The following is a 72,089-nucleotide window of genomic DNA, read 5'->3' on the forward strand; positions in this document are numbered from 1 at the left end:
GTATTATGTGTTTTAATAAATTAGGGCTCTGGCATTGTTATGCCTAGAGGGCTAGTTGAGATTCGAGACTAACAACTTGTGTCATACTGGTTGCTTTCATTGCATGCGCACGCCATAGTACATAATTAGGAAGCTACAGAATACCCCAGAACCTGCTGGAGAAATTGGCGGCAAGATCATTACAGCAACAGGCATCTATTTGGCTGGTTACATTCTGGTTCAACGCTTATCAGAAGCTTGGTTTGCTCACACAGGTGGACAACATGGATCTTGCATTTTCATTACACATGGGAGCACAAGAAACAGCTTGCCTGCATCTGGAATTCACAACGCTGTTGGCTATGTCTGCAACCTTTGGCTCACTTGCCATCAACTACGAGGCTCAGCAAGCCTTCACCAGGACCCCTGATTTCCTGAATCCTCTCATATTTCTAGGACCACTGGCTGCTCCCCAGCATGGAGAAACTGCGACTTGCAGTAACATACGGTGGCTTCCAGCACTTACTCTAATTCAATCTGCACCATGCTATTTCTCAATGGAGCCTGTCTGCTGCTATATATAGGGCCCCTCCTACTTCCCCCTTCATCGTTCATATGTTTCTGTTATGTTGTGTTGCTGGGACCTGTAGTACTAAGGTTCCTAGCAGCACAGCTCCACAGGTGGTGGGGGTTAACTGAGCTGACTGAGTGTGGTGATCTCCTGCTAGCCAATCCCCTGGGTCTTTACATAAACCCAGTTCCTGTCAGTGTTTGTCTGGTGTTCAGGGTAAGCAGTCCTTGCTGTGTGTGATCTGTGCACTGTTGTGTCCTGTTGCTGCTTGCTGTGTGTTATCTGTGCTCTGTTGTGTCCTGTTGCAGCTTGCTGTGTGTGATCTGTGTCCAGTGCCGCTGAACTCCTGGTTAGTGTAGGGACTAGCAGTATAGCCAGGAGCTGTGAAGTGGCCCACTAGCTTCCACGTTTTGATCAAAATGTCAACAAATACCTGGTATTTATATATAGCTTATATGTTACTAGTTGTTTCATTTTGGCTGCGGTATGCTGTGTTTTCTGGCTCTGTGTGTTCTGTCCCTGTCATGTGGCTTGTGTATGTATCCTGTCCTGGTGGCGTGGTTCCTAGAGCAGCTAGGGCCCAGATCTAAAGACCGCTGGGCCGCCTTTTATTGGGGCAATGTCACCACTTAGGTAGGGTCATGTCATCCTCCCGGTAGCACAGAGTCAGTTGTCTGAAACCCTTGTGTGTATCCTTCTTGGTAACGATCGTGTGGGCCCCATGCTTAGTTTGCCACATGATCATAACAGCTGCTTGCGTCAGCAGTGGTGGCTGGCGCTTCCCTACTGTAGGGTTGGATCTTCAAGGCGGTAATTTGTTAGTCACATTACCAATCATATCAGTCAGGAGATGGAGCCTGTTCTGATGCCCCAAGCACCTGTCAGCTAGTCTTACCCTGGCTGCATCACCCAAGGGAGCATGGGTTGCAGCTGAGCGCATTGCATTAGTAATGTAACATCAACGCCACTCATTCTCTGCAGTGGAGGAGTGAATGTACTCTTCCACCACTTTACATGTCCATCACAATCCACATAAAATTTTTGTTTGTTATCTCCCTTTCACCACCCAGAGAACATATTTGTTGTCTCATTGTCACATATGTTTTTTTTCCTCAGAAAAAGTGCCAAATAAAAAGAGGCTTGCTCATTTAAATAACTCCTCTACACCATTTAAGCCTGCAGATGCCGCAGTGATTACTGACTGTGGCATATAAATGTTTTTTCAGAAAAAAAAAGTTTTTTTCCCACTGTATAGAAGACTTTAAATATTGAAAAAATAAAAAACAAAGCAACAAAAACCCCTACAAATAATTGGTATCACCACATCCATAGCAACTTGTACTATAAAATAATACATTTATCAAGCACAGTAAATTCCGGAAAAAAACTAACTAAAAAAGGAAATGCCAAAATTTTCTGTTGATCTTGCAGGAATAAAAAATAATCAAAAAGTTGTATATATCACAAAGCTGTACCAATGAAAACTAAAGTTGTTCCACAAAAAAACAAGCCCACATACAGCTCAGGCAAAAAGTCTTTTTGTAAAAAAAGTTTTTATATTGTGTAAAAGTAATACAAAATAAAACCTCTATAAATTTGATATTGTCATACTCATAAAGAAGACCCAAAGAATAAAGTTAACATTACAGTAGTTCTATCCCATGGTGAATGCCGTAAAAATAAATCTCAAAAAACAATGGTGCAATAGCTTTTTTTTGTTCCATTGCCACCTGCAAAGAAAGATTTATAACAGTTATTCAAAATTTAACCCAACATTGGTTCCTATAAAAACTAGAACTTGTCTCACAAAATGCAAATTTGTATACAGCTACATTGGAGAAAAAAAAATAAAAAAAGTTATAACCACTGGAACATAATAAGGGAAATGATTTACTGGCTAAAATTAGTTAATGCATTTAAGGCAACTAAGTTTTGTGCCAAATTTATTTATATGAGACATAAATTAAAAATATACAATAAAAAGTGACATTTTAGGTCGCGGTCAGACGAGCTTTTTTTTTTAGCGCACGAATAAGCGTACTTAAAAATCATCTCTATTAGAATCAATGCTTTCCAATGGAAGCGGTCACATGTCCATTTTTCTAGAGGCACTAAATAATCGCACCTGTAAAAGATAGGACATGTGAGTGTAAATGTACCAGGTGATTCGATTTCGACATGCGATATGCGTTTTTATTTTAGTGCGGCTATAGATGCGCAAAAACAAAAATCGAATCACTCGGTTGACCGAGCACTTAGGGAGGGTTTTTCCATATTTAATGTGACTGTTAGGGGTTAAATGAATATAATACAAGTTACACTGAATCTTTTCACATAAAAACTTTATATCAATCTGCTTAGCTCCTCCTGCTCTATAACATGTTACCTGCAGAATGGCCTGCTTTGCCAATGTGACAGGCTCCCTTTAATATTTATTTGATATCACTATGTATTGACAACAAGCTACAGATGTGCTTTGGTACAAGACATGGCAGTGAAAGGTTAACACAACAATACAAATGATGCAGAGTTAAATATTTTAACTGTAGTAGTATAGCCATCTGTGTCATAATCCTTGACCTAATACCCGCTAGCTGGATTTTAAATACTTGCTTGAAAATCTGGCACTTTGCATTCATCTTAATGTCTTTGCCTTGGGTTGCAGCCATCTGTGACACTGGTGTCTGTTTGAAGAGAATGCCAAGATACCCATCCAAAAATTTGTACTATAAATTGCTTTTCCCTGCGGACATGTAAAGGTCAGTGTGACCTTGGCAACGGCTGTGAAATAACAGAGACGTTCAAATACTGGAGGTCAGGTATGAAAATGTCATTGATTGCAAAATTACATATTTGCGGTATATTTATGAAAATGTATGGAAGTTTTAAACAAATCAGTCATATACAGTATCAAAATCCAATTACTGTAATTTGTAGCATAGAAAAATTGTTAAAATACAATTATACTGTGAAATAATATTGTAACAAGTTGAAAATGCTAGATTTGGCCAATATGGTTACCACCGTTTCATAACCTTAATTGTAGTGTTCTGTATTCTTTAAAAAGTTTTGTATAGGCCTTAAAGGGCTACAAACGTTTGTGGCATATCCTCTCACTTTTTGGCCTATATGGAGGCAATAATCCATAAAGTCTATAATGGGAAAACCCATTAAATGATGACTAGGGCCTAAACTACCAGATTTTAGTTCTTCACCCTTCGTCATCCCAATGGAAATGCAAAGTTGTATTATTGTCACACAATTGTCACATGGCAGATGAAATGTGTATGTACCAGATCACAGATGTGGAATATGACGCCAATAATGGAGAGTCTTTTCACCAGTTCAGTTGAACAAACAATACTTTACTGAATGTACAATAAAGAATAATATGGCAATAATATACAACAGTTGTATTTGCAAATGACTAAATCCACTAATAGAAATATGCACTCACTATCCTCTGAAAAAATGATAAGCGCAATACCTTTGGGGAGGCTGTATAAATGATACATCAAAATAATCCTTTTACCAGTGAAGAGCCTGAGTGATTGTACTCACAATTACACACCACTGAAACTTTTACTGTCAGTCTATTTGTTCTCGACAGTGGTCTTTCTTACAGTAACAGCTCATCACTTGCAGTCGGTAGTTGCAGTTGATGTTTCTTTGGATGATTGGCAGAGCTCCCTTTGGCACTTGCGCTGCAAAAACTGGGTAGCACCACTCCAGGAATCCAACTTGCACTCTCTCTCTGACAAAGGAAATCCCAGCTCTCCAGTTGGGGCAGCTCAATCCTCACTAGGCTCTCTGCAAAAACTGCTCACCACCAAGCTGATTATACTTAGCACATCAGCCAATCAAGGGACAACTCACTTCCTGTCAGTCTATAGCCTTGGTGGCAAACCTATGGCACACGTGCTGACTGCTGCTCACTATTGTAGTGATTATCATTGGGGCACCATGGCTCCCCGGCCGATAATCACTCAGCGGCCCTGTTAGTGGCACTGCTATGAGTGCACAAATTGATGTCAGGGTGTGCACCCCAGATCATTATCCCCTGACATCTCCTCCTTAGTCCCGCAGGAATAGATGTCAAGGGAGGAGAAGTTCAGGCGCACACATTACCATCAGTGTCTGCATCCCACAGGAGTACCAAGAAGAGAAGCAGTGGCACTCTGATAAGGAGGAGGTAAGTATATGATTTGCAGGAGGTCACCATTACTACTGAGGCTACTGTGGGAGGGTGGGCGTCACCATTACTACTGGGGCTACTGTGGAGGAGGTCACTATTATTACTACTGGGGCTTCTCAGGGTGGCGGGGGGGGGGGGGGGGTAACTATTACTACTGGGGCTACTGTGGGGGGGTCACTACTACTACTGGGGCTACTGTGGGGGGGTCACTACTACTGCTGGGGCTACTTGGGGGTCACTATTACTACTGGGACTGATATAAAAGACCCTTACTACTGAGGTCACTGTCGGAGTCACTGTTACTGCTTGGCCAGTGTGGGGGGGGGGGGGGGTCACTATTATTACTGGGGCTACTGTGGGGGTTACTATTACTACTGGGGCCAATGTAGGGGACACTTACTATTGAGGCCACTAAGGGGGTTACTATTACTACTGGGGCTGTGGGGGAGGTCACTATTACCACTGGGGCTACTTTGAGGGGGGTCACAACTACTACTGGGGCTACTGTGGGGGAGGGGGTCACTACTACTAATACTGGGGCTACTGTGGGGGAGGGGGTCACTACTACTACTACTAGGGCTACTGTAGAGGAGGGGGTCACTACTACTATTGGGGCTACTGTGGGGGAGGGAGTCATTACTAATACTGTGGCTAATGTGGGTGTCACTATTACTACTGGGGCCGATATAAGAGACACTCACTACTGAGCCCACTGTGGGGGTCACTATTACTAATGAGGCTACTGTGGGGGTCATTATTATTACTGAGGCCACTGTGGGGGTCACTATTACTACTGGGGCAACTCTTGGGGTCACAATTACTATTTGGGCCAATATTGGGGACACTTACTACTGAGGACACTGTGGGGGCCACTATTACTAATGGGGCTGATATAGGGGACACTATTACTACTGAGGCCACTCTGTACATGGCAGTGTACCTAAAGCTGACTTAGGGTATATTTACATGTGGCTGAAATGCTGTGGAATGTCCGCAGCGGAAATTTCCATGGCAAATTACGCAGCATTTCCACATTAAAAAAACGTCAAAATTCATACTGTTGGTACAGACTTTGACTGGAAATCAGCTGCGTAGTCGCAACTTATATCATACTATGTGGTGCTCCCCTCACCTCTGTAAGCTTCCCATTGTCAGTGCTACCCGGTTTTCAGTTCCCAGCGGCCTGGTCAGGTGCGGTGCTGCTGGTCAGGGGAGGCCGCTACAGGCTGCTGGGAACCAGAAGCTGGGGAGCGCTGACAGCGGGAAGCCTTAGGAGGAGGTGAGGAGAGCGCTGCATAGTATGAAATCAGCTGCGGGTACGCCTCAAAAATCCGCCCCAATGCTACTTTAGGGCTTCAGCTGGGAAAAACAAACACATGGCATTCCTCCCTGACTATTTTGAAACAGCCCTGTCCTTTTTATAATGACAGAGGTAAAATCATTCGTCACAATAAGCCCCGCCCCCTGACGTGTTAGCACTTTGTGATAAATAAGTGGGTTTTAGGTTGCTGTTTGGTCACTCAGTCTCTAAAAGATTTGCTATCACTAGTCCATATCAACAAAGAGTAAAAGAAATGCAGTCAAGTGATTTATCTAAAGGTTCTATATAAGGGACATATTAAAGTACAGCAATAATATACAGTACATAGATATATATGCATGAGGGTTTAACCCCTTATACAGGAGCCTGTAACAAAGATACGCATAGTCCCATATGGCTCATTACTTTATAGTGTACTCAGTGGGATGCTATTTGCTGAAGGTAGTCTTTCCTTGAAGTAGTACTTGTAGAGGACAATATGTCACCAATATTTCTCCTGATGGAGTATGCCAAGTTGTTATGCTGTGGTTGTGGATCCACTGTGTCATCCTGCTGAGTAAAACCACCCAGCAGGATAGACAGCTGACTCTGAGACGGAAACTACGCAAAAGCAGAACTAAGATGCGCTATATGTCCCTTACCTGGAGATACCCCTGAAAAGGTCCAGGCTGCCTTTCCTATCCCTGACTCCTAGCCTTCCCTGCCTACCTAGTGAAGACAGGAACCCAGAGTCAGTTGTACGGAGCCGAGCAGATATAGAGGAGTGAGGAGTGAATGTCAAGTAAGAGCAGGGCATGGTCCTATACGGAGGTGACAGACACAGGCAATAGGCAGCAAGCAAGCTTCTGGAGCCAGCAGCAGAGCACACCGAAAGCTGTATTCACACAGAGACAGAATACCATCCAGCGTAAGCACACACAAGGAACTGGATGCAGACAGGATAGCTACAGCAGCAGCTCACATGCAGTCATGCAAGGAAATACACAACAACACCCTGGGAGAGGTCTGGGGAGGCTAAATAGGAGGATAATTGCAAATCACCTCCAGCTTGATGCCAGACACAGTAACCCTGCGGATGCTGGAGCAAACAGAAGCAGACTCAGGAAGCAGGATGACATCCGTGTCTGCCAGTCCTAACAAGTTTCTTTTTATATAGAATCCGACAGGTAAAATCTGTATAAAATTGGAGGTATACGACGTTACAGTAGGGCCCATAGAAATCTGTGGATTCTCTATTATAGCTGAATACAACTCACAGGTTGTAGGGGCCTGACGTGCATGAGGCTTTAATGGGAATTTTCAGCTTGAACGTGCTGTCCAAACTGCAGGCATCATGTTATAGAGCAGGAGGAGCTTGATATATAGTTATATAGTTTTATGGGCAAAGATTCAGTATATCAATCTGCTCAGCTCCTCCTGCTCTATAACATGATGCCTGCAGCATTTTTCAGCTGACAGATTCCCCTTAAATTGTATCTTGGTGTCATTGTGTCATGTGACATTGGGTTTAACTGGATTAAAATACTTTCGTTGTTCAGTTATTCTGAACGCTGTACATCAGTGCACATCCAATGTCATCATGTACCATGTCAGATGAAATAACTTATTTTTTCATCTTTCCTTTAATTATGTAGTGCAGGTTTTAAAGCTAGCACTTTAATATCTGGAACATACAGAACACCTGAAGAATAAGTGCTGCGACACATTGCTATATTTGACATAAGCAGTCAGTGTTTACCTACCATGAAATGACAATCAGATAGACTTAAATTAATTTCACTTGTCAACCTGAAAACTATTTCACCATTTACCAACCTTGAACGATTGCTTACTGATAAAAATAGATTGCTTCCCCCTGGAGTCTTCAGGGATCAAACGTATGGAATTTATATAAAGGAAATCCCTTCTTGAATCTCATTAAGGGAAATGCTGAATAATTTAACAGGGGATGTGTGATAAGTGTGGTGTGTTCCTTGGAAGCACTGCTTACTTTGAGATAGCACAAATGTGCGCATTACATTTTTTCTTCATATTTTTTTATTTATGTAAAATGAAAAGCACAAAAACACAAACTGTTGTTCAAATTGGGGAATGATGTTGTAGCATAATTTGGTGGGAAAAGGTTTCTCAAGTCCAAGTAGCTACTTCCTATCCATCTACTGGGCCCACACAAAAGTGACAAAGAGGAATAAGGGAACACCAGGTGAACTATAACAGATTTGCACCTCTCCCTATCCACTCCTCAGGGTTAGTGACACAGACCTACCTGAGCGGGGACATTGCCCCAATAAAGGGCGGCCCAGCAGTCTTCAAATCTGGGTCCTTGCTGCTTCTAGGAACCACGCACCCAGGATAGGACACAAACATGCTGCCACCGACAGGGACAACTGGAAAGAATAAGAAGACACACAGAGCCAGAAACACACCATCCAGTAACCAAAATGCAAACACTAGTAGCAGATGTTAAAGCTATAAATGCCAGGTATTAGTTGACATTTAGATCAAAATATAGAAGCTAGCGGGTCACGGATCCTGGCTATACACTAGTCCCTACACTAACCAGGAGTCCAGTGACACAACCAAACACAAACCTTTCTTGCAGCCACCAGACATAGAATCTGCTCACATCACAGAGAGAGAGAGAGAGAGAGAGAGAGAGAGAGAGAGAGAGAGAGAGAGAGAATGAGAACAGAGAGCTGACCACACCTACACCTGGGAAGACAGCTTTTATGTGTACTGATTCATGTGTACTAGCTGACACACACACACACCCAGCCAGCAGAATCCCCACACCTGAGCAGGAAAACTCCAGAACACCTGTAGCACTACAGGTTTCAGGAGACAGACGTGACACAAACCCTAAAATTTAGCCACACTTTCAGGTGACATTTCAGAATAAGTTTTCTCATGGAAGAATAAAGTTTACCAGATATCTCCTCTACATGATTCATCTTTAATCATGAGCCTTTTGAAAGTTAATGGGTTTAGACTAGCTGCTATGGTTAGGGTTTCTCGTCAAGATCAGCCGGGCTATAAAATTAGGCCACTTTTTGCTGAATCAGATTGAGTCAGCCAGACCGGATTTTTGATGAAACTCGTTGCAGAATCAGCTTTCCCCATGGTAATGTCTCTTCAATGAATGAGACTCAGTGGTTAGCACTGTTTCCTTGCAGTGCTGGGGTCCTAGATTCAAATCTCATGAAGGACAACATCTGCATGGACTATTGAACCTAGAACTCCAGCACTGCAAGGCAGCAATGCTAACAACTAAGACAACACACTTGTTCTTTCTTCTCAATATAAGGAGTTGAAGGAGAAGAATAAACACAAAGACAACATAGAAACTGCATATATTTATTGTCTTTGGACAGATTTGAACCTAGAACTCCAGTACTGCAAGTCAGCAGTGCTAAGAACTGAATCAGGCGGAGAGGAGGAGGAGGGAAAGGAGGAGGAAGAAGAAGAAGAGATGATCATCATCTTCTCTGTAGAAGGAAGAAGCTTAGTGGTTTAGTGGCTAGAGCTGTTGCCTTGTAGAACTGTGGTTCTAGGTTTATCTCCGACTATTGACAACATCTGCATGGAGTTTGTATGTTCTCTTGGTGTTTTTTTTCTTCTTCTCCTCCTCTGGAGAAAGAATAAAAGAAAGGAGAGCGCTTTGGTAAAACTGATAATAGAAAAGACTGGCAGGAATTTTGTATAAATATAGGAGTAATGGACTAAAGAAAATCCACTGGGAGGTGGAGAGCAGCTGACCCCAAGAAACATCAGATACTCTATGGAAAGTGATCCAGGAAGCATAAACAAAATAACCACAGAAAAAAATCCATGGAGCAAAATAATAATTATATACTCCTTTTTCTGTGTAAGTCCAAAAAAGGTTAGTCGTCGGAGTAGTGAATAAAACAAGCCTTTTTTAGAAAGTGTCACAGCAACAGTCACAGAAAGGACGCGTTTCGGTCTATGACAGACCTTGGTCACCAACTCTGTGTTCGGCTGGACAGGAATATGCAAAAGCCATAGGAGAGGACCTGATCCAAAGTGATCCTTTCAGTATCCACAAATAAACACAGAAGTGGCAGCATTCAAGGTGCAATTCCAGAGATATTTATTCTTCCCAAGCGACAAACAAATATGACGTTTCAACTACTGAGAGTCTTTTACAAATATAAAAAAACATACACATGTACAGACATTTATATAGACAAGTAATTAGGATAATTAACAAATGACAATGAGATGAAACGGCAGGAAAACACTACCTGTGTGCAGAGGTGTCATGGCGTCTAGCTGTCACAATCGGCGTTCGTGCGCCTAGTAACTGCACATGCGTTGTTACCCACAAAGCACTGCAATCCACTGACATCATTATCATGTGACCCCATGTCACCTGATCTCTGGCGCATGCGCACTGCATTGCTGATAGTCCGATGCATTCCACTGTGAACCGCATAAGGAAACCTGGTTTACAGGGCATTGCGCAAGTGCAGAAACATAGCGCAACCCGCATATATGCAATAGTACATAGATAGGCTGGAATAGAGCACAGAATAAACAGAGATATATTCATACCTTCCACCAAAGCTGGCATTCGCCCAATAGCACCAAGTGTTACAGCGGAAGTGGGAAAACGAGAAAAACCGGTATGTGTCTCTCAACCTGCACATGGTGACTCTATCTGAATAACGTATCCCACGTGGGTTACGATCACACCTTAGACCGACTTTATTACTGGATAATTCCATTTTATGTCAGAAATTTGAAAATATCTCGAACAGATTTTCATTGGATGTCATGTTATTAAACATTGAACTCCTGCAGATTGAGGCAGCTTCCTGTCTAACCTGCATCAAAGATATTGAAGAACAGATCAATACTAAAATTCCCACTGAACAATGGGGATCAACTGTTAAAAAAATTGAAGTGTCTTACAGAAATTCAGAGAGGATATTGAAGCGGTGAAACGTACAAAATGCTTTCGTGATTTGGATGATTACGACCAGGGTCGAGTATATAATTGGCAGATAACTAAAGGGGAATATGGGGTTAAAACATCTGGACGTAACCGAGGCACGACAAGGAGGTGTGAACGGCGGGCGCTAAAATTGCTTGCACGTGATGGATCCATCACCATCAAGCCAGCCGACATCCATACACCTGACGCTGCTTTATACATGTCCAACGTGGGAACATCACGCGCCGATCACATGATGGTCACGATAACGTCTGCAAGACCTGACGCGCCCCGACACCATCCTTAATGTTTCTGATCCCATGAGCGTCACACGCCGATCACGTGACGGCCGTGATGACGTTTGCAAGTCTTGACACGCCCCCAATATCGCCGCGACTACCGGCAGGCACAGATGACTCCTAACGTAAGTTAACTTGTATGACTATATATGTATGTTTATTTTATTATATAATTATGGCTTGAGAAAGGTGCCTGTGAGCACAGAAATGCGTTGCCCATATTTATCGCACATTTGAATAAAGGTGATACCATCTTACTTACACGCTTGGAACGTGACGTTTGCTTGGACAGTGAGGAGACATTACTTCAAGGAGGGGGCTTATTGTCATCATACCCTCCTCCTCCCGAGTAAGTGTGACTCCTGTCTGTTATTTGACAACTACCAGTTGTTGAAACTTACAATTCCTTGAGCCCTGAAAGTTTTTTGTGCTAATAGTTATTTTCTATTCATCAGAGAAGCAACACTTAAAGTTAAGAGTGTTGAGAGAGGGGACCTATTGTTAGTTAAAGAGAAGACAGCAACCCCTAAACAGATTCCATTTGTGTCCACATATAGCCCCATGGGTACACAGATAGCGACCATTCTCAGAAAACATTGGCCTCTTCTAAAACTAATGACAAACATAGAGTAATTTGTAAATTCACCCATCATGTCCTATAGATGGTGTCGCAGCCCTAGGGACAGGTTGGTACATTCAATGCATGACAAGAGAGGGTGCCTTAAACAAACAACATTAGCACCTTGCAGGGTGGGTAACTACCCCTGCTTAGGTTGCTCTTGTTGTGGTAATCTGGTAAAGGGGGATAAATTTTATCACTCCCAGACAGGTACTCCATACAATATCAGTGGTCATTATACCTGCTCCTCATCTTACGTGATATATTTAATAACTTGCCCATGTGGGCTACAATACGTAGGTGAAACCACAACGGAGGTGAGGAGCAGGATAAATAAACCTAAGAGCACAATCCGTACGAAGAACATGGACCCGCCAGTTTCTTGACACTTTGTTGATAGGGAAAATTCCGTCGGTCAATTGTGATTTCGCGTGATCGATGATGTGCCTCTATCCATTAGAGGTAGTGATCGGGTTAGGATGCTTTTTAAAAAAGAGCTTCGCTAGATTTATCTGTTGGAAACTTTGGTTCCCAAAGGGTTAAATCATGAATATACTGCTACACAATTCTTATAGACCTGCCAGTATTTACTGTTCCGCTTTATTGGTGACCAAGGTCTGTCATAGACCGAAACGCGTGCTTTCTGTGACTGATGCAGTAACACTTTCTAATAAAGGCTTGGTTTATTCACTACTCCGATGGCTAACCTTTTTTGGACTTACACAGAAAAAGTGGATGCTGCCACTTCTATGTTTATTTGTTGATGCTGTGACACTTTCTAATAAATGCTTAGTTTATTCACTACTCTGACGGCTAACCTTTTTTGGACTTACATATATATTATGTGGTGGACTGCACGATTACTTGCCTCGGGAGCTGAACACCAAGCCGACTATTGAAGCGGGGATGAGAAGGAGCAGGTGGTGAGCACATATGTTTTTTCCTTTTGCTGCTTTTTCTGTGGTTATTTTGTCTTTGCTTTGGAAGACGAAATGCTAACCACTGTGCCACATTTATTGAAGAGGCACCATACCAACAACATTTGGCTGCATTAGGGACCTTCTAGAGGCCAAATTAGTGAACCTGATTTTTCCTGCCATTGTCTTTAATGCGAATCGTTTGGTCATCCAGATTTTTGAAAATTGGGCAAATCACTCCTGACTCGATTATTCTGATAATCGCTCATCACTGGCTATAATGTCTCTCATACACTGCACATAAAAGCGAGTAGGATTTCTTCTTCTTTATCTCTATATAGCACACTTTAATAAGTAACAGAAGCATGGAGGACATTGTACAGCAGTAATGAGCAATATAGATGTGATTGCAGTAGCTGTGACACAGTAAACACTTACTATTTGCTACAGCTACATCTGCATGAGTTTGTTTGCTTATCTTTCTTGTTAGTCACTAATACCTAACCAATGTGGTTTTAGCATATGATTCAAGCATCTTCTGGCATGGAATGATTAGATCCAATTGGGTGGAGGAAGCTTTGTTACAGAAAAGAATGTGATCTGGTCAGCAAATTAAAATTCAATGTGCAGCCTCATGAGAAGCTTAAAGGGGTTGTCTCGCGAAATCAAGTGGGTCTATACACTTCTGTATGGCCATATTAATGCACTTTGTAATATACATCGTGCATTAAATATGAGCCATACAGAAGTTATTCACTTACCTGCTCCGTTGCTAGCGTCCTCGTCTCCATTGTTCCGTCTAAATTTGCTGGCAGCTTGCTTTTTTAGACGCGCTTGCGCAGTCCGGTCTTCTCCTTTCAGCACGAGCCGCTTCAGTGTGCTCCCCACTACAGCTCTTCTGCGCATGCGCAGACGAGCTGTCACTGCTCGGGAGCGCGCTGGAGCGGCCATTCTGTACCATCCTCTGTTAGAGGAAGGTGCAGAGCCGCCCAGCTGTTCCAAGAAGCCGCCCAGCTGTCCCGCCGTCCTGCCGCCCAGGTAAGTGATGGGCCGGGGGGGCTGCCGCTGCGATGGGGGGGCTGTCGCTGCGCCGGGGGGGGGGGGGCTGCCGCTGCGATGGGGGGGCTGCCGCTGCGATGGGGGGGCTGTCGCTGTGCCGGGGGGGGGGGGGGGCTGTCGCTGCGATGGGGGGGCTGCCGCTGCGATGGGGGGGCTGTCGCTGTGCCGGGGGGGGGGCTGTCGCTGCGATGGGGGGGCTGTCGCTGCGATGGGGGGGCTGTCGCTGTGCCGGGGGGGGGCTGCTGCTGTGCCGGGGGGGGGGGGGGGCTGCGCCGGTTACCTGCTGCCTGGCGGTGGGTGACTGGTCGGCCGTGTTCAATCCAGGGGTCCGGTCGGCGGCTGCGTGGCGTCTGGTTGTCAGGGAGACACAGCTGGTAGCGTCTCGGGAGCGCGCACGTCGGGCTACAGCAAGCGATGGGAAAAGAGCCGGCGGCCATCTTGGGAAAATTTTTATAAGTTGCTGAAACGCTGGAACGGTAAGTACAAACCAGCTAGAAAAGTCATTTACAGGGGGGCTTAGTAATGTATGCTTAATTAGGGGGACTGGGCAAAAAAAAAAAATTCACTGCTTCCTCGAGACATCTCCTTTAAGCAAAGGCAATGCAAAGAGAACAAGGATTTTCAAATAAATGTGTTATTTTTGTAAATTGTGCAAAGTTAGGATTAAAAGTCACAATATCTTGTGTCATTGGATTGATGGTGCAATATAATTACTTTAGAATATTTTGGAGACAGCTGTCTAATGATGGTGTAGCTTTTAGTCTTAGGTAAGAAAGTAGCAACCATGTAGCCCATCCAGCAAAAATGATAGTTTTCAAAAACTGACATCAGATATGTTCATCGTGTAGCTCTAGCTTAATGATTTTCATTGGAGCAAATAACACCCAACTGCTGATATATGTTAAAAAATGTGCAAAGGTGAGTTCTGAATTCAAGATCTGACTACCAGAGCAACTAGATTAACTTCTTTAGACAAAAAATATTGCATGTACTCCCTCTGGTGATGGGGGATGTATGGAATAAGCCTTGGAGCCAAGCCTGCTCCACATGCAGCTGCTGTTGGCTGTCTTTGACAACCGACACCAGGCTGCAGTAGCCATGATCAGAGATAAATTCGACCACAACTGTTAACAATATAGATGCTGCTGTCACTTCTAACAGCATCATTTAAAGTGACTCTCCAGGCCTGTAGAAACAAAGATGGTCACAACAGCTTCACTGATTGCCTAATGTACACTGTGCATTAGAATACATAATTAGTTTAAAACCCTATTCCTGCTTTGATTAACCAGTGCTGCCCCCATTAGCAGCACTGACCAGTGAGATTCACCTGTAGTGTCTTAGACTACCAGTGCATGCTATGCACAATATGCGTCAGGAAGTCAAAAAAGCGGTATATCCATCTTTGTTTCTCCGGGTCCAGATGGTCTCTTTAAGTGGCCCAATTGAGAGAATGAGCTCCCTCTATCTCCCAAATGCTGTTCCTATGGGTTTTAATAAAGTGCCTGCAGAATGCAATATACTGCAATACTGCAATTAGACAGTTCTAGTCCGTTACAGGGACAGCAAAAATGAGTTAAAGTTTTTCTAATTATTGCAAAAATAAATAATGTTAAGGATATAAACTTTCTCCTTTCCCATTTCTAACACAAACAAACAAACAAACTAAAAATGTTTAGTATTGCTGGATACATAAAAGTTGAAAATATTTAAATTACTTATTATTCATCCTGGACAGTGAACGTAGTAAAAAAAAATTGCACTTGAGGGAAAACCCTGTCTTAAGGAAAAAATGTATAACAAGTAATCAAAAAGTCATATCTACCCCAAACTGGTACCAATAGAAAAAACAGGTCTCCTGCAAAAAATGTTACATTACCCCATCGACGAAAAAATAAAAAGTCAATTGGGCTTCAAATATGGAGACAGAAAGTATTTTTGTTTTAAAGATATTTTATTTTTTAAAACTATTACAACAAAAACTATATCAATTTGGCATTTCTGCATTTTTTTCTAGTGGGATTGTTTCTTGTTATATTTTTATTGATTTTTTTCTTGACCTCACTTTTACTTCCTACCAAGAGCCTCCATATCTTTAGCTTATTTTTTTCCCAACCCTGCCACTCCTTCCCTTCCCCTTCCTCCTTTGTATTTACATTTATGTATACTGGTATATTCAGTATTATTTGATGTATTACTATTTCTTCGTACTCAATGCTTATTATCTTGTTAGTGAAATGATTATAACTCCCTTTTCCCTTTACTGTATTATAGCATGCTTCTTCCATTTTGTATGATATAGTCTGTTTCAATGCTTTGTACTTTTCCTTTAACAAGATTTGCTCAAAAGGACTGAAGAATAAAAAGAGACATCAATAATTAGAACATTCCATAGGTATTAGTGTTTCTTGACGCCACCGGAAGCTAGGGGTTTGACAGGAGGAACGCCCCTCTCACATCCCCAGCTCCCGATTGGCTCAAGGCTGTAACGTCTTTTCTTTTCAGTTTTAGCCTGCAGCCTCCTGTCATCCCTGCAGGTTCCCCACATCCTGTGTGCTCCCGCTGCCACTGCTGCACAGTTCAGGGAGAACGATGAGGAAGCGCCTATTGCACCCCTGCAGCACTCCTTCACTGTCCGCCGCTGCCCTCCAGACTCCGCGTCCCCCTGCCTCCCTCCCTCAGTGACAGTCAGAGCCACAGGTCCCCCACTCCCAGTGTGTCGCTGGGTGCTGCAGAGTGAGGGGATGCACATGGGGAAGCAGCTCTGCCATCCCCAGCGCTCCCTCACTGTCCGGCACTGGGCTGCAGCCTCCATGTCCCCCTACCTCCCTCCCTCAGTGGCAGTCAGGGCCGCAGGTTCTCCACTCCCTGTGTGTCGCTGGCCGTTGCAGATTGAAGGGGGGCCAACAGGGGTGCGGCTGAGCCGTCCCCGTCGCTGCCTCAGTGTCCACCGCTCTCCTGCATCCTCCGCGTCCCCCTCCCTCCATTACTGACTGTGAGGTATTGCAGTAGTGTGGTCGCCACTGCTACTGCTGCTGCTGATGCCGCAGGTGCTCCCCCAAAATCCAGCACCACTGCTGAGTGCAGGGAGGCCGATGGGGAAGCGGCTCTGCTGCTGCCCCCGCCGCCGCTCACTCTGTGTCCCCAGCGCTGCACAATGCTGGCAGCCAACTGGGAAATCTGCTGTGTCGCTGCTCCCTCACTGTCCGGATATGCAGGGCACTCCTACACTGGCTAAGGCGCTGTTATGTCAGTGCCAGGTCCTGACAGGGGGGAGTGGCCGGCATGTCAAAAACACAGTATCTTGTTGCCACCCACACTTCCGGTGGTGTCAAGATACACTAAAACACATTCCATAGTCCTAGATTGAGTGTCTCAGGTCATTGCGCCCTGTTCTCCTGTCTCTCTCTAAACTGTTGCAGCTGTTCTGAGATCTTTACCTTCCTTTCAGGTCAGACCAGGTTTTATCAGTGTGGTGTCGGGTGAGAGATGTCAGTTCTCACCTGTCTATAGTTGCCCTGCCGTATATAGTCTGACTTAGATCTGACTTTATTGCTGGTCAATTCAGTTTCCTCCTGGGATTGCTGATGAGGGGCACAGCCTGTCTCTGGAGCTCCATTTCCTTGTTTCAGACTGCTGCTACAGCTAAGTACCACAAGTTGGTTACCCTATACTATTCCTTTTTGTATTCAGGACTCCCTGGTACGGATTTATTAGTGGCCAAGGTACGTGTGGGTCTGCACTTATCAGAGCGGTTGGCCTGCTAATTAGGCAGGGGCCCCTCTTGGAGTAGTGGTTTACAGGGAAAGGATTTCCCATAGTTTCATTTTGTGTTTATGTTGCATGGTTGTGCTTTTGATTATGTTACGCACGGTTGTGCTTATTCTTACGTTTGTGTACGCCGCACATCCAGTCAGGATGCAACATTTTATTGTTTATAATTACTGTACTTTTTTTCTAATCACATAGGATTAGTTAATCACATATGATTATTTCTGCACTTGAGTTGCGTTTGCCTGGCATATTAGATGTTAAATTCTTTATCTTGCACATTCATATTGTGTTTGTTTCATCGACTACAGGTAATAAATGAATTATAGTAGATTTTAATTACTGTAATCAAAGAATGTGCCCCTATAAAAACTGCTGCCTATCAATCAATAAACAGATATCTTTGGATTACATCCCTAGCTATGTAGTTAGACATTATTTCCGGACCCGTATATACTTCTAACCAATGTGAACCCCAGAAGCATATCGTATAGTGAATAGTTTTGTTTGCACTAACAATCTTTTACTTGATACTTTTTTATAATTATATTCAATAATTCTTACTATTCGGATGATAGAGCACAAATTCTGAACTATTTTTTTCATTGTAAAAACTGAAGCCTTAATAAATTATATGTTAAAAAATGTATTTAGTATAATTGAAATAGTACTAACCCATAGAATAAAGTTAATATGTCATTTTGCCGCACCATGCACGTAAATCAAGACCCCCCAAAAATGTCCATTTTTTTACCCCCTCTCACCATATTTTAAAATGTTTAAGTCTTTCAGTACATTATATAATACATTAAATGGCATAATTGAAGAATAAAACCCATTCCACAAAAAACCAAGCCCTCATGCTGCAATGAAAAAACAAAAGATTATCTTTTTTTTTAATTTGGGGAAAAAAACCCAAAAATTAGCTTGGTTACTGAGGGGTAAAGGGACATATTTTTGATGTAAGCCATTTTCATTCCTCATCTGTGAAAATTCTGACCATGTGATATCAACAGTACACCAATATAATCTTTTGACAATATTTTAAATTATTTTGCCATGACAGTTGCATGTTTGACTTGTCCATGTCATTCTTGCTCACAGTTATGCAGTACCTCTGTTCCCACATTTGTACAGTGCCTTATCTTGACTCTCAATACCGTACCATCTCTCTTACCGACAAAAATAAATGTCAATTTTACATGCTGGTGAATTGTGTGTAACCCCCCAAATAACCAAATTAAAATGTTCATTCCATGCTAAAAACAAATTGTTCTTTTGTAAAGGCATTTTAGAAAATATACTAACATATAGCAAGTCAAGCAATGACTACCAAACCCTGTAGATGTAGTCAGAGACATTACTCAAAGCCCCTGGGCCCCAATGCAAAATCTGCAATAGAACCCTTTACCTACTCTGTGTCATTTACAATACGGGTATCTTCTTTGGGCCCCTTTAGACAACTGAGCCAAAGTGTGACTGTCAACTCTGCACCTTTTATATCTATGTTCCTGATAGTTTTATGGACCACTGGTACTGTATATGAAGTACTTCACAGTGAAGCTGTGAGTTTCCATGCTAAATATTTATTGCTTTGTCGGCTTCTTCATTAAGGTACTGTCAAAGATCTAAATGAGACGAGAATATAAAATCAACACATTTTTCCCTTTCAACAAAATGGAATATGCACAGTACAGTTATTCATAAAGTACTAGGGATGTTGTTGGCTGATTGCTTCTTGCTATTTGAAGAAATTTTATTAAGTTCACAAACATAATCTGTAATATTCGGAATTTGCTCAAGGGTTTATATTGTCTCAGCAAATGTACCAGAAAAGCGTTGTAATGGAGATTTTATCATAAAAAGAAAGACAATCATTTACTACCAGTGGTGTAGCTTCAGGTTCAAAAGTCCTGGTATAGAATTCAGCATGCAACTCCTCATGCGCCCAATCCACAGCTTTCAGCTGCATCACTAAGTGACCCATTGAGGCAGCACTAATGGCCAAGGGCATTAAGGTCTTGATAGATCAGGAACACAAGTGCAAAGATATACAGTATGTTTTTCCCACCCCTTTCTCTCAAAAAATATATTGGAGATAGCATTTCTATAAGACAACCTTTTTTTAAAAAAAAAAGCAGTCATAGATACAGCAGCTCTTATGCTTGATTGTATAACCCTAAACAACGCAGTCACCAAATAAGAGTTGGATACCAGTTCTGCACAGAGATAGAGATTATAATGCATTTATATCCAGTGACCACAAGTGGCGCTGTCTCCCATTGTGGCTGTATACTTTCCCTTTTCTTCTCTATTCAGGCCCAAACCACCCTGAAGACTTCTTCCAGTCATAACTCATCTCTCCACACAAACGTCTAGACTGCTGCCACTCCAATGCCCTTCTCAGTCTCCCTTACCACAATAATAGTGCCCTCTTTTTTGTCTTACACAGCACTAGTGCCTCTTTTTGTGCTCCCCCATACGTAATAATACCCTCTGCAATCTGCAGAGACAGTCTTTAGGGTTTCTTGATACCTTCTGTTATCTACCTCTTTAATACCCTGCTGTCTGATACAGCATAGTATGTGGCAGCGTATTTCCTGTGCATATACAGGAGGCAGGTGTTAGCTGTGAATGAATGGCAAAATGTTTTCCCATTCACGCACAATGTGGCAGAAATATTAATATACTCATGTCAGTTTTATGGCATAATTAAGGAAAATCTGTAACCAGGTTCATTCTATCTGAAATATGGACAGCTTGAACCTTCAATAGGAACATAAATTGTGGGGCTGTATGTACTTTCTGAAAGACTGTGGTGGTTCAAAATGAACATACTTTGAAGAGCATCACAAAACAAAGCTTGGAGTTAATAAAGAGGTAGTGGCAGCATCAATGGTAAAGTTTTTAAATAAAAAAGAGCTTTATTCATGCCATCTTAAAAAGCTACGTTTCAGGCAACAAGTGGCCTTTTTCAAGCTTCAAAAAGGCCACTTGTTGGCCGAAACATAGCTATTACGTTCGTGTGGGCAAGCAAACACCAAGCCCACACAAACGTGACCCAGAAGGGGTTAAGGACCACCAGGAACAGAGTCAGGAAACGGACTCAGACTGGACGTACTGGCAGAAGACACAAACAGGAACCGACTGATGACACACACTCTCCATGCATATCTCTACACATAAGCAGATGTTATAGCTATAAAAGTACGAGGTATTGGTTCATATATTGGCCAAAATACTTAAGCCCGCAAGCCGCAATCAAGGCTCCTTGTTGTCTTGCCGGTCCCTGCACTAGGAAGACAACTGACCCCAAGCTGCAGGGAGAATTGTGGGACCCTCCCTAATAAGCAAGGTGATCGCCTCGATAAAGGAACCTCGGTCCTGACTATCCCTCAACGGTCAATACATGGAAACAAGACAGACCGGCACACAGAACACAAATCACACAGCAACAGACTAGAGTTAGCATGCCAGACACACAACCACATAGAACAGGACAGTTCACTCCTCATGTTTAGCCACCTGCACAGACATACAGAACATGACACTGTTCATACCATATACACAATACAGGGCTATCCACACCTAATGTCTGGCCACCTTCACAAACACTGGACTAGCCCCTATTCACACTATCCACAGAACACGATGGTCCACACCTAATGTCTGGCCACATGCACAAACACTGGACACGACACTGTTCACCCACTTAACACATGTACAGGCATGCAAAACCAACCAACCCAAGAGTGAAGGGAAACCAGCTTCCTCTTGCAGAGGCAGGATATTTATCTGCAAACAGACTGGTGGTGATTGTCTAGCAGGAGAACACCACACCCAGCCAGCTCAATCATTCCACACCTGCTGGTATAACAGATCCCAGCCAGCACAACCCTTAAAGTAGCTTTTTTAAAATGGAATGAATAAAGCTCTTTTTATTTAAAAACTTGATTATTGATGCTGCCGCTACCTCTTTATTAAATATGGACTCTTTGTGAGATCATGGGCTCAGATCTCTAATCAGTGGCGGACCACCTTGCTTGAGCAGGTTTGATTTGGGTGCTGTTGGATCCAATCTCTGTTTTCTGGAACAAAGCTCGGAGTCATGAGGGTGGTGCCCCACAGTTTTTTTTCTGTCCACATCACATAGACTGACAGTTTTTTTCCTATACGCAAGCAGTCAGAGACCTGTCAGTTTAGGTGATGAGGATAGTCTGATGTGATGCCACTCTCATGACTCCAGGCTCCATACCGTGCTGATCTTCAAACTATGTTTATTCTGAAATGCCACAACATTTTAGAATAACACATACAGCCCTGCAAGGTGCGTTTCTGTCCCAGTTTCATGCTGTTTGTGGCTTTTGATGTGGTGTTTTGTCAGTTGCACAACCATTACCAAAATGTCGGGGCTATGAATACACAGTCACCAAGACCCGGAATCTGCATATCCAAAATATTTAAAAAATGGCAGTGTCAGCATATCAGGTACAAGATAAAAACATTCTTCACATATGACGTTTCGACCACATAGGTCTTTATCAAGCATAAAATCAAGTGGTATGTGCATCATATAAATATAATGCACTGTATATCCACACCAATTAAACAATCCACCTATCAATATATGATCATATTGGTATATACATAATCAAAACACAGGGAGACCGATATCACATCAACATCTAATTTAAAAGGGTGCAGGTCCCAGTCTTCATCAGCTCTTAAAGTGCCTGCGTGATAACCAGCCACTAGAATAAACAAACAAGGCTGGTCTCCAAACAACTCCCGATCAGCTGACTACAATGTGTCATATAACCGGAGGGCTCACGCATGCATTCCCAATCAGTAATGAAATCACACCACGTCATCCGTTGTCTTATGATCATCCAAACAAATAAGCGGAACATAATATTCTGTCAGAGAAGCAGGGAAACACCAGGTAAAAACTGGTTACACACTAACAGAAAGTAATCTATGTCTAGCAAGCCACTCCATCTATGGTTATTGAGTCCCAACAAATCACAGTGGTCCACTCTCATGGCAGAATCTATTGTCACTATTACTAATGGGCCAAAATTGGCAGACTAGGTTTTCAGTCTCCAGAAGAGGATGTGACCAGATAAATGATCCACCACTTCATAGGTGGCAAGACCATAATTCAAGGTCGGTACAAGAGAACAGAGAATCCCGCCAGGGTACTCCTCTTCCCAAGCAACTACATCTCCATTTAAAAGGAAAACATAAAGCAGACACACCAACACCAACTAAATCAACATCCAAACTATTCTCTGGTCTCTTGTACTGACCTGGAGTTATGGCCTTGTAGAGAGGCAGTGGACTGTTATCAACATTCTGTGGTTATTCCTGCTTTACTAATTCTGTAGGAAATTGGTTCACACAGTAATGAAGCAATCTAACAAATGCATGGTCTACATAAATGTGATCTTTTGGTGCTATCTAATAGCTAGTATGGGAAATGGCAGGAAAAAGCCTTTTCTGCTCGTTTAATTAACTGATTGGCAGGAAGTAGAGAGAAGGGAAGAGAACGGCATTACTAAGGCCTGGGATGCAGTGGCTGAAAGAACCAACAACTGGAAAAGTGTTGCTGAGTGCCAACAAAGAGGTGAGTCAAGCAGCAGAGGACTTGGTGCAGCTGCTTGAGGGAAGAGCCCACTGAAAGACTTGGTATGCTGCTCACTACTGTCTGAGGTAGCACTGTGCTCACAAAGGATTTCTAGAGGTGTAAGGCTGCAGTAAGTCATGATGAAGAATTCCAGAGACTACAGCTAATGTCACCACTGCTGGAATGCTATAGAGAGCAACACAAGACCCCACCGCTTTTTGGATTGTAAAACACCTAATAACTTTGGGAGTCTGTTTACCACCCACACAATACCAAGAATGCCTGAGAGGATGGTCCTCAATACAAACCAGGCATGTGCATGAGTAAATAGTGAGAGTAAGCAGGCCTGCTAGAAAGGAACAGAGACATATCATGCCATACAGCTGGACACAAGCACATTTGTTAGCTATTGTACATAGCCAAAAATAAGACACAACTATGCTGAAACTTTGTACCAAAAAGATATCTATTTGCCTTCTGTGGACAAAGTCCTCGAGCAATTCCTTTGTCAGATGTAGACTGTGTGTAGCAAACTGCCACCTCTGAGTTAGTACTTTCTGCAGAAATGTGATAGAGTTCATTGCATATAAAATGTTATTGAAATTGTGTTAACCATAAATTGCTTAACATGTATATTAAGTCTTGTGACAATTAGCTAGTGATAGTCAGGACCATAGGATGAAACGGTAAAGTTACCCAACATTTACTCACTGTTTACTATCCTTGCTTAAGTAGACTTCTCTACTCTTATTAGTTGTATGTCCAGTGTCCACCTCGTATGTCTTTCTGGTGCTCAAGTTTGACACATCGTGGATCGGGTTGAAAGATTAGTGGGAGGGGCTGGTGAGGATCCAGTGGTCATGGTACACCTTAGCACCTATAACAAAAGTGGAGGGTCCTTAAAACAATTTCAGGGAACTAGAGTGTAAGATTAGGGCAATTTCCTCCATAGTAGCATTTTCTGAAATGCTACCTCTACCACATGCTACACTAAAAAGGCAGAGGGAGATTAGGGAGGCAAACAAATGCTTCAAGAGTTGGTGTAGGACGGATGGGTTTGGGTTCATGAAGAACTGGGCCAACTTTGCTGTTGGCTACCAGTTTTACCATAAAAATGGGCCGCACCTTAATAGGAAGGGTGCACCTCAATGGGGGAGAAGATGTTTAGAAGTTTGGAGGAGTGCTTAAACTAGGGACTGCAGAGGAAGGCAACTAGAGAGATAGAAGGGAAGATGGAACAAACAGAGATATGGGGTTAATTATAGAAAAAAGGGGTGGAATGGTGGGAGGGGTTATTATAGTTAAAACTAGCAGAACAGTTAAAAGGGATACAATTATAAAAAATAAACAACATTTTCTAAACTGTATGGTGACTCATGCTAGAAGTCTGATCAATAGAGTTGACAAACTGGAAGTAATAATGTCTGAAGAAAACTATGACACAATGCAAATAGAGATGAGCGAGCACCAAAATGCTCGGGTGCTTGTTACTCGGGACGAAATTATCGCGATGCTCGAGGAATCGTTTCGAGTAACGAACCCTATTGAAGTCAATGGGCGACCCGAGCATTTTTGTATATCGCCGATGCTCGCTAAGGTTTCCATTTGTGAAAATCGGGGCAATTCAAGAAAGTGATGGGAACGACACAGCAACGGATAGGGCAGGCGAGGGGCTACATGTTGGGCTGCATCTCAAGTTCCCAGGTCCCACTATTAAGCCACAATAGCGGCAAGAGTGGGCCCCCCTCCCAACAACTTTTACTTCTGAAAAGCCTCATTAGCAATGCATACCTTAGCTAAGCACCACACTACCTCTAACAAAGCACAATCACTGCCTGCATGACACTCCACTGCTACTTCTCCTGGGTTACATGCTGCCCAACCCCCCCTGCACGACCCAGTGTCCACAGCGCACACCAAATAGTCCCTGCGCAGCCTTCAGCTGCACTCATGCCACGCCACACTCATGTCTATTTATAACTGCGTCTGCCATGAGGAGGAACCGCAGGCACACACTGCAGAGGGTTGGCACGGCTAGGCAGCGACCCTCTTTAAAAGGGACGGGGCGATAGCCCACAATGCTGTACAGAAGCAATGAGAAATATAATCCTGTGCCACCGCCATCAGGAGCTGCACACGTGGGCATAGCAATGGGGAACCTATGTGCCACACACTATTCATTCTGTCAAGGTGTCTGCATGCCCCAGTCAGACCGCGGTTTTTAATAAATAGTCACAGGCAGGTACAACTCCGCAATGGGAATTCCGTGTGCACCCACAGCATGGGTGGCTCCCTGGAACCCACCGGCTGTACATTAATGTATCCCATTGCAGTGCCCATCACAGCTGAGGTAATGTCATGTTTAATGCAAGTGGGCTTTGGCCCACACTGCATGCCCCAGTCAGACTGGGGTTCTTTAGAAGTGGACACATGCAGTTACAACTCCGTGTGGACCCACGGCATGGGTGGCTCCCTGGAACCCACCGGCGGTACATAAATATATCCCATTGCAGTGCCCAACACAGCTGATGTAACGTCAGCTGTAATGCAGGTGGGCTAAAAATTAATTGGATTACACTATAGGCGAGGGCCCCAAAAATTGGTGTACCAACAGTACTAATGTACCTCAGAAAAATTGCCCATGCCCAACCAAGAGGGCAGGTGAAACCCATTAATCGCTTTGGTTAATGTGGCTTAATTTGTAACTAGGCCTGGAGGCAGCCCAGTTAAAATAAAAATTGGTTCAGGTGAAAGTTTCAACGCTTTAATGAGCATTGAAACGTATAAAAATTGTTTAGAAAAATTATATGACTGAGCCTTGTGGGCCTAAGAAAAATTGCCCGTTCGGCGTGATTATGTGAGGTTTCAGGAGGAGGAGCAGGAGGAGGAGTAGGAATATTATACACAGATTGATGAAGCAAAAAGGTCCCCGTTTTTGATGGTGATAGAGAACGATGCTTCCATCCGCGGGTGCAGCCTACGTATTGTTTAGGTATCGCTGCTGTCCGCTGGTGAAGAAGAGAAGTCTGGGGAAATCCAGGCTTTGTTCATCTTGATGAGTGTAAGCCTGTCGGCACTGTCGGTTGACAGGCGCGTACGCTTAGCCGTGATGATTCCCCCAGCCGCACTAAACACCCTCTCTGACAAGACGCTAGCCGCAGGACAAGCAAGCACCTCCAGGGCATACAGCGCAAGTTCAGGCCACGTGTCCAGCTTCGACACCCAGTAGTTGTAGGGGGCAGAGGCGTCACGGAGGACGGTCGTGCGATCGGCTACATACTCCCTCACCATCCTTTTACAGTGCTCCCGCCGACTCAGCCTTGACTGGGGAGCGGTGACACAGTCTTGCTGGGGAGCCATAAAGCTGTCAAAGGCCTTAGAGAGTGTTCCCCTGCCTGTGCTGTACATGCTGACTGATCTCCGTGCCTCCCCTGCTACCTGGCCCTCGGAACTGCGCCTTCTGCCACTAGCACTGTCGGATGGGAATTTTACCATCAGCTTGTCCGCCAGGGTCCTGTGGTATAGCATCACTCTCGAACCCCTTTCCTTTTCGGATATGAGAGTGGAAAGGTTCTCCTTATACCGTGGGTCGAGCAGTGTGTACACCCAGTAATCCGTAGTGGCCAGAATGCGTGTAACACGAGGGTCACGAGAAAGGCATCCTAACATGAAGTCAGCCATGTGTGCCAGGGTACCTGTACGCAACACATGGCTGTCCTCACTAGGAAGATCACTTTCAGGATCCTCCTCCTCCTCCTCCTCTGGCCATACACGCTAAAAGGATGACAGGCAAGCAGCATGTGTACCCTCAGCAGTGGGCCAAGCTGTCTCTTCCCCCTCCTCCTCATGCTCCTCCCCCTCCTCCTCCTCCTCAACGCGCTGAGATATAGACATGAGGGTGCTCTGACTATCCAGCGACATACTGTCTTCCCACGCCTCCGTTTCCGAGTGCAAAGCGTCTGTCTTTATGCTTTGCAGGGAACTTCTCAAGAGGCATAGCAGAGGAATGGTGACGCTAATGATTGCAGCATCCCCGCTCACCATCTGGGTAGACTCCTCAAAGTTTCCAAGGACCTGGCAGATGTCTGCCAACCAGGCCCACTCTTCTGTAAAGAATTGAGGAGGCTGACTCCCACTACGCCGCCCATGTTGGAGTTGCTATTCCACTATAGCTCTACGCTGCTCATAGAGCCTGGCCAACATGTGGAGCGTAGAGTTCCACCGTGTGGGCATGTCGCACAGCAATCGGTGCACTGGCAGATTAAACCGATGTTGCAGGGTCCGCAGGGTGGCAGCGTCCGTCTTGGAGTTGCGGAAATGTGCGCTGACCTGGCACACCTTTCCGAGCAGGTATGACAACTGTGGGTAGCTTTTCAGAAAGCGCTGAACCACCAAATTAAAGACATGGCCCAGGCATGGCACGTGCGTGAGGCTGCCGAGCTGCAGAGCCTCCACCAGGTTACGGCCGTTGTCACACACGACCATGCCCGGTTGGAGGCTCAGCGGCGCAAGCCAGCGGTCGGTCTGCTCTGTCAGACCCTGCAGCAGTTCATGGGCCGTGTGCCTCTTCTCTCCTAAGCTGAGTAGTTTCAGCACGGCCTGCTGATGCTTGCCCACTGCTGTGCTGCCGTGCCACGCGACACCGACTGCTGGCGACGTGCTGCTGCTGACACATCTTGATTGCGAGACAGAAGTTGCGTAGGAGGAGGAGGAGGGTGGTTTAGTGGAGGAAGTATACACCGCCGCAGATACCACCACCGAGCTGGGGCCCGCAATTCTGGGGGTGGGTAGGACGTGAGCGGTCCCAGGCTCTGACTCTGTCCCAGCCTCCACTAAATTCACCCAATGTGCCGTCAGGGAGATATAGTGGCCCTGCCCGCCTGTGCTTGTCCACGTGTCTGTTGTTAAGTAGACCTTGCCAGTAACCGCGTTGGTGAGGGCGCGTACAATGTTGTGGGAGACGTGGTCGTGCAGGGCTGGGACGGCACATCGAGAAAAGTAGTGGCAACTGGGAACCGAGTAGCGCGGGGCCACCGCCGCCATCATGCTTTTGAAAGCCTCCATTTCCACAAGCCTATACGGCAGCATCTCCAGGCTGATCAATTTGGCAATGTGCACGTTTAACGCTTGAGCGTGCGGGTGCGTGGCGGCATACAGTGGCGCTAGCAACGTCTGGACACTGCGCTGAGAGACATTGCTGGATGGGGCCGAGGACAGCGGAGGTGAGGGTGTGGGTGCAGGCCAGGAGACGGTAGTGCCTGTGTCCTCAGAGGGGGGTTGGATCTCAGTGGCAGGTTGGGGCACAGGGGGAGAGGCAGTGGTGCAAACCGGAGGTGGTGAACGGCCTTCGTCCCACCTTGTGGGGTGCTTGGCCATCATATGCCTGCGCATGCTGGTGGTGGTGGCTCCCCAGCTGATCTTGGCGCGACAAAGGTTGCACAGCACTGTTCATCGGTCGTCAGGCGTCTCTGTGAAAAACTGCCACACCGTAGAGCACCTTGACCTCTGCAGGGCGGCATGGCGCAAGGGGGCGCTTTGGGAAACCGTTGGTGGATTATTCGGTCTGGCCCTGCCTCTACCCCTGGCCACCGCACTGGCTCGGCCTGTGCCCACACCCTGACTTGGGCCTCCGCGTCCTCGCCCGCGTCCACGTCCTCTAGGCCTACCCCTACCCCTCAGCATGGTGTATTACCAGTAGTGCAGAAACAGAACGCTGTAATTAAATGTGGCGCTTATTGGCCTGTGGTTGGAGGCTGACTTTGCTTACGGAACGCCAGGAAAGAATTTTCCACAAGCCTGCTGTAACACTTAGCTGGCTGCGTATGAATTAGGAGGACAACTACACCCAGCACAGACCCAGAACACTGAGGACAGTCACAGGCAGCCCAAATAGATTTTTTTCCCCAAATGTTTTTGCAAAGGCCCACTGCCTATATACACTGTATATGTCTTCTGTCCCTGCGTCACCACTACTGGCCCTGGAGTATGTAAAATAACTGCAGACTGTTGCACTGTGGACTGGAATGTGATGTAACAGCCAACACAGAGCCAGGAAATAATTTTGCGCAAGTCTGCTGTAACACTTAGCTGGCTGCGTATGAATTAGGAGGACAACTACACCCAGCACAGACCCAGAACACTGAGGACAGTCACAGGCAGCCCAAATAGATTTTTTTCCCCAAATGTTTTTGCAAAGGCCCACTGCCTATATTCAATAAATATATGTCTTCTGTCCCTGCCTCACAATATATGTCTTCTGTCCCTGCCTCACCACTACTGGCCCTGCACTATGTATAATTACTGCAGGGCGCAATGCTCTGCACGGCCGATATACAAAAAAAAAAAAAAGTGCAACACTGCAAAAAGCAGCCTCCACAGTACTGCGCACGGTTAGATGTGGCCCTAAGAAGGACCGTTGGGGTTCTTGAAGCCAAAAATACTCTTAACACTCTCCCTATAGCAGCTCCGGCACCAACAGCACTTTCCCTCCTCTATGTCAGAACAAATCTGTGGCGAGCCGCGGGAGGGGCCGATTTTTATACTCGGGTGACACCTGATCTCGCCAGCCACTCACTGCAGGGGGGTGGTATAGGGCTTGAACGTCACAGGGGGAAGTTGTAATGCCTTCCCTGTCTTTCTATTGGCCAGAAAAGCGCGCTAACGTCTCAGAGATGAAAGTGAAAGTAACTCGAACATCGCGTGGTACTCGTCACGAGTAACGAGCATCTCAAACACCCTAATACTTGAACGAGTATCAAGCTCGGACGAGTACGTTCGCTCATCTCTAAATGCAAATAACGGAGACCTGGTTGGACGAAAGCTGTGACTGGGCAGTGAAATTACATGGTTACAGTCTGTTTGGTGGAGATCGTAGAAAACGGAAAGAGGGGTTGTCTTTATGTACAGTCTACGGGAAGATCTATGTAAGCGAGATGAACATGTGGAGTCTCTATGGGTGGAGATACATAGAGGGAAAAACTATGATAAACTCCTCATAGGGGTTTTCTATAGACCATTATAGATTGGTTAATTAAAATAGGTGCAATATCTTAGTCTAATGATGCATGCATTAGGCAGTCAGAGAAGCTGATGTAGCCTTATCTGTTTGTCCAGATATGGAGAGTCACTTTAAAATATCTCATGATTTTCCAAACTATGGAAAGTACCTCCAATGAAGGTAAAGCCAGAAGTTTAAAACTAATGGTGGAAGATGCAGCTTGGAAAGCAAGTGGTCCAATTACAAGCTTTTTTCTTGTATGCTTGTATAGGCAACCAAACTACTTGCTCTTCGGGCTGGGTCTCCTGCAAATAGTTTCAATCTTCTGATGGAGTTGTGACTTTCACAATGATTTGACCTACAATTCAAGAATACTACATAACCCTAACAAAGTACCATAAAATGTTTTGTAAGTAACTCTGAAAATACAAATTTAGGGAATACCACATAAAGATGACTTGTAGCAATTTAGCATCTTTTTGGAAGCATGTGCAGCAATCACATGCAATAAACACATTTAGCTTCATTGGACCTTTAAGGAGATATTCATTGCCATTCCTCTATGTGATCACCCACAAATAGCTGTAAAGCCTTTGGTAGAATGTATTAAACTCTCTGAGTACAAAAGGCCAGTCGTTGAGTGACTGATCTCTGCTTAAAGCTGATAGGTAATCAATAGACTGTGTTTCTGTTTAGCTTTCAATGGCTGGCAGGTGAAGGCAGGCCATACAAAGCCTGTAATCCTTGCTTTTAGTAGAATGTTCTTTTAGAGCTTGTCGGCCCAAGCCTTTAGAAGGTGACAAGCTGCCAGAATACTGCACAGCCAAGCAAGCAACCACACTGCGAGCGGAGTCCCAGGATAACAATTTTATAGAATTGGCTGATGTTCAGATTCAGCAAGATATATGTCTACTCAGAACACTGCAGGCTCCGTTATATCTTGTTAAACAAAGAAAATGTGTGTGGTCAAAATGATTATCAGAATAAACACATTTATTTGCAAAGGAAAAAATGGTATTATTATTCTGTTATTTGTGGATTTTTACTATTTCAAACACCTTAAGAGTTATATACTCACTGCTGCCCATCATCATGACCCTTTTGACATGTACAAAACATGCAAAATTTGAAACACATGTCCTGTTCACATAGTGTAATTTTGCCATGGATTTGGGCACGGTGTTGGCTTTATTAGAGAGAGCAGGAAAGATACGACAGAAAATTTTGCCTGGATACTATTGGGCAAATTTACCAATGTACAGTATTTCAGTTAGTTTTTCAGGCCAAACTCCATATTTCTGAAATCAATCTGCCTCTTTTTCCAACATATATGAATGTGTCAGGAAAAGTGGCTAGGCTTTAAGCTGGCCAACATTTTAGTTACCTGCTGGCTAAAGACTTGATGAAAACTGTTTCTTCTGATCCTTCTATACGCAAGCACCTATGACTCAACTGAACATGCACGTTGGATGAAGAAGAGGGAAGGAAGAAACAGGCATGTTGAAATTCAACTTTGTGATCCTTAGAGCTTATTCACATGGGTGTATGCATATTTCGATCTGTGAATATGCAGCGTATCCATGGTCCAAAAGACTGCATATTCCGTGCGTATGTAGCCCTGCTTGCATTTTTACATGTGTAATTACTGTATGTTTACGCACAAAAAAAAAAAAATACAGGCAAGGCCAATTGATTATATGTACAAATACGCAGTGAATACCCATGTATCAAGCATATTCACTGCGTATTTGTGATTCCCATTGACTTCAATGGGCTATTTTGGTGCATAATATGCACCAAAATAGGACATGCTGCATTTTTTTTTCATGCAACAGAAAGTCACGTGAAAAATATACTCATCAGAATACCTGTTGTGGCAGATCTGGGATTACTGCCATGTTGATAGTCTGCTGCAGGTTTTGCAGGTGGTTCTACATCCTTTTGCCCTGGTGGGTGTGGTATTAGGTGAGACATGCTTAACCGCACCAGAGGTTAATTGTCATGGCTATTTTAACCCAGCTGAGGCAGGACTGAATTGCCGTTGAATCTTCAGTCTAGCTTTGACTGTGGTCCCAGTCAGAGCTTGGTCCTGGACCTATTATTTGCCTGCTGCATCGCAAAGCTAAGTTTGTATTTCTTTTCTTTTGTGTTTCTTATATTATTCCCCTGTCCCACGTAGGGTTAACTTAGGACTGAGGTACAACATCAAGTATGTCCTTGTCAGGGCGAATTGCCTGCATGTAGGCAGGTCCCCATCCCTGAGGTTATTTAGATAGTGAAAGAGTTCCCATATTTTAGTTTATTATTGTTTCGACGCAGTTTATGTGTGAGATCTGCGGGTTATGGTTCCAGCATGTCCTGGATGGATGTGACAATACCCCAATGCAAATGAATGGGGATTCAGCAATGCATATTACATGCTTAAAAATACATGGCACATAATATACAGTGCAAATACACCTATGTGAATAAGCCTTTATTTTTCTTAATATCTGTCATAGGGGGAGAGTCAGGACCCCCCCACCCTCATATGTATTAAATGGTCAGCCTGCCCCACCAAAATCCCCAGAGTCAGCTAACATTATTCTAAAGTATCTGGCCAGCTTTAGGGTCCATTCAGACAGGAGTATGTGAGTTGCATCTGAGATTCTTGAGCACAACTCGTATCAGGCAGCACACAAATGCAGCAGCTGTCTGAGCAGCTGGGCCAGAGGACATTGCATGTCCTAGTCATGTCTATCATATGGACCAGAATAGTCACATAGTATCATAGTATATTAGGCCAAAACAACAAATATGTCCATCTAATCCAACCTATTACTTCCCCCCACCTCCCAAATGTTCATATAGTGGAAGGCAAGAAAAAACCCAATGATGTAGAAGACAATTTTCCTTATTTAATGGAAAAAACTCCTTCCTGACTCCAAACAGAATAATCCCTGGATCAATAACCCTTCTGAAGTAATTAGTGACTATAACATGTAATAATATAACACTCAAGAAAGCCGTCCAGGCCCCTCTTAAACTCTTTTATCAAATTTGCTATCACCACGTCCTCAGGCAGAGAGCTCCATAGTGTCACTGCTCTTACAGTAAAGAGCCCCCTTCTATGGCGGTGTAAAAATCTTCTTTCTTCTATATGTAGAGAGCGCCCCCTTGTTAGTCTCAGTCCTGGGTATTAACAGATGATGGGAGAGATCTCTGTATTGTCCCCTGATATATTTATACATAATTATTAGGTCACTTTTTTTCTAAGTGAATAACCCCAATTTTGATATTGAGTATTGTAATCCGTCCATTCCATTTATTACTTTAGTTGATCGCCTTTTCATCTACTTAAGCTCTGATAGGTGCCCAAAACTGTACACAATATTCCATGTGTGGTCTGACTAGTGATTTGTAAAGAGGAAGAACCATGTTTTCGTCATGCACCCCTAGATCTCTTTTGATGCACCCCATGATTATATGGGATCCTAATAGGACTTGCAGCAATTATTTTTGTGTGGCCCAAAAGTCTATATGTAAAATCTCTCTTATGTGAAAAAGCTCAATTGGTTAAAATGGGTCCCGGACTGCACACGGATGGAATATATGCCTGTCTGAATGGGTCCATTGAGTCGCACCAAGTGAGACTTGTTAGCGAAAGATTTTCAACACTTTTCTAACTAGAAAAGTTTTGGAAAATAAGGCGAAGTCTTAACTGACATTTTTTTTTCTATTACAGATTCATAAACAGGATATGCACTATACAATCATTCATATGGTGTCCAGTAATAATTTGTGTGAATATAGCCCAAAATATTAGTTATGTAATATAATGAATGTCTAGTTTTTCTTGACTGCGAACAGAAAGGTAGAAATACGGTACAGTATGTAGATGCTATGAGAACGCAGAAACAGGCAATCTAGGGATTAAGTTGCTTTTCTACCTTGACATTACCTTCACAGGAGCTATATTTAGCTAAACTGGTGATCAGAAAGCTTAAATTATAATGACAAGGATAAATTAAAAAAAGGCCATTTCAAAATAGCCAGTTACATGAGGAATCTAATGCTGGGATCTGGAAATATACACCCCCGCTGTTAGTATTGCTAAAAGCCTTTCACACTTTAAATCTGATTATAGGGTATTGCAAATGTGAAAAGGAGATAATTTATTTCAAAAAGTCTTTTTCCTTTATCATTTCTAACAATTCAGTGAAAGGGATAAAATCCACACATAAATCGCTAAAAGCGGCCATACTTACTGATACAAGGGTCTATGGTTATGTACAAACTCCAGTTTCTAACAGAAGGCGGAAGGAAAAATGCTTAATGGGAGAGGTAACACAGTTGAAAAACACTGATAAACAACCACTCAGACACCTATCATGCATTGGGGCGGCTGCTTAGTATTAGTCTTGCGCATGCAGTAAATAAGGCTTGCAGGGTGTCAGTGCTTTGTGTAAAATGTGATTGTTCCCAGCAAGAGAAACCACGTAATCTTGTAGATATGATACCTTTTAATGGCTAACAAAAATACATGATGTAATAGCGAGCTTCCGAACCAACGCAGGGTTCTTCTTCAGGCTTATGGATTGGATCTGAAGAGGCATGCATATTTATACACACTTATAACATACATACTTATGACAAGGCACAGATATGGATGTGATTGGTTCGCACTTAAAAGGAATTCTGCAACAGCAAACAAACTTTTTTTGTCTAGGCACTGATAGCGGAGTGAAAGTTTTATGGTCCCTAAATTACTGTTGGGGAGGAAAAAGTCGGCAGGCTAGAAATGCTACAAGAGGTACACAGACGTTTTTAGCTAAACACTGTTAGCCATTAAAAGGTATCATATCTACAAGATTATGTGGTTTCTCTTGCTGGGAACAATCACATTTTGCTCTACTGGCTAACACGGTACCAGATTTTTCTTTTCATTAGTGCTTTGTGTGGTACACTTCAATAGTGTGGCGTAGCCTGCCTGGTCTAATATGACTCTTAGATCTATTTCAGTGAATTGTTACTTAGAATTGGTATTGTCAGTGTAGGGACTCGCAAAACATGGGGACCCTTGACGTGAGTTGTGAGCTTGAATATTTTAACCCAAATAACTAATACCCCATATTTATTTGCAGAATCAGTTCGGCCATGAGATGATGGGGAAGCCCAGGGTGTTACTGTTGTGTGGTATACTTCAATAGTCTGGGGCAGCCAACCTTGTCTAAGAGCATGGGCATAACTAATAGGCTGTAATCTAGCATGATGCACTACACATATCTGTGTGACTGGAACCCTATACAAGCCTTATCTATGTGCAAGTGTAATACTAAGCAGCCCACCCAATGCATGGTAGGTGTGTGAGTGGTTGCTCATCAGTATTTTGCACCTGTGTTACCACGCACATTTAGCATTTTACCTTTGTATACTGCTGGAAATTGGTGTTTGTACTTGCCCTTGGACCCTTCCTTTATGCTTTCTGGCATTATATGAAAAAATATTAGATTTATGAATCAATGTGCAATGCGTTACAAATATATGACTTAAATATTTGTCTTTTTTAACAGTAGCTAGTTTTGTATTTCGTGCAACAATCCAAGTAGCAATACTTCTGTGCAGAAGAATAAAGATTTTTCTTTTGTATTTTGACATAACATAAATTGAAGCATTTTTACCGCACTGAATTCTTGCAATCTATAAGAAAAGTAAAGAAAGAAGACAGGATGTAATATATATGTTGCATATTGTAGATTGCTTACAGACTTTACAGTTGTAGAGATTGTTCAGTCTAAAATTAGATTTAGGCCACTTTTACGCGACAATAACTTGGTCAGCATTTGTAAAGCAAAACCATGAATGGGCCAGAAGACGTACCAGTCTTTCTATATAGTTTTCTCTGTGTATTTTCTACTTCTGGTTTTGCATATACTGATGCAAAGTGCCGATCAAAATATTTTCGTGTGAAAGTGGCCATAGAACTTAAATTTTAACCCTCAGGATTGAGCTGCTACAAGCAGTGGTCATAGGAAATACAAGAACATTCAATTAGTGCCACCTGACTGGTGATCATGCCGGAGACTCTGTTGATGGTTTCCTGATCTGCTAATGTCATACCGAAGGTCACTATAGAATTGTTCAACTAAGGACAGAAATGGAAAATTGAATGCAGACTGATAGATTGTATGTCAACTCTATTGCACTTTAATGACATTGCAGTAATGTCTGATCAGTGTACGTGTGTGTGGGGGATTCCAATGTTTGTGACCTCTGTTGATTGCTAGAATGAAGTGTCAGGAGAACTAGTAATGCACAGTGCCACTTTGCCATAGCCACCCTGCTATCCAAGACTATACAAGTTATATATCAAAATGACCAAAATAAAATGAGGAACCCATTTCTATATTTTATTTATTGTTAGGCTTCCCTCACGCAGACGTTTATGTACAGCGTTTAGGGCTGCATTTTCAGCACAGTGCTAAACGCTGTACAACGCTCCCACTCATTTCAATGGGGCTGTTCACACAAGTGTCAAAACGCAACGTTTTCAACGCTGCACTTTGAAAGTGATGAATGTTCTATTTTTGGCCTTTTTCAGCCCTGCGTCCCCCATTGAAATGAATGGGCAGCGGTTTCAGCGCAGTTGAAAATGCGGCACAACTTGGTACCGTGGTTTAGTCAGCGTTAAATGCACCCTGATTTTCAAGAAGGGGAGGGGCTTTAAATATAAGCCCTAACCCGAAAATTAGTCCTAGCTACACTAGAAGGGAAAAAAAGCAATACTCACATAGTAGGCGCCGTCCAGGTCCCTCCTGTTGCTCTCCGGAGCTCCAGGCAGGCTTATCTGCACTTATCAGTGCCTACAAAGTATCCCTTGCTAGTATCGGGGATTGAAATCCCCACCTCCAGCAAGAGATTGAACTGATTCGTTCAACAAGCGCTGGCTCAGCCAATTAGAGCCAGCGTACGATGAACCAATCACAGCCATTGAGAGCAATCTCTTGCTGGAGGCCGGGTATTCAACCCTGTTGCCAGTAAGAGATGGTCTGTCAGAGCCTGACAAGTTCCCGGAAGCCTGTCCGGAGCTCCATAGAGCAGCGGCAGGAACCCGGACGGTGCCTGCTAGGTGAGTATTGTTTTTTTTTTTCCAGTTTCCTTGGCAGCCAAAACACTGGCAAAACGCATGCCAGCACTGCTGAAACCGCAGAGAACACAGCGTTTAAAAACACCTGTGTGAGAGAGGCCTTAATGTGCAAATTTTAAAATTAAAGAGCTATAAATGAAAACAAAACATTTAGCGTAAATTACACCAAATAAAACAACACCCTTCACAGAATAGAGACAAAAATATAAAACTAAATTCCAAATAGTTAAAAAACAGGGCACTCAAGTAGACAAAGAAAAGAAACACATATATACACTCAGACACAAAGCTAAGCTATTCTTTCCCTGGAGTATAAATCCTTCCTTGTACGTGACCCTGGGAAAGATAGGTAAGTACAACGTAAAACATGTGAGGGTTATGAACATATTAATTTATATATGTATGTATCTTTGATACACGTTTCCGGAGGCTTTAGGCCTAAATTGTACACTCTATTCTGTGTCCTATGAAAAGCTCTGATAAATGCTTGTACATTTAGGTTAGTACTTAATTACATTAAGTAGAGGTGTAATCTTAAATGTCCATCATGTCTCCAAGATCTTGTTAATCTCATTACAATGATCAAAGGATAATGGAATGCTTCGATCATTAACTGCTGTCTAGGGCATGTGATTAAAATGTAGATTGTGATAAAGAATCAAGGTACTAGACAGTCAGTCTACATTCCAACAAAAGAAGCCATGTTTATTGAGAAAACGCAATTATTCACCACCTTAGTACTTTGACCTCAGTATAACAGATTGAACTTTGTAACACTAGCCTTTGCACTGATACGCCTACTGATACGCCTACTGATACGCCTACTGATACTCCTTCTATTTTTTGTATAAGAAATAACAATGTACAGAATAAACACAGATTGCTTCTAGACACAGGCCTGATCTCTGTGTTTCATTGCTTTCTCACGGCGGCCGCCATAACCACCTCTGATTTGGAGCCTCACAGCATATTGACGGAACATTGAATTCCATAACAGTAATTGGTGCCCAGAACGTGGGGCTTGAAGGAACAAGAGGACCACCTGCACCTCAAACCCCCCCGGACCCAGATGGGATAAGGAGCCACTCGGAACCACGGATTTACAAAAACTGCGCAGTAAGGTAAGGCTTTATCTTGCCACAATCTATCCGTGCTTCTTGGCTGCTCCTTTCCTGTCCGAGGGGTAAGAAGTGCATGCCTCTTATAAATCTTCAAGCTTTTTTTTTTTTTTAAGAATTTATATGGTGGGCTGAATATGCTGTGCAGGTGTTCTTTAACTGTTATTGTCTTTATTTGTTACTTTGCATGGTCAGTGTACAGAATATGAAACCCTCTTGCCGATCTCTGGAAGGCATGGTATAAATTGTACCAGGGAAGCCTAAAATTTTCAGGGGATAAAATCCCTGATGGGAGCCTCTTATAGGTATAAGAGAAGTAGTTGAGACGGGGGAAAAATAAGCAGGGTTGGGAGGTACCGACACTTACAGACAAGTGAGGAAGTACTGACACTTAAAAAAAAAAAAGTAGTAACTGACATTCAAATGTTTTTGTCTTTATGTGTGCCTGTTTATGCACGAGTGAGTGATTGATGAGTTGACCTGATCGATGGTTCCTGACCTCCGGGGTGCAAATATAAATCTCTGTGTCCCGTGTTAACAGGAACCTGATCAGTGACGCTGAAAGGAGTCCCTAACAAGGCCACGATTCTGGACAGGGCCCCCTGCAGTTCCGTTTGTATATTTCAACGGTCAGGGGATTGTTTTATGTGTATGAAAGGATAAAATAATAAGCCTCTTGGTGTACATAAACCGCCAGCCATGGGCAATACTGCTGGTAAAGAGGATAAGGTATGGAAGACAGCTAAAGAAATTGTACAAGAAAGAGAAGGCAGAGCTGCAGTTGGTAGAGGATGTGATAAATTGTTTAAGCACATAGGATATAAAGGGACAGGAGTATTAGATCTCCAGCAGTGGGAAAGGTTTTCAGACAGTCATGCTGGGTGGGCAAAAGATAATGGATTACAGGAAATGTTGAATAGTTGGAAAAAGGCAAGTAGAGATATAGAAGATGCAGGATATCAGAGAAAAGAATTCAAAGGACAGATATATTATGCTCCCCCATTGCCAGGTCAGTTCCCTCTTCCACCTCCACCCCCTCCTTCATCTCAATTCCAACAGTCTCCCCCACCCTATGCCAAGCCATCCACTCCAAGGTCAAACACTGGACAGGAGGGATGGACCTGCTGGCATTGTGGACAACAAAACCCGGATTGGAGAGAGAGCTGCCCTGCTTGCGGAGCTCCTCGGCACAAACCGGTTATGCCTATGCTCACTAGATCCAAGGCTAGTGAGTGGAAGCATGGAGAAGAGGACAAGGAGGAGATGCAGGGAGCGGAGAGTGGTATAGGAGCTGATGTAACACAGGGAAAAAGGCAGAAGGAGCCAATATGATATGACCTCACAAAAAGTTAAATATAGACCATGGACACCTCAAGAGCATATGTCACTTATACAGCAATTACCAGACCCCATGACCAGACCTATGCCTTTCTTTAGACAGATAGCACAAATACAAGACACATACTCTGCAACATCAGCTGATCTGGGTCCTTTGATTATGTTAAAAACAGGGGAGGCAGTGGGAACTATAATTTTAAATTATGTGAAAGACTATTGTGGCACAGATTGGGATAAAATTAAACATAGAGAATTAAAAAGTGGTAAGATATTTTTAATTGGTCTAGAACGTTGGGCAAAAGAAAAATTAAAAGAATCCTCCCTGTCTCTTTCTAATGTCACACAAGAGAAGGATGAAAGTGTAGAGCAATTTTATGCCCGCCTTCAACAACGTAGGTCAGATCTGGGGTATAGGGGCATACAAGAATTGGGTGACCATGTACTTAGCATGGCCTTTGTAGAGGGGTTGCGAGAACCCTTGAGGTCTAAACTCATGGATAACAAGCCTGAGTGGAGACAATATGAAGCAGCAGGCCTGGTGCAAGCAGCCAAGGGCATTGAACTAAATTTAAAAATCAAAAAAGGACATATCTCTGTTATGATAGCACAATACAGCACAGGAGAGAACAAAATAAAACGGGGCACCCATCCCAAACATAACCTTAAGTACCATTTCTGTGGTAAGCCTGGGCACTTTAAACGGGAGTGTAGAAAATTCCTCCAGCAGAGGGGTAGTGAACAACCCACAAAAGCACGAGTCGCCAAGGGAGAAATAGAAAACCAAGATTGAATAGTCGGCGACCCTCTGCCCTTCTTCCCCATGAGCAATGTAAAAGAGGGTGTGGCCATTTTTCTTAAAGGGGAAGTACTCAATAAGGAAATTCCTTTCCTTGTTGATACAGGGGCAGCAACCTCAGTCATCCAAAGCCACCTAATTCCTCCAGCATACCGGCAAAATACAGCTCAAACTGTTGTAGGTCTTGAAGGAGTTCCTAAGAAACTTCAGGAAACAGACCCTCTCCCCATAAAATTCAGAGACCAGACAGTGTTAACAAAACTATTGGTGAGTGATGATATTCCACTGTCAGTTATGGGCACAGACATACTCTCTGCCCTGTCAGCTTCCATTCAGTTTACTGAAGAAGGAACAGTGCAGATTGATTTTGCAAAAACAAACGCAGAACAATTTTGCCAGAGGGTGGCTTCTCTAGATCAGTGGTCCCCAACCTTTTTGGCACCAGGGACCGGCTTCAAGCAAGACCATTTTTACAAGGCCCGGCAGGGTTGGGCGGGACATGGGCGGGGTTTTGGTTATAGGGGGCGGGGTTATGAAGGGGGTTGGAGTTTAGTGCATTCTTATTTAGTTATGACATTAGAATGTCCTGGCAGTACACACATAGGGCAGTGTATAATCTCCCCCCCCCCCCCAGCACACACATAGGGCAGCATATAATTTATCTCCCCCCCAGTAATAGACAGCCCCCACCTCTCAGTAATAGACAGCCCCCACCTCTCAGTAATTAGCAGCCCCTCCCCCTGTAATAAGCAGGTCCCCCCCCCCCAGTAATAAGCAGGTCCCCCCCCCCAGTAATAAGCAGGTCCCCCCCCAGTAATAGGCAGCGCCCCCCCCCCCCAAGTAATAGGCAGCCCCCCCCCCCAAGTACTAGGCGGCAGCCCCCCCCCCAGTAATAGGCAGCCTCCCCAGTAATAGGCAGCCTCCCCAGTAATAGGCAGCCCCTTCCCCTGTAATAAGTAGCCCCCAGCCCACCCCAGTAATAAGCAATCCCCCCCAGTAAGCAATCCCCCCCAGTAAGCAATCCCCCCCCCCAATAATAAGCAGGTCCCACCCCCTAGTAATAACCAGGTCCCCCCCCCCAGTAATAACCAGCCCCCCCAGTAATAAGCAACCCCATTCCCCTGTAATAAGAACACCCCCCCCTGTAATAAGAACACCCCCCCCTGTAATAAGAACCCCCCCCAGTAATAAGCAACCCCCCCAGTAATAAGCAGGTTCCCCCCAGTAATAAGCAGGTCCCCCCAGCCAGTAATAGGCACCCCCCCCCCAGTAATAGGCAGCCCCTTCCCCTGTAATAAGCAACCCCTCCAGTAATAAGCAGGTCCCCCCCCCCCCAGTAATAGGCAGCCCCCCCCCCGTAATAGGCAGCCACCCCCAGTAATCGGCAGCCCCTTCCCCTGTAATAAGTAGCCCCCCCCCCAGTAATAGCCAGCCCCCCCCCCAGTAATAACCAGCCCCTTCCCCTGTAATAAGTAGCCCTCCCCCCAGTAATAAGCACCCCCCCACCAGTAAGCAACCCCCCAGTAATAAGCAGGTCCCCCCTGTAATAAGCAGGTCCCCCAGTAGTAAGTAGCCCCCCAGTAATAGGCAGCCCCTTCCCCTGTAATAAGTAGCCCCCACCCCCCAGTAATAACCAACCCCCCAGTAATAGGCAGCCCCTTCCCCTGTAATAAGTAGCCCCCAGTAATAACCAGCCCCCCCAGTAATAGGCAGCCCCTTCCCCTGTAATAAGTAGCCCCCAGTAGTAAGTAGCCCCCCCAGTAATCGGCAGCCCCTTCCCCTGTAATAAGTAGCCCCCCCCCCCAGTAATAACCAGCCCCCCCCCCCCCAGTAATAAGCAGCCCCTTCCCCTGTAATAAGTAGCCCTCCCCCCCAGTAATAAGCCCCCCCCCCAGTAAGCAACCCCCCAGTAATAAGCAGGTCCCCCCTGTAATAAGCAGGTCCCTCAGTAGTAAGTAGCCCCCCCAGTAATAGGCAGCCCCTTCCCCTGTAATAAGTAGCCCCCACCTCCCAGTAATAACCAGCCCCCCAGTAATAGGCAGCCCCTTCCCCTGTAATAAGTAGCCCCCACCTCCCAGTAATAACCAGCCCCCCAGTAATAGGCAGCCCCTTCCCCTGTAATAAGTAGCCCCCACCCCCCAGTAATAACCAGCCCCCCAGTAATAGGCAGCCCCTTCCCCTGTAATAAGTAGCCCCCAGTAATAACCAGCCCCCCCAGTAATTCGCAGCCCCTTCCCCTGTAATAAGTAGCCCCCCCCCCCCCCCAGTAATAACCAGCCCCCCCCCCCCCCCCAGTAATAAGCAGCCCCTTCCCCTGTAATAAGTAGCCCTCCCCCCCAGTAATAAGCCCCCCCCCCAGTAAGCAACCCCCCAGTAATAAGCAGGTCCCCCCTGTAATAAGCAGGTCCCTCAGTAGTAAGTAGCCCCCCCAGTAATAGGCAGCCCCTTCCCCTGTAATAAGTAGCCCCCAGTAATAACCAGCCCCCCCAGTAATTCGCAGCCCCTTCCCCTGTAATAAGTACCCCCCCCCCCCCGTAATAGGCAGCTCCCCAACCCATATACTTACCTCCTCCCTGCTGTCGCTGTCTGTCTGCTTGCCCTGACGTCAGCCCGGAACGCTTCCTCCCCGAGTCCTCTCCTGCGGAACTAATGAGCAGGGGACTCGGGGGAAGAGTATCCTGGCTGCACAGACGTCAGTGTGCGCCGGCATCAGCGCGATTACCAGCGGGGAGCTGCGGCGCCCTCGCTGGTAATCGCTTCGGTGGTCAGCGGCGTCGGCACGCCGCGGGCCACATAGCACAAGGCAGCGGGCCGGATTCGGCCCGCGGGCCTTGTGTTTAGAGTAAAAGTTCCCGGCGGTGCCGCGGACCGGCGCTAAACACCCAACGGCCCGGCCCCGGTCCGCGGCCCGGCGGTTGGGGACCCCTGCTCTAGATGATCCACAGCCAATTTTCCTCTTAACTACAGAAGAGGAAATAATATTACAGGAAGTTCCACAGGAACTCTGGGCCAAATCCAAAACAGATATTGGTCATATGAATGTGACACCCATGGTAGTCACACTAAAACCAGGATGCGTAGCCCCCCAAGTAAAACAATATCCATTGGGTAGGGCCAAAGAGGATTCTATAGGCCCACAAATTACAGACTTAATTCAAATGGGGGCACTACGGGAAATAACATCACCAGCCAATACTCCCCTCTTCCCAGTTAAAAAGAAAACACAAAAGAGACAACCAGATGTTTATCGCATGGTACATGATCTTCGGGAAATTAATAAAGTAACTGTACTCGACACCCCAGTAGTGCCAAATCCACATACGCTTTTAGCACAAGTCCCGCCCACTGCGACATTTTTTACAGTGATAGATCTTGCAAATGCGTTTTTCAGTGTACCGATCCATCCGGATTGCCAGTACCTTTTTGCTTTTACCTTCAAGGGTAAACAATACGCTTGGACCGTCCTGCCACAAGGTGCGCAGAATTCTCCAAACATGTACACCCAGGCACTCCAGTCTGTTTTGCAGGCCTGGACTCCGCCTGATGGAACTGTGCTGTTGCAATATGTTGATGACCTTCTGCTTTGTGCTGAGGATCTGAAAACATGTCAATATGCATCCATTTCTCTTCTAAAATTTTTAGCAGAAAATGGCTGCAAGGCTTCAAAGGAAAAATTACAGCTTTGTAAACAAAAGGTTGTGTTTCTTGGCCATTGCCTAGCTCAAGGAACCAAACATCTCACAGAAGAACGAAAAGCTGCAGTTCAAGCCATTTCTGTACCTTCTTCTGCTGCCAAACTCCGCACCTTTTTGGGGCTTGTCTCATACTGCCGTCCTTGGATCCGTTCTGCCTCATCCCTGATGCAACCACTCTATGATTGTCTTCCAAGTGTTCCTTTCTCTCTCACTCCTGAAGCAACTGACAATTTCCATACACTAAAACTCTCTATTCTCAGTTCTCCAGCACTGGGAATTCCTAATTACACTCTACCTTTCACTCTCTTCTGCACTGAACTTTCTGGTCATGCGATGGCAGTGTTGACACAAAAACATGGAGGACGTCCACGGCCACTTGGGTATTACTCCATGAGATTGGATCCGGTGGCCCGAGGAGCCCCCTCCTGTGTCCGTGCGGTAGCAGCAGTACAAGCAATGGTTGACAAATCTTCTGAGTTGGTCCTGGACTACCCCCTAGTGGTTCTCACCCCCCATGACATCCAGAGTATACTCACTCAAGTACAACCTAAACACCTGTCTCTAGCTCGTCAAATAAGGTTACAATGTACCTTGCTCATGCCTCCTAACATCTCCTTCCAACGGTGCACTACCTTGAACCCGGCTACTCTTCTTCCAATCGAGTGTCCCGATTCAAAGGGGGGGTGGGGGATTTGGGTACTGCAGATCAGTTATTTTTAAATTCTGTACAGCATGATTCTGATTTATTTGATTCAAAACACCAGCATGATTGTTCAGAATTGATGCAGCAAGAAACTGCAGGTTTTGAATCAGTTACTGAAACGCCTATTGACAATGCACATTTTGAGCTTTTTGTAGATGGTTCACGGTACCAAGGTGAGGATGGCCGATTCCATACCGGGTATGCAGTAGTCACACAACATGATGTCCTAAAAGCAGAAGCTCTGCCTCCGCATGTCTCAGCACAAGAAGAGGAATTGAAGGCCCTCACTGAGGCGTGTAGAGTGGCAGAAGGTAAAACAGCAAACGTTTACACTGATTCCAGGTATGCATTTGGCATAGCTCATGATTACGGCCCAATATGGAAGGCCAGACAATTTTTAACTTCTGTAGGACAACCCATTAAGAATGGTGCAGCAGTACAGAACCTTATGAAAGCCCTACTCCTACCGGATAAAGTAGCAATCCTAAAGGTGAAAGCTCATACTAAAGCCGACACTGCAGAAGCAAAAGGCAACGCCCTCGCAGACTTCACAGCAAAGGCAGCGGCCCTCAAACCATGGAAGAAAGAAGAAAAGAAGATACTGACCGCACAAGTCAGAGACTATGATTTGGACTTTAATAAAAATATGGACATTGATGTACTAAAGACATTACAGTCACAAGCCAGCAAAGAAGAAAAAGATAAATGGACTAATATGGGAGCAGTAGAACAGGGTGGCGTATGGCAAACAGTCAGTAGAACTTGCCTACCACGATCCCTGTACCCCATGATGGCCCAGCTGATCCATGGAAAGACTCACCTATCGAAGGCAGCTATGCTACTGACGCTTGAGAGAGAATGGGTGGCCCCTGGGTTCTCTGTAACTGCTGCATCATTTGTCCAATCTTGTATGATCTGTGCCGTGAGCAACCCAGGACAGAAAGTAAAGGTCCCGCAAAAACACTTGCCTAGGCCACTCTACCCATTTCAGAGATTGCAAATTGACTATATTCAGCTCCCACGTGTGGGGAAATATGAATATGTGCTTGTTGTTGTTGATATCTTCTCAGGTTGGGTTGAGGCCTACACCATCACCAAGGCAACTGCTCAGGCAACAGCAAAGAAGCTCATGAATGAGGTAGTCTGCAGGTATGGGGTACCAGAGGTAATCGAGTCAGACAGGGGTACACATTTCACAGGTGAAATAATGCAACACATCATGTCTGCCCTGGGTATTTCCCAAGCATTTCACACCCCTTATCATCCACAAAGTAGTGGGAAGGTAGAAAGGATGAATGGTACCCTAAAACTAAAAATACAGAAAGCAATGAAAGAAACAGGCAAACCATGGACTGAGTGCCTCCCATTGGCCCTTTTCTCAGTCAGATATGTGCCTAACAGAAAAACAGGATTATCACCATATGAAATCTTGTTTGGGTGCGCACCCAGGTTGGGTCTGTACTTTCCACAGGTACTGCAGGCCCAGTATGGTACTCTAACTGACTATGTTATGTCCTTAAATGCACGCCTAAAGGCAACACACAATCAAGTGTTTTCTTCAATTCCAGATCCAAATTCTCTTGAAGGAACGCATGATCTGCAGCCCGGAGATTGGGTAGTGACAAAGAGACACGTGAGGAGGACATTGGAACCAAGGTTTGACGGCCCGTATCAAGTGCTGCTCACAACCAGTACTGCAGTCAAACTAGAGGGTAAAACCAATTGGGTACATGCCTCACATTGCAAAAAGGTTAAGCAACCACAATATGAGAGAAATGAGACTATTCCTGGTGCTTGGAATTCTCCTGCTTATCGCCAGGGCCTGGACCCTGACGCCAGCGGGAAAGTTGAAATTGGCACAAACTAAGGAAGGAGGTGTTGTTAGAAGCTACTGGGGTTGGGCAAATAAAACTAAAGCCAGACAGCAAGACGAGTTCATATGTGAAGGCAATCATAGGTGCATAATAGCCAATTTTACACTAGGAGAGACCAGTGGCTTATATGTCCCCTCCAATAAATTTAAAGGTCGTTCATATGTCATACAGGAAGGAGAGCATCCTTGGATAAACATTATCAGTAGAGTAAATATCTCATGCTATAAACTAACCCAAGGATGTGTGGCTCATATAGATAAGCAGTTCACATATGAGCATCTTTCAAAAACGTTAATGTGTAAGGGTGACCAAGTTGGAAGAGGAGGCACAAACCAGACAATATCTTTAAAAGATACATATACTCTCCTGTGCATTAATGGTACTCCTATAGCCAACTCTCTAATGTGGTTAAACCTTTTGACCGTCCTGGAAACAACCCCTGTGGTACACACTGACAATTTAGTTAGGCTCCCCCATACATGTAAAAATGTCTCAACCAAACAACAGAGGACCGTAGTGCAGTTTAATATATCTTTCCCTGTAATGAAATAATGCTCTAGAATGAAGAGAGAATGGTACGATACTCTTCTTGGAGGAATAGGAGCAGGCACAGGGGTTTTAAATTCAATAGATTTAGAAGTAATGAAAAATAAGATGGCAGGGGAAGGAAGAGATGTGTCTAATCTGGTCAATATTCAGGCACAATGGATGCCCTCCATATTCCTCCCCCAACATCTTGCATTAGGATATAATAAGGATGTATTAACGCTTTTTAATCTGAGTTTTGGGGTTCAAAATGATTTGTTTGTAAATATGAGTGAATTCATAAACTATACACAATGTAGCCTGCAATATGTATATATGATTCACGAGAAGGATAAAGCACAGTCAGATCTGATGACAAAGAATGAAAAATTGTGGAGAAATATTTTCAAGAATGTAATTCCAGTAGCATCCTGGATACGGCCCCGGGCTGATAGTGTAGAATGCTCTGATGAATATTGCACTGGAGAAATGACTTTTTATGATGTAAAGGACACAAGCCTGATGTGTAAGTTTGTAGTACTACCTGTGGTGTTCGGACCGCCTCTATATGCTTTCCAATATTGGTTGCCCAAGTTCACAGGTACTATGATTGATAGTGAAAATAAAACCCATGGCATAGAGAACTGTGAAGAAACACTGGATGGCCTAGTATGCGGACGGAGTACAGCCGCATATGAGCCATGTTTCCTGCAGCCTTCAGTCAGCATATGTGATTGGACGGTGCTACCTGCGTCTTTCCATATGCTGATAGAAGTTGGCCCCCAATATATATGCTTTGTTACCAACCAAACTAAAACCACCAGTATGTATAATCTCACCACTCCATTTTCTGGATGTTTACAGAACATATCGGTGATACATTGGTTTACAATAACTTACACCTTTTTGCCAGATGCTGAAGCTGCAATAAAGTATTACTGGCACCCAGATGCTATCCCTATGTCAAATCTGACTATATCCTTGGGTAGAATCGTAAGACTAATGAAAGACACTGAACACCTTCAAAAGCATTTGGATGTTACTAACCTCTCCCTTATGGAATTAGAAAAACAAACTATATGGGTAGGAGATAAGTTGGTCAGCATAGGTAATAAAATCCAGATAGACACCGAATATAACTGGTATGATATTTTTACTGGATGGTCACCTACAGCAGGAAAGATGATGGATTTTATGTTTCACCCATTACTAATACTGTTTCTTTTGTTCATTCTTTTGAGTGTTTGCAACTTATGGACATTCTTTGGGATACGGAAACAAGCAAATTATCTGGAATCGCTCCCTCTACGATATCGTTAAAACAGTCAAAAGAGTAAAAGAGCACCAACAGTGGGGATCCGGCGAAGAGGATAGAAAGACCGGCAGGGGTGGCTTAGCACCCTTGATAGTACCACAACAAAGGCTCTTTTCAAGATGGACTGTTTCAAATGGGGGATTGTGAGGGTTATGAACATATTAATTTATATATGTATGTATCTTTGATACACGTTTCCGGAGGCTTTAGGCCTAAATTGTACACTCTATTCTGTGTCCTATGAAAAGCTCTGATAAATGCTTGTACATTTAGGTTAGTACTTAATTACATTAAGTAGAGGTGTAATCTTAAATGTCCATCATGTCTCCAAGATCTTGTTAATCTCGTTACAATGATCAAAGGATAATGGAATGCTTCGATCATTAACTGCTGTCTAGGGCATGTGATTAAAATGTAGATTGTGATAAAGAATCAAGGTACTAGACAGTCAGTCTACATTCCAACAAAAGAAGCCATGTTTATTGAGAAAATGCAATTATTCACCACCTTAGTACTTTGACCTCAGTATAACAGATTGAACTTTGTAACACTAGCCTTTGCACTGATACACCTACTGATACGCCTACTGATACGCCTACTGATACTCCTTCTATTTTTTGTATAAGAAATGACAATGTACAGAATAAACACAGATTGCTTCTAGACACAGGCCTGATCTCTGTGTTTCATTGCTTTCTCACGGCGGCCGCCATAACCACCTCTGATTTGGAGCCTCACAGCATATTGACGGAACATTGAATTCCTTAACAAACAAAACCGTTGAACCAGGTTGCTAAATCGTATAAATGGTTAGTACTACATAGCTTAGTGTATAGATCTGGCTAGCTCAGAAGTGGTGGATAGACTGATCAATTTCCACCATGTATTGAATTGATGTAAAACTAACTTCTGATGTGCAGTTCAACTTTCTGAAAAATGTCAGAATGAGGATCTCAGTTTAGACCCAAAACTCATTCAAAGCTCAGATTCAGAGTTCAACGCATTTCCCTGCAAGCCTGCGGTTCATCAGATACTAAAGAACCTATATAGAGAACCTATAAATGTGTGGACGGCAACTCATGCCTAGCCCACTATTAACGTAGTCTCCCTCCCTAGCAGATAGCTCCATCATCCTTCCCATATCTCAATAGCCATAAAAATAACAAACAAAAGAGCAAGACCCATAGCCTTGATGGTAGGCTAGGGAGGGAGATTATGCTAATTATAATTAATGTTAAATTTGTACATCTCCTAAATAGTTAAAAAAACAAAAGTTTTTCCAATGTGCGTCCAGAATAAAATAAACAGATGGAAATATATATCTTATCAAAAATTTCTATATTATGTTTCCACATATTAGAGATATTGCAGTTGAAAATCTGATTTTTTTAAAAAATGTTCCCAATTTTGACACTTTTAATAAATATACACACATTTTATCAGTCTATTTTTACCTCCTAAACGAAGTACAATATGTGGTGAGAGAACAATGTCAGAATCCCTTGGATATGAAAAACCTTTACGGTAGTATTCCATGTTAAAGTGACACATGTCAGATTTCCAAATTTGACCTGGTCATTAAGGCGCAAACAGGCTTGGTCACTAAGGGGTTCAGGTAGCCCAAGAAAAATACATGCATAAAATCCTTAAAAACTGTCTGATCCTTTATAGCCAAATACTCTGGTCATTAAGGGGTTAACTGTGGAGAAAGAGGTCCTGCAACACAATAGGCCCCATTTATTTCAACATAGCTAAACTATACGGCCCACGGGTTATTGCAGTTCAGTCCACTCCTCCTTATCATTTTTGTGGCCGGACGCATGATGGGAGTACTGGCTGTACTGTTCTGATGCCGAACTTACCACAGTGCTCACATTGTATTGGGGGGAAAACATTGAATGTATGGTTTATTGTGAATCTTTATGATAAAGACTGAAAATTTTCCATGCACATCACTGCATTGCATATAACCTGCACATGAACCTTACTCTGCACTCTGTAAAAGAACGATCTTGTACAATGTTATAATTGGATATATTCTGTACTATGCATCTCAGTCTATTATTACAGCTTTGGTCTTCTCTTTTCTTAACACTGACCCAAACCATCAGGTCTACATTTCACTCGCTTCACCAGTAATAGCTTTTATTTTCAACTGCAGCCAGTCATAAAATTGACTTTTCAATGTGCTCAGTGGAGCATGTTTAATTGCACCTTTGTAGTTTAAAAATAACAAGAAAACACACTAAATGGAGAGTAAACTGTCCTCAGAAAAATATTATCTCATCTGAAAAGTACTGGAACTGTGTATGTATAACATATCATCACAGAGACATGGCATTGACACAACATAGCGTGAACAATAAACTGTTATTATGTACCCAAACGGCCATGGTGAAACGAAGCAAATAAAGCCTACTGTGTAGTTTAGGACTAATGTACAGCAAGAATCTTATTAAAATGTCCTACCATAAAACAGAATAAGCACAACAATATAATACAGATATTTGATGACTTTGTAATGCTATTCTTTTTTAATTGGGCTTAAAGGGCCACTCTGGCAAAATACATTGTTCTATCCTTGCACTTCTAACCTGATTGTCTGTCAGATTCTGGACATCTTATCTATATATTACACACACTTCCAAGCAATGCATCACCTTGTCCGATGCTTATCAGGCACCATCATGATGCTAAGTTTTCTCGCTGCTCACTTTCTCTATGCTATGTTAACACTCCCATGATGCTTAATCACTGCATCACATGTCCAGATATATGTTGTTTTCAAAACCGGGCGCCCCTAACCCTAGGGAAAGGTGGTATCAAGCCAGAATCACCGACTGGGTTTATCAGGGAAATGTGGTGGATATAGCATATCTTGACTTTATTAAAGCACTTTCCAAAGTATCTCATACTATACTCATTGGAAAAATGACCAAATATGGGATTAACAAGGCAACTGTTTGGTGGATTCACAACTGGCTGAGTGATCGTACTCAAAGAGTGGTCATAAATGGCTGCACATGCAAGTGGAAGAATGTGGCAAGTGGGGTACCACAAGGCTCTGTCCTGCGTCCAGTGTTGTTAAACATTTTTATAAATAATCTGAAGCAGGGAATTGAGGGGAAATTGATCAAATTTGCTGACAACACAAAGCTAGGAGGTCCTTCCCAACTCTACCATTCTATAATAAGGTAAGGCATTATTCATACTATGTTTGGTGGGCACATTCAGCATGCTGTAAGACAATCCAAGCAATGGACTGATCAGGTCTGAAGATCTTTAGGGCTTATGCCCACGGACTGATTTCCATCGTGTTTTTCCGCGATCGGCATCTGCAAGGCATTCCGCAGTGCCAAGCTTCCATAAAAGCAAAAAGGTTTCTACTTGGCAATGCCGATCAGTGGAGTTGCATCTCGGATTTCTGCAAGCGGAAAAAAATTGTGATATGTTCTGAGGAAGTGAGAACCGCGGAAATCCACGATCACTCGCTGGCACTTTTTTGTTTTGAATCACGGTACTCCCGCTGCATAAATCCGCAAGCATATACCGGCATCATTCATGGGCATGTGCCCTTATAGACCAAATGAATATCAAAAGTGTCCTTTTGAAATAAATTAAACTATAGGCCCTCAGACTTCTTTTCAGGAGTTAGAAGCCTCAGACAGGGCTTTTTAAGGCAGGATTTTGGCTAACTGTCAGTAACAACCACTTTATATTGATTTGCCCATACTGACTCGGTATTCATGGGTTGATGTAGTTAACACATTCTGAGTCACATTGGATTGTTTTGGTTTGAGTTAGACACTGACTTTTGTTATAAACCTTAAATTATGTATGTAGGGAAAAAAGGTCTAATACAATTGTTATATTCTGATTACCTTGTTAATATTGAGGCAAATGTAAAACAAGCATACGGAAATATGTATGCTTTATAAACTTATAACATACTGGCCTTTTATTATTAACAAAATCTATATTATTATTATTATTGATATTGATTATTTTCTTTATCTCTGGAAACAAAAATGTACAAAGATATACTATTTAGTATTCCTACTTTTGGCTAAAATATCCAGACAAAAAAGATGTTTGACAACACTAGTTTAGTTATGATGTTTTAATATATTGTTGCACCTACAAAAATGTGAATGGAGGCAGACACAAGGAAATATATTTATATAACAGTGATGCAGATATATTGCAGGATTGACTCCCAATTAGCATTTGATCTCATTTTGGCAATCTAAAGCAATCTATATTCATGTATTTTATTCATGTATTCAAATAAGTGACACTAAGGAAAAATAAGTCAATGACAGAAGTGGAAGGCAGATGTTCTTATAGGTTGCAGCAGCCTGTTAATTATTTTAATTTGAAATGTCATGATTTATGACAATGCTGATTTCTAAGCACCAACCTCCAGTAAGACTTATTCCTGATCTTTAGGCACTAAGCATCATTGTATCACGTAAAGCAAGCAAGTAAATTAATAGGTTCATGACCCACATAAATAGATAAGGCCATGCTGAAATTACATTACTGCTGGCTATGATGATAGAGTCCATGGGTCTAGGGAGGATGTTCTAACTTGATGCGCTTTACTGTGGCAGTAATTCAGTCTTTATGGGCATATCATGACATTTTAGATTGACTTCATCTTTTATATGGTTTAATCTGCGTATGCTCTTATCAAACCATTTTGCACATCACACTCCAACTAATTGCAAAGTTGATGATGAAGTGTCATAATGCATATTTTATTGCAGGAAGAGATTCAGCAAGGACCAGAGATGCAAAGCCAGATGAGAAATGAGATTACATTTGCACACTGGATACAGCAAGATCCTTACAACTCAATGTTTACATTAATATTAATGCATATTATCATGGAATTGCAGTAATTGTGATTTTTGGGAAACCTATGTAATTTGTGTAAACAATACATGGCACCAAGGGTGTAGCTAAAGGCTCCACAACTGTATGTGTACCTGTACCCATACCTAAAATCTGCTGCATACAGCTGCAAAATGAATTTACATACATGATCTGGCCCCTTGGCATAAGCATTCCAAACATGACTCATTTCCTGGACTACGTGAAAATTTGCTTGTAGCCCCTTAGGCTGGGTTCATGGTTTTTGTTGCATTTTTGAACCACAATTGAAATATCAAAAAAGCACATGCACTATTAAAAACCACATGTGGATTTAAACAATACACGTTTGTTTTTTAAAAACCAAATGCAGGTTTTTGATGCGTTTTTTAATTGCCTCTGTGTATAGTGTGCAATTGTATACAGAAGATAAAAAAATTATAGCAGCATGCTCTATATGACTTGTGACAAGTCAGGGTTCACTCACCTCTGGATCACTATCCACAGGGTTAGGAAGTGGCACACCTCACGCGAAAATCTGCTCCAGCAGTCTGAAATTTCTTTAAATCTGGCTCCTGCCAGCCTTTATTCATAGCATATCACAAATTATAAACAGTCCATATAGCTTTAGGGTTCACAACCCACAGGGTCCTGTCACTAACGTTTGATTTGTGCGCCCGTTCATGCAGCATGGGCCCCGGCGCATATGCGCTGAGGTCACCATGCCATCACCCCTTTCCCCTCCCTCCTCATCGCAGGCTCACCTCTGCTCTCCTCCTCGCTCGGTCTTTGCAATGGGAGGGGCGGAGGTGGAGCAAAACGCCGTCCCAGCCCACCTCCTCCCATTGATGGCTATGGAAAAGGGGCGGGGAGAGGGCAGAGCTAATGTCCCCCCCATTGTCTGCAGCCAGCAATGAAAGGGGAGGGGATGGGCTTTGCTCCGCCCCCTCACCTTGCAAAGAACAAGCGGGGAGGAGAGCAGAGGTGAGCCTGCACGGGGGAAAGGAGCGCAGAGGGAGGGAGTTTATCAACCACGCTGCTAAACTCCCTCCCACCTCCGGCCGCTGGCATGGGCTCCCATAGGAGCCTATGCAGCGGCCAACGTATTCCGGCCCAAAAGATAGTTCCAGGACTATCTTTTGGGCCCCACGTAAAAATGCCCAGCGCTATATTGGCCTAGCCAGGCGCTTTTACGTCTCAGGAATATGGCCATGAGATCTGATGCATTACGATCCAATGCACCAGAACACAGCGTAGATCGGTCGGCCGTTTTCACGACCGGCTGATATACGCTCATGGGAAAGAGCGCTTAGGCTTATTTCACATGGATGAGCGCAATATGTGCTGTGAAACTTGGCCCGATGGTACGCTCTATAACGTACGATTTCCTTGCAGATGCAAGGTGTTTTTGTGTCACAAATGCCTCACATCACTTCAGGGAAGTAGTAATCAGAGGATCGTCAAGTGTTTCCCCTTGTTTTCAATGAGAAACCTTGCATCGCACCGCACTCGCATGCACCTCGCACTCCGTGCAATATTTTTGCGGTCCCATTGAAAACAATAAGCGAGGCATTCCAAGAGAACACTCAAACATTGGACATGCCGCAATTTTTTTTCCCTGTACCGTGATGCGGGAGAATATCGCTCATGTATATGACCCCATTCAAAAGAATGGAGTTCATATTTGTGCGATTTTTCTCGGCTGTGTGAAACTGGCTTTAAGGTTTTACTTTCTGATCATCTTGCATGACTGGCGTTATAAACTGCAGCAATAATTCATTTACTTTACACATTGTTCCATCTGTGAGACTGTAATTAAGGGAAAATGATTTAGACAAGGTGAAAAAAAATCTTTATTTCATTATCTCAGCTGTCTGGTGTTGAAAATAAAAATATAGACGTTCCCCATTTACTGCGCCTCATGGTTAGGGAAAAGATGTACCCTCTATCCACTCTCCATCAAAGTCTATTAAAATTAACAACTTCATGACGCTTCCTGCTTTATAATTTAGCAAGCTCTTGTGGCAAGATTGATGTTTGCTAGTCTGAGACTTTGTGTCAGATAAATATTTTACTGGTCGCAACACGATTTTATAGAATCCATTCAGAATGCTATCTAATGTTTTAATTATATGGCTTTTATTTTCTTCTAAACAGTATTTCTTACTATCTTAAAGTGATTCACTGGTTGGAGGATTCCTTAAAGATTTTATTAAGGTACTGGCAATTCTCTCATAAAACATTCTCACTAGAGATGAGCAAACGTACTCGTCCGAGCTTGATACTCGTTCGAGTATTAGCGTTTCGAGATGCTCGTTACTAGAGGCGAGTACCACGCGATGTTCGAGTTACTTTCACTTTCATCTCTGAGACGTTAGCGCGCTTTTCTGGCCAATAGAAAGACAGGGAAGGCATTACAACTTCCCCCTGCGACGTTCAAGCCCTATACCACCCCCCGGCAGTGAGTGGCTGGCAAGATCAGGTGTCACCCGAGTATATAAATCGGCCCCTCCCGCGGCTCGCCACAGATGCATTCTGACAGAGATCAGGGAAAGTGCTGCTGGTGCCGGAGCTGCTATAGGGAGAGCGTTAGGAGTTATTTTAGGCTTCAAGAACCCCAACGGTCCTTCTTAGGGCCAGATCTGACCGTGTGCAGTACTGTTGAGGCTGCTTTTAGTAGTGTTGCACAATTATTTTTTTTTTGTATATCGGCCGTGCAGAGCATTGCGTCCGCAGTCTGCAGTCATTGTACAGAGTATAGGGCCAGTACTGGTGAGGCAGGGAAAGAGATATTCAGGCTATATAGGCAGTGGGCTTTTTCCAAAAAATTGGGGAAAAATACTATATTTGGGCTGCCTGTGACCGTCTTCAGTTTACTGCGTGTCTGCTGGGGGTAGTAGTCCTAATTAATACGCAGCTAAGCGTTACAGCAGGCTTGCGCAAAATTGTTTCCTGGATCTGCTGTCTCTGTTACATGATCGCCGTCATCCCGCCAGAGGGAAAAAGTATACATAATATTATCCGCTGCCTACAGTATCCATCTGCTGGGGGTAGTAGTCATAATTAATATGCAGCTAAGCGTTACAGCAGGCTTGCGCAAAATTGTTTCCTGGATCTGCTGTCTCTGTTACATGATCGCCGTCATCCCGCCAGAGGGAAACAGTATACATAATATTATACGCTGCCTACAGTATCTATCTGCTGGGGGTAGTAGTCCTAATTAATATGCAGCTAAGCGTTACAGCAGGCTTGCGCAAAATTGTTTCCTGGATCTGCTGTCTCTGTTACATCAGCGCTGTCATCCCGCCAGAGGGAAAGAGTATACATAATATTATACGCTGCCTACAGTATCTATCTGCTGGGGGTAGTAGTCCTAATTAATACGCAGCTAAGCGTTACAGCAGGCTTGCGCAAAATTGTTTCCTGGATCTGCTGTCTCTGTTACATGATCGCCGTCATCCCGCCAGAGGGAAACAGTATACATAATATTATACGCTGCCTACAGTATCTGTCTGCTGTATCAGCTCAGCATTTAAAAAAAATAGAAGCAAAATACTTAAGGCCTACTACTGGCCTTTGGCCACTTGACTGCTTCTGCGCTGTGAATTCCACTAGCTCAGTCATACGCACCTACGTCTCACTACAGGCGTGCGCAAAATTGTTTCCTGGCTCTGCTGTGCATTCCGTAAGGGAAGTCAGCCTCCAACCACAGGCCAATAAGCGGCACATTTAATTACAGCGTTCTGTTTCTGCACTACTGGTAATACAGCATGCTGAGGGGTAGGGGTAGGTCTAGAGGACGTGGGCGCGGGCGAGGACGCGGAGGCCCAAGTCAGAGTGTGGGCACAGGCCGAGCTCCTGATCCAGGTGTATCGCAGCCGACTGCTGCAGGATTAGGAGAGAGGCACGTTTCTGGCGTCCCCACATTCATCTCACAATTAATGGGTCCACGCGGTAGACCTTTATTAGAAAATGAGCAGTGTTAGCAGGTCCTGTCGTGGATGGCAGAAAGTGCATCCAGCAATCTATCGACCACCCAGAATTCTGCGCCGTCCACTGCTGCAACTCTGAATCCTCTGGCTGCTGCTCCTCCTTCCTCCCAGCCTCCTCACTCCATTACAATGACACATTCTGAGGAGCAGGCAGACTCCCAGGAACTGTTCTCGGGCCCCTGCCCAGAATGGGCAGCAATGGTTCTGAATCCTCTCCCACTGGAGGAGTTTGTCGCGACCGATGCCCAACCTTTGGAAAGTTCCCAGGGTCCGGGGGATGAGGCTGGGGACTTCCGGCAACTGTCTCAAGAGCTTTCAGTGGGTGAGGAGGACGATGACGATGAGACACAGTTGTCTATCACTCAGGTAGTAGTAATTGGAGTAAGTACGAGGGAGGAGCGCACACAGGATTCGGAGGAAGAGCAGCAGGACGATGAGGTGACTGACCCCACCTGGTTTGCTACGCCTACTATGGACAGGTCTTCAGAGGGGTAGGCAAGTGCAGCAGCAGGGCAGGTTGGAAGAGGCAGTGCGGTGGCCAGGGGTAGAGGCAGGGCCAGACCGAATAATCCACCAACTGTTTCCCAAAGCGCCCCCTCGCGCCATGCCACCCTGCAGAGGCCGAGGTGCTCAAAGGTGTGGCAGTTTTTCACTGAGAGTGCAGACGACCGACGAACAGTGGTGTGCAACCTTTGTCGCGCCAAGATCAGCCGGGGAGCCACCACCACCAGCCTCACCACCACCAGCATGCGCAGACATATGATGGCCAAGCACCCCACAAGGTGGGACGAAGGCCGTTCACCGCCTTCGGTTTGCACCGCTGCCTCTCCCCCTGTGTCCCAACCTGCCACTGAGATCCAACCCCCCTCTCAGGACACAGGCACTACCGTCTCCTGGCCTGCACCCACACCCTCACCTCCGCTGTGCTCGGCCCCATCCACCAATGTCTCTCAGCGCACCGTCCAGCCGTCACTAGCGCAAGTGTTGGAGCGCAAGCGCAAGTACGCCGCCACGCACCCGCACGCTCAAGCGTTAAACGTGCACATAGCCAAATTTATCAGCCTGGAGATGCTGCCGTATAGGGTTGTGGAAACGGAGGCTTTCAAAGGTATGATGGCAGCAGCGGCCCCGCGCTACTCAGTTCCCAGTCGCCACTACTTTTCCCGATGTGCCGTCCCAGCCCTGCACGACCACGTCTCCCGCAACATTGTACGCGCCCTCACCAACGCGGTTACTGCCAAGGTCCACTTAACAACGGACACATGGACAAGCACAGGCGGGCAGGGCCACTATATCTCCCTGACGGCACATTGGGTGAATTTAGTGGAGGCTGGGACAGAGTCAGAGCCTGGGACTGCTCACGTCCTACCCACCCCCAGAATTGCGGGCCCCAGCTCGGTGGTGGTATCTGCAGCCGTGTATGCTTCCTCCACTAAACCACCCTCCTCCTCCTCCTACGCAACCTCTGTCTCGCAATCAAGATGTGTCAACAGCAGCACGTCGCCAGCAGTCGGTGTCGCGCGGCACGGCAGCACAGCGTGGGCAAGCGTCAGCAGGCCGTGCTGAAACTACTCAGCTTAGGAGAGAAGAGGCACACGGCCCACGAACTGCTGCAGGGTCTGACAGAGCAGACCGACCGCTGGCTGCGCCGCTGAGCCTCCAACCGGGCATGGTCGTTTGTGACAATGGCCGTAACCTGGTGGCGGCTCTGCAGCTCGGCAGCCTCACGCACGTGCCATGCCTGGCCCACGTCTTTAATTTGGTGGTTCAGCGCTTTCTGAAAAGCTACCCACGCTTGTCAGACCTGCTCGGAAAGGTGCGCCGGCTCTGCGCACATCTCTGCAAGTCCCACACGGACGCTGCCACCCTGCAACATCGGTTTCATCTGCCAGTGCACCGACTGCTGTGCGACGTGCCCACACGGTGGAACTCTACGCTCCACATGCTGGCCAGGCTCTATGAGCAGCGTAGAGCTATAGTGGAATACCAACTCCAACATGGGCGGCGCAGTGGGAGTCAGCCCCCTCAATTCTTTACAGAAGAGTGGGCCTGGTTGGCAGACATCTGCCAGGTCCTTGGAAACTTTGAGGAGTCTACCCAGATGGTGAGCGGCGATGCTGCAATCATTAGCGTCACCATTCCTCTGCTATGCCTCTTGAGAAGTTCCCTGCAAAGCATAAAGGCAGACGCTTTGCGCTCAGAATCAGAGGCGGGGGAAGACAGTATGTCGCTGGATAGTCAGAGCACCCTCCTGTCTATATCTCAGCACGTTGAGGAGGAGGAGCATGAGGAGGATGAGGAGGAGGGGGAAGAGACAGCTTGGCCCACTGCTGAGGGTACCCATGCTGCTTGCCTGTCATCCTTTCAGCGTGTATGGCTGGAGGAGGAGGAGGATTCTGAAAGTGATCTTCCTAGTAAGGACCGCCATGTGTTGCGTACAGGTACCCTGGCACACATGGCTGACTTCATGTTAGGATGCCTTTCTCGTGACCCTCGCGTTACATGCATTCAGGCCACTACGGATTACTGGGTGTACACACTGCTATGTGTGTATGCCCTGGAGGTGCTTGCTTGTCCTGCGGCTAGCGTCTTGTCAGAGAGGGTGTTTAGTGCGGCTGGGGGAATCATCACAGATAAGCGTACCCACCTGTCAACCGACAGTGCTGACAGGCTTACACTCATCAAGATGAACAAAGCCTGGATTTCCCCAGACTTCTCTTCTCCACCAGCGGACAGCAGCGATACTTAAACAATACGTAGGCTGCACCCGCGGATGGAAGCATTGTTCTCTATCACCATCCAAAACGTGGACCTTTTAGCTTCATCAATCTGTGTATAATATTCATCCTCCTCCTCCTGCTCCTCCTCCTGAAACCTCACGTAATCACGCCGAACGGGCAATTTTTCTTAGGCCCACAAGGCTCAGTCATATAATTTTTGTAAACAATTTTTATACGTTTCAATGCTCATTAAAGCGTTGAAACTTTCACCTGAACCAATTTTTATTTTAACTGGGCTGCCTCCAGGCCTAGTTACAAATTAAGCCACATTAACCAAAGTGATTAATGGGTTTCACCTGCCCTCTTGGTTGGGCACGGGCAATTTTTCTGACGTACATTAGTACTGTTGGTACACCAATTTTTTGGGGCCCTCGCCTACAGTGTAATCCAATTAATTTTTTGCCCACCTGCATTAAAGCTGACGTTACATCAGCTGTGCTGGGCACTGCAATGGGATATATTTATGTACCGCCGGTGGGTTCCAGGGAGCCACCCATGCTGTGGGTGCACACGGAATTCCCATTGCGGAGTTGTACCTGCCTGTGACTATTTATAAAAAACCGCGGTCTGACTGGGGCATGCAGACACCTTGACAGAATGAATAGTGTGTGGCACATAGGTTCCCCATTGCTATGCCCACGTGTGCAGCTCCTGATGGCGGGGGCTCAGGGGATTATATTTCTCATTGCTTCTGTATAGCATTGTGGGCTATCGCCCCGCCCACTTTAAAGAGGGTCGCTGCCTAGCCGTGCCAACGCTCTGCAGTGTGTGCCTGCGGTTCCTCCTCATGGCAGACGCACTTATAAATAGACATGAGGGTGGTGTGGCTATGAGGCCAGCGTGTGGTATGAGGGCAGCTGAAGGCTGCGCAGGGACACTTTGGTGTGCGCTGTGGACACTGCGTCATGCGCGCGGGGGAGGGGGGGGGGGGTTGGGCAGCATGTAACCCAGGAGAAGTGGCAGCGGAGTGTCATGCAGGCAGTGATTGTGCTTTGTTGGAGGTAGTGTGGTGCTTAGCTAAGGTATGCATTGCTAATGAGGGCTTTTCAGAAGTAAAAGTTGTTGGGAGGGGGGGGGGGCCCACTTTTGCCACTATTGTGGCTTAATAGTGGGACCTGGGAACTTGAGATGCAGCCCAACATGTAGCCCCTCGCCTGCCCTATCCGTTGCTGTGTTGTTCCCATCACTTTCTTGAATTGCCCAGATTTTCACAAATGGAAACCTTAGCGAGCATCGGCGATATACAAAAATGCTCGGGTCGCCCATTGACTTCAATGGGGTTCGTTACTCGAAACGAACCCTCGAGCATCGCGATAATTTCGTCCCGAGTAACGAGCACCCGAGCATTTTGGTGCTCGCTCATCTCTAATTCTCACCAAATTGCTCCTACTACAAACCTTGCAGTCAAGCATTGCAGAGGTAGCAATCACATTGCAGCTCTGTTGCCTGAGGGGGCACAAAGGCCCCTCTACCACCCACATGAGAAGACACCAGAATTAAAAGTGATGCATGGTATATGGGGGCCTGTGGCAGATTTTACATTGGAGCTCAAGAGCTTCAAGTTATGCTTCTGCTTGCTGGGACATAGGGGAATTCTGTTTTTCTACTACTGCCCTGCATTAGCAGACACTATTTATAGCAGCCTCCATATTGTTACTGGACTGCTAATATGCATATCATACAGGCTGCCATAAATGTTGCATTCTACTGACAAGACTTACATGGGAGGGGTGTGGAATTGTTAATTAGGCAATTCCATAATATACTCCTTTAAAGACACCAAATGGAAGGTTCCCTTTAAAAACTAAATAAAGTTCTCATATGCAATGTACTGTCTAAAAAAATCCTTTTTTCACTTTCGTAACTTTTAGCTAGCATTTAGCTGTTTTGGATGTTTCCATTCATTGCACAGGAGATTGACAGAGCATGTTCATTTTGCTCTACAGTTGAAAATGGGATATGGGGTCTCAATGTCATTAATAGTGTGTGTGGGGGGGGGGGATCAGAGGTCAAGCCTCACCTAACTTAAGTCCCATTTACATGCAAAGATAATCTTTCAAAAGATTGAAAGTTTTAGCGATCATTTTGCATAAAGTACTAGTAGACACTGACACCCATTAGTGCATTATCAGCTTCATTTGCGTGCAAATGAGCCTCCAGGAGCTGCTTGCATTTTAAGCGATAATTGTTGTGTGTAAATGGGCCTTTACTTTCAGGACCTATTTCAGTGTAGTCAGATAACCAGTATTGCTTTACACAGCTGTATCAATATGTTCTGTATAAACTATACATTGTAGCATTGTGTAGAAAATGATGTCAGAATGATGTTTACACACAACAGTCATCTGGGCGGTGCCATTCAGATGTAGAGTCAAGATTCACAGGGGGGTAATGCCCCCTGTAGCTGATTTGCTGAAAATGTGGGTTTGCCTCTGGTCCTGGCAGCCCACAACACTGATGCTGCTGCTGGAATGCAGTGCTCCCCGCACCTCCATGCGCTCCTGGCCCAAACACCTTTCCATGGCTTTCCTCTGTAGCCTGCCGCCGTGAGCCTGCCCCGCACCTCCGTAGGCTCCTGGCCCCTTCTCCAGCCGTGCATCGTTGGCAACCAGCAGCCGCTGCAGGCAACCATTCTGGCAGCTCAAAATGCATTCCCCGATGGACTGCGCTCCGTTGCCTGCCTGCGGCCGCTGCGGTCGGGCGTTCTGCCACCTCTAACCCCCTTCTCCCACGGGCCACGGTCTGTTGCCTTCCGGCGGCCCCTGCAGGCAGGCATTGCAGATGCTGAAACTCCTTCCCCGACCGGCGTGCAGAAGCCGCCCACCCCGATCTATGTTGCAGCGTGTTGATTGCAGACCAGACTGCATGTTTATTCACCCATACATTACCATCCACATGATTCCTGTGGGATAATTAACATATAGTATGCAGTAGTTTAACATCCCTTTCTACACAATGATAAAATTAGCATTTTGTGCATGTTGATAAAGCTATTGCAAAGCAGTAAAACTATGACTGAGGTTTAAGGCCCATTTACACAGAACGATGATTGCTCAAAAATCGCTCAAATAATAGTTTCAGTGACAGTTTTGAGCGATCATCTTTGCATAACTCTAAGTAGCTACTTATGAGTTATGCAGGCGGAGTGGGGTACCGCCACGTTAGCTCAGAGAACAATGCAGCTGTTTTGAATATGCAAACATCTGCATGGTTCTCAGTGCTTTTAGCTGGTGTCCCGCTGAGAACTCCAAGCGGGAATACAGCTGAAACAATGCTGAGATATGAGCTGAGATATCAGCCTGCGGTGCTGATAAGGCATGTCGCTAATTTCTAGCTGGCTAGAAATGCGTAATGAACGAACAGTGTACGATGGCCGCGTGTTTAGACGCAATGATTATCACTCAAAAGACAGCTTTTGAGCGGATTTTGAGTGATAATCATTGTCTAAATTGGCCCTTAGAATAGAAAATTCAAGCAGCAGAGCCAATCAGGGGCAGGCCTGACTCACACCCCCTTCACACCCACTGCAGGCCGGCCGCGCTGAACTCCGGCTGCCGGGACAAGGTGAGTATATATATTTTTTTTATTTTAACACATTTCTGGATGAATTGCAGGGAAGGGCTTATATATTTAAGCCCTTCCCGACAATTCATCCCACACTTGCCCGCAGCACATTGCTTTCAATGGAGCCGGCTGTATTGCCGGCTCCATTGAATGCAATGCGCTGGACAGCTCCGGCCCGTTTCTAATGAAACGCGGCTAGGAGCAGATTTTTGGGCGATTTTCGGGCCCCGGTCACGCGATTTGTGGATGCGCATCCATCATGCGATCCGCAAATCGCGCGAAAAAACGCCCATCTGACTAAGGCCTTACAATCAGAACATTTTTCTTTTTTATTCAAAATTACTTTATAATTTTAATTATTTTGTTATTATATAGATTGCCCAACATGGAACGTGTCCTGACTGTTCTTTTTAAAGCTTAAAAGACTTATTTAAGAGAATGTATCGCCTAAATTTTTATTTTTAACCAATTAAAAAAATACTGTTTTTTTAAGTGATTGAAATGTTTTATTTAATTTTATTAATTTTTGACAGCTGCCAAATTGACACACAAAGCTGGTGTTTGGAGGTGACTCGTTTACTTCTCTGGGAGAGTGTTGTGGACATGCTCTGTGACCTGTGCAGGGATCACTGTTCTGGGAAGGGGAAGATGCGAGCTGTAACCAGCATCTGTTATCTATGGTATAGAATTAAAGAATGGTAGAGTTGGAAGGGACCTCCAGAGTCATTGGGTCCAACACCCTGCTCAATGCAGGATTCACTAAATCACCACAGATAGATGACTGAAGGCTGTATGGTTTAGGTATGGGTACAGGTACAGATGACTGTAGGCTGTATGGGTGCAAGTACAGATGACTGTAGGCTGTATGGGTGCAAGTACAGATTACTGAAGGCTGTATGGGTGCAAGTACAGATGACTGAAGGCTGTATGGTTTAGGTATGGGTACAGGAACAGATGACTGCAAGGACAGCTAGTTATGTGTATATGCTCCCACCGGTCTTCTTGTGTAATCACTATCACTGTATAGAGCTGGTATCTGACTATTATACAGGGTGGAGCGCGGTAATTTGCTAATTTGGGAGTGAAATAAAAAAATAATGAACTTGTAAAAACTTTATTTTATATTTTATTTACATTGAACAGTAGTGGAATTTACAAATTATTTGGTTTTAAATATTGTATCTGGCAAATGTTGACCTTCGCTATCCACACACTGCTGCATACGTTTTCTGAAGTTCTCATGCACTCTTTCAAGCATGTCGACTGGTATTCTGGCAATCTCAGCGTCAATATTGTTCCTTAGGTTTTCCAGGGTGTTGGGACGGTTGCAATACACCTTAGACTTCAGGTAACCCCAAAGGAAAAAATCGCATGGGGCTAAGTCTGGTGAGCGTGCCGGCCAGTTAAGATCACCCCTCAGAGAGATAAGCCGTTCAGGAAACGTTTGCCTCAAAAAATTCATGGTAACTCTCACTGTGTGTGCAGTGGCACCATCTTGTTGAAACCATGTATCCTCTAATTGCATTGCCTCGAGTGCTGGCTGGAAAAAATCCTGCAGCATAGTTAAGTAACGTTCGGAATTCACAGTTGCCGGAAAAAAGTAAGGGCCAATGATGCCTACTCGTGATAAGGCGCACCACACAGTGACGCGGTCCGAATGCAGAGGTCTCTGGTGAACTTCTCTGGGGTTTGTATCGCTCCAGTACCGCATGTTTTGTTTGTTTACACACCCACTGAGGTGAAAATGTGCCTCATCAGAAAAGAACACAATTGCGTCACGTCACGAGGTATGGTTGCAAGCATGTCTTCACAAGATGTCCGTCGTGTAACATAATCCCGTGCTGACAATTGTTGGACCACGCACATTTTATACGGGAGAAAATTCAGTTCACTATGAAGAATCCGGTGGAGACAACGTCTTGAAATTCCACTACTGTTCAATGTAAATAAAATATAAAATAACGTTTTTACAAGTTCATTATTTTTTTATTTCACTCCCAAATTAGCAAATTACCGCGCTCCACCCTGTATATGGTGACAGCATTATTTTGAGGTATCCTAGATTTATCTAAGGCTGGCTTCACACAGGTGACAAAATTGCACAAGATTTGTGTGTTGCGAAATGCCGCCTTCACACGGTTGAGAAAATAGAGAGGAAAGTAAGTCTTACAATTCTCTTACGAATATGAACCCCATTCTTTTGAATGGGGTTATACACATGAGCGACTTTTTCCTGAATGGCACTGGGAAATAAATTGTGGCATGCCCTATCTTTGTGCATCATATCTCCTATTACTCTCAATGGGGCTGGCGGCAGCATCGCATCGGGTGCTAGGTGCACATGGTGCAATGTGATGCGAGGTTTCACCATTGAAAACAATGGGGGAAAACTCTGCAATCCCTTCTTCCTTGAAGTGATACCAGGCGGTTTTGAAACAAAAAGGCCTCATATCCGCCGCAAAATCGCATGTTGGCAAGTGCGAAATTGTGCCATGATCCACGGCCCAATATAACGCTCACCCGTGTGGCTAGCTTTATATAGACATATTACAGATGAAATTGCATTCGTATTGCTTTGGTATTTGATCTATGTTTGCCTCACTATTTGATTCCATTTGTTTTATTTTCTACTGGATAAATTCAGGAAGATGTACATCTCCTGTATATAGTGATATGGACCATGCTATAGTTATACCAGCTATACATATATGATTATATGCAGAACATGCCTCGGATACATGGCGTCTACTCCCCTCTTCTGCTATCAGCCACCGCCAGCTGGACTAATCATGCATCCGGCAGTGCACATCAGTTGTGATGAATCACAACTACAGTCTCTCAGTGGAAGGGAGGACCCTATGTCGGCGGAGTCTGCGGCCTGTAAGTGGCTGCCCGGGGCAATGATCCTACCCTCCCTGAGCGTCACCCATAGGGGCTGGGTTGTAACTGTGATCCTTAGCGGTATGCTGGTAACCACGGGGCAAATTTATGAAAGTGGTTTAAAAGAAAAACTGTTTATGTTTTTCATAGCCACCAATCACAGCACAGCTTTCATTTCTTATACTGCTAAGGAAAAATTAGAGCTGGGCTGTGATTGGTTACTATGGGCAACAAAGACACATTTTCTTTAAGACAGCTTTTATAACAGCATAGTGCTGGGATTGGAGGGGGGCTACTTTTCCATCGCCAACCTTTTAGTATAAGTGATACGATGTGGTTAGAACTACCTAATTTGTGTCGCAAGTTATGGGCTTGGCTCCATTCACATATGTGCCTGCAGTGCCTGTCTTTTTCTGTTGTTGAGCACCATTGTTTTTTCTGTTCTTCTGCACTATTTTGTCTGTGATTTTCTGCTGGTTCTGCAAAATGGGGCCTCCGATTTAGATGTGAATTGGGCCTTATAGTGAAGTTCAAGTTTATTTTATGTGCTGTTCTGCTGCAGCTAACTTAAAGTTAAGTGGTTCTCCCAAAGTCCAGCAATCTCTACAAACTGTTGAACTCAAACTGTGTAGGCTAAGGACTGCTCTTTAGAGTTAAAACAACCGGCATACACATTATTTGTTCACAACTGTGGGTGGTCATGAGGAAATCCCATGAAAGGTGGACACCTAGCCATTGTGAGGACTAGAGCAACCATATACAAGTGGCTGGTACAAATTCACAAAAAACTCTTAGGTGGAACAAGCTGTGGTAAAGGTAATGTTTCTTGACCTATAGCAGCAATGTTAGTTCAGGCAAAGCCATCAGTCATCTATGACACAACCTGACTCTCTGAAGGATTGTTGGTGTGGTGTTCAGTTCTCTGGGCCTCGGCAAGAGACAACTAACTGTGATACAACTGCTCTGTCATCAATATTTGGCTCCTAGAAAACCGACTTAAACCAACTCTCCAGTTTCAGGACAAAATTCCGTTGTGGGACTGGAGGCTGAATGTGTATCTTACCTGTACTTTATCTTCTCTTACTGGCCCCATCATTACTCTGGTTTGGTGCTTTGTGTTTGGGTAGTCATAATGGCCACCCCCATTTTTCAACAATGTGATAGACATTGTGAACTGCTCTGTGATTGGCCAGTGTTGATTATGTGAGTAGTGCTGGCCAATCACAGAGCAGCTATAGTGGTAGTCTTATCACTACCAATGCACTTTGGATGCCCTGGTAGTCTACAGATGGCAGAGGCATCTTGGCTGTCTAAAAAAAAATGGAACTAGAACCTGTAGAATGAAGGGACAGAAAGAGAAGATAAAGTACAGGTAAGATAGTCCTCCGTCCTCCTACTTCAGGACAGAATTTTGTCCTGAAACCAGAGGGTCGCTTTAAAGGGGTTGTCCCGCGCCGAAACGGGTTTTTTTTTTTTTTAAACCCCCCCCCCCGTTCGGCGCGAGACAACCCCGATGCAGGGGTTAAAAAAACCACCCGCACAGCGCTTACCTGAATCCCGGCGGTCCGGCGTCTTCATACTCACCTGCTGAAGATGGCCGCCGGGATCCTCTGTCTTCATGGACCGCAGGGCTTCTGTGCGGTCCATTGCCGATTCCAGCCTCCTGATTGGCTGGAATCGGCACGTGACGGGGCGGAGCTACACGGAGCCGGCATCCTGCACGAGCGATCCCATTCATAAAAGAAGAAGACCCGGACTGCGCAAGCGCGGCTAATTTGGCCATCGGAGGGCGAAAATTAGTCGGCACCATGGAGACGAGGACGCCAGCAACGGAGCAGGTAAGTATAAAACTTTTGATAACTTCTGTATGGCTCATAATTAATGCACAATGTACATTACAAAGTGCATTATTATGGCCATGCAGAAGTGTATAGACCCACTTGCTGCCTCGGGACAACCCCTTTAAGCTTAACAGCTATGTAAAATTTTGCATGTGAAATATTTATTTACATGAATTCCCTTGTATTTCCCATTAAAAAAAGCAAAACAAAACCATTCTGGAACATGTTTTGCTTTTTTAAGAACTCGGGGTTGTGTTGTTCTTCTCTTATTCTTCCTGGAAAAAATAAGAATAAATAAAGAATGGGTGTTCCCATTCATCTTGTCAATAAGGTGTGTTGATATACACTCCAAAGCTGTCCATTCAGTGGTAATGGAGTTAGACTGTGTATTGACAAGGTGAATAACACCCACTTTTAAATTCATTTTTATTTTTCAAACATTTCAGATTTACATTTCTGCAAAAGTTTTGGTGGCACTGAAAAACCTGCATAGACCATAGATCTAAACAAACTTCGTAAATGTGAAATGACACAGAGCAGTCATTTATATTCATGCACATATCCTTTCTGGGAGCTTTCTCAAAGAAATGTATCACTGCTGAAATTTATTAGAGCATAATAAATTGCTGTTACAGTTGTACTGAGGTTTTAGTAAATGGAGCATATTTGCAAGGGAAACTGGTCTAAGTCTCTTATGTGTAAGTAATAGAGATGTCTTTTGTTCCTTCTGAGTATTCATCGTGTCTATATGAATTCCAATACACTGACTCCTGCATACATCTGCAACATATACATCACTGTCAATATTGATATGTTATAGATTTATGTGACTCGGAGTAGGAATGTGACAAACAGAAGAGGATCTATGTGCATTTTATTTTCCAAGCAATGACTTATTTTGCTTCCTACTACGGTACTTGTGTCACAGCAGCTTGTTTTAGTTCAGACCGGACCGCAACAATCAGTATAAGGATTATTGTGAAGGCTTTTGTTCAAATCAGAAGTCAAGGCTCCTTTCTGAAGGATTCATAACGGACCCGTTTGAATTTATACAGAAGTATAACAAATCCATAGCACATTCTATGGACTTTAATGACATTCATCAGTTTTCGTTTTTACAGACTGCACTATTCTGTGAAACTATAACAACTGATACGTGACCGTACTCAAGCCAACTTAGGGCATTGAACTCAATGTTAATGGACACTTTTCTCTATGTCTTTCTATAAAAGCTATTGGAACAGAAATATCACTGCGAATGTAACCTTATACTTTGGGAGTGTACTGTTGGCAATCTTACTGTGTTTCAAGTGTTACTGTCTCATATTTCAAGTTTTGTGGTTGTTAAAAGCCAATGTAATATACTTACATAGTAGAACTTGGTTTCAAACCATTTGGGCATATGTTAAATGCCATGTACGCCTGTTTTCTAGCATACAAAAATTGTGATTTTTTTTGGCAAATGTTCCAAAATTAAAATTTTTGGAATTTTACACGATCCTCGTCACTTTTTTAAAAAGTAGGCATGGCCTAGTAATGGACGTGTTGCCCATCATATTTGCTAAGATGTACACCAGAAGCTGGTGTTTATTAATAGCTGAAACCTATGCAACTTTTGTGCATATTTCCATCAGGCGCATGGAGATAACTTCAGATGCAATGAATGTATTAAGAGATGCAAGGCCCTTAGTATATTTGTCGCAATTAGGCGCAAACTTTACTTAGACCGGTCTATGAAATGTCAGTCTAAGTAAATAGGCCCAATTGAGAGAGGACCACAAATACTTTGACTTGTGGTAATACAAGGTTCATTTACCAGTGAAAAGACTCCAATCGGAATATGTCCACTTCTAGCTATATTTTTGTGACCTCCTGATATACTCTAGTGCACAGGCCCTATTGATTGTGCCATGAGTTATTAAAACATATAAAGGCAAATTTATTGAAAGAAGTTATCTAGCCTTTAAAAATTGATGGCCTATCTTCAGACCATCAATATCTGATGTGTGCAGGTCTGCTGCTTGGGAACCCCACCGATCAGCTATTTTAAGGGGCTGAGATGCTGGAGTCTCTTCAGTGCTTACATCTGAGCATGATCCTGTTCGTACTCAGAATGCCGTTTTTTAATAGTGGCTGTTCTGAGTACTACAGGCGTGTCCCATTGAAGCGAATGGGACAAGCCATTAATACTCACAATGGCCCCTATAAATAAGGCATTCTGAGTACTAACAGGATCATGCTCAGATACAAATATTGAAAAGGCTGCGGTGCCTGCAACCTCTTCAATGATCAGATACAGATGGCATTAGCTGCAGATAAGCCATTGATTTCTAAGGTCAGGATAAACCCTGAATAGAAATATACAATTAATTTGGTTGCCAAGGGAAATCTGGCCCAGCCCCTGGTTTCTAATGGCCACAAGTCTGTTTCCCCAAACACTGCTCTGCTTCGTGCCACAGAGAATCCACAACTGCTTTATATCGGCTTCAGTGCTTGAACCTGCAATAAAGCAAGTAATAATATTTAGTCATTCTAGCTTAGCAGGAAGTCATAGAAGGCTGCATTAGCCCTAACAGTCACATTCTGCAGCAACATTGAAGGTAGTTAAAGTTGCCAATCTGATATAGCTGCTCTGGCACTATCTGACAAAATCTGCAGTGTACGTCTAAATTTACTACAAAGAATGTCTTACTTTTTCCTATAAATCATTGACTACATTTTCAGACATTAGTGTTTATTTTTCCATTTTAGGCCTCTGCGACTATAGCTGCAAGCTGCCTTTTAACAGAGGCATTATCTGATATAATTTATAGCTTTCAATATGACCAATCCACTTGGTGATTCAATTCATAATGAATAAATGATCTACTATCAGGAGCTTATTTTTGTTATCTATAGAGAAAACAATGAAAGGTCCAATTCAAGAGTACTATTTGCCCTGAAGAGGTTTAAATGTTGGGCCATTTTTGTGTTATAAAGTGACCTTCCAGTTTTAGGACAAAATTGTGCCCCGGGACAGGAAGGGGAGGAGGTATACTACCACCCCTTCAATGCTTCGGTTTTGTAGTACCCCAGAGTTGGTTACTTCAGCACTTTTATGGACACTTTATATAATTAGGCATTTATACCTTTAAATGGTTTATTATGTGTTAACTTTGCGTGTTCCTGCAACCAAACCCCACATGATTTTACCTAATGCTCTGCCTTGTCTATCAATCACCCCTAGCTAACTCAGGGATTGGCTAGTTAGCTGTCCACTCTCTAGGGGCCCTAGGATTGGAGATTGAGCTCCCAGTTTGGATTGGGTGAAATTTAAGGTTTAAAAAGTAGAGGGGGTTGAGCTTAAGACAGTCAACGAG

Source organism: Eleutherodactylus coqui, chromosome 5 (genome assembly GCF_035609145.1).
Source record: "Eleutherodactylus coqui strain aEleCoq1 chromosome 5, aEleCoq1.hap1, whole genome shotgun sequence".
NCBI classification, from domain to species: Eukaryota; Metazoa; Chordata; class Amphibia; order Anura; family Eleutherodactylidae; genus Eleutherodactylus; species Eleutherodactylus coqui.